A 72,089-nucleotide genomic window follows, 5' to 3' on the forward strand; every position below is an offset into this window, starting at 1 on the left:
ACCCTGGTCTACAGAGTGAAATCCAGGACATTCTGGGCCATGTAGAGAAACCCTGTCTGGAAAAACAAAAACAAAAAAAGCCAAATGCCACCTGAATTGTCCACACAGCAAATCATCCTTCTAAGCTCTGGGTGATGGAGCCGTAGCCAGGTATTCTGTTTTCTTCCTGACCTTTAAAAACACCTCATGTTTGATAAGATATGAAAGAAATAGAAGTTGATTATTTGTGCTGCTGGAGGTTGCCAAGTCAAGATTAAGACACCAGCAGATTCTGGGTGGCATGAAGCCTGCTCTCTCCATCGGGTATGTTTCTATGTTGTGTTTTCTCACATGACTAAGAGAGGAATTGAATTCAGTTCTTCAAGATCTTAAAAAAAAACAAACCTGCACAATATAACTCTTTAAAAGCTAGCCTCTCTTGAATGTAATGTTTCCCTCTCTAAGGCCCATATCTCCAATTCCTGTGACTTAATGCTAACTCCAAGCAAAAGGAGCCTTTCTAGTCACTTTAGGAGTGGCTCCTTATCATCCGGAACCCCAGCCATAAAACAGCTGAGGGAGTTCTTGGCCATGGAGGATCTTCTAGAATCTGGATTCCCCAGCTCAACATGATAGCTAAATATATATTCCTGTACAAGGCCTTGAAGGAACCAGAGAATCCCGGAATCTGACACATCCATGGGCATCCTAGAACAGGCACATCCGTGCAACTTAGCTCTGGCAATTTCTGACACTGCTAAACCCTTTGTCTGCTTGTGCATGAGTGATATGGACTAGCCCTGGGAGTTCATTATCTTACTTGTATGTGTGTGAGTTGTCAGCTCCAAAGGAAACTCTTTCCCTAAATTCCACAAGGGACAAACAGCTCTCTGTAGTGCCTATGAGCACAGCAAAGTGCACGTCCATCTTCAGGGTCCTTCAGCACCACAAGTACCTGTAACACATTCCAAAGTCCATGTATCCCCCTAGCCTTTCTCCCCTCTTCCCCTCCCCTAAACTCCTTCCAGCTCACAGGCTTCCCTCCCCTCCACCACTCATCCTCCTTATAACCCTGCTACTTTGGCTACTTTCTGTCTGTCTGTCTGTTTGTCTGTCTGCCTGTCTGCCTCTGTCTCTGTCTTCCTTTCTGTCTTCCCCCTCTCCCCCTCTATTTTTTTCCTCTCTGCTCTGCTCCTGCTTCTATCCCTGACAGGTCCAGTCTGCTGGCCATGTTCAATCTACTACTTTCTGTGTTTGGACTCTTCCAGATGCCTCTGGATGTTCTCTTCTATGCACAATAAACACTTTTCCCTTAGCCATATCATGGAGGGGTCTGTCTGTATGTATATGTACCATGTGCATGCACGGTGCCTGTGAAGGCCAGAGAGAGTGCTAGATTCCCTGAAACTGGAGGAACAGATGGTTTTGAGCTGTCATATGGATTCTGAGAAGGGCACCTGGGTCCTCTGCAAAAGCTGTGAGTGCACTTAACTGCTAGCCAGCTCTCCAGTTACTTAGCCCTGGATGTTTCAACACAAGTTTTGGGGCCTCCCAGCAACCCATCACTAACTGTTTTTAAATAATAAAGATTCTCTTCAGGTTTAATAGAGAAGCGCTAGGACAGATTTCAGATGGAATACCTTGTGGTCGCCCTTGTCATTTGCAGTGGGAGAGGCTGGCACACGACAGCCAGCTTTCACAGGGAGGAATCTCTGATCTCAGCGATTTAGTGATGGTTCAAGATATATCAAGGTATAGCTAGGTTGCTCTGTGCCTGATTGGCAGGCAGCTGACCTTGCTGTACTGCCCCACCTCCGGATTGCCACACAGTAGGAGTTCATCTGCTTAGTGAAGTTACAGCCCGGGTTATAAGTCTATCACTCTGGTTGCCTTACGCCAGGGGTGGAAGAAGCTGTGGAGGAGTGTGTCTAAGCCCCTCTGTAGCGGCAGACAGAGCACTTAACCAGGAATTTCTGTGTGTTCAGCACCTGGCTGCTCCCGTAATAACCTGTCCTGTTGGGTTTTATGGAGGCTTTATTACATTGTTTGCTAAAGATCAGCTCGTCTTTAGACCTTTGCCTGCTCCCCTGGGATTGGCTGAAAGTCCTAACTCTGATTTACCTTGAGCAGCCCCATCCTGAAGCTACATGGGACTGCCAGCCCCCAGCTGATAAGCATACCAAAAGACACATCTCTACAGATCCTAGGACATGCAGCAGTAATTAGAGCAGAGAAATAATTCATAATCTCAGAAAGCACTTTGAGCCTCCGGCATGCAACAGAAACAGTCTTGAGAAGGTCAGATACTGGAAAAGTTAACAAGATGTCCTATTTTCTTCCTGCTCAGATTTTCCCTCTTACAGTCTGACAAAGATTGCCAGGGAACCTATTGTTTTTGTTGTTTTTAATCCCGTGTTTCCCAGTTTAGACTCCCATGTCAGAGATTCCAGGCAGTTTTTTAGTGGAGCAAAGTACTGAGTGGAGCTTATAATTTAGGGGACAGATGTCAGGGTGAGACAGAGAAAAGTTACTCCCACATGGGACGAGATTTTGAGGGAGAAATGGACTCTCAAATATGGATTTCAATCATGGAAATTGTCTCAGGCAACCACAGAGCCCAAGACAACAGGGGTGATGTCAGTGTGGCTGGAGACTCAGGGACCAGGCATAGCAGCAGCTAACATCACCACCCTGGAGACCCAGTGAGGTCAGACTCTAGGGAGGGCCCTTGCTGGTGTCACACTCACCAGGAGAACAGGAGAGAGAAAATGCTTAGGTAGGGCAGGGTCCCCAATGCAGCAGTCCTCAGATTCTCTTTGCTGGGGCCGATGTAGAGGTCGTGAAGGAATATAGCTTGCTAGCTTCTCCTCCCAGATTGCTCAGCCTGCTTTCTTAGAGCACGCAGGACCACTAGCCCAGGGGTGGCACCAACCACAATGGGCTGGGCCCTCCCACAACAATCAGGAGGAAAATGCCCTACAGGAAAATTACCTACAGCTCAGTCTTAGTGCAGGCATAGTCTCAGTTGAGGGTTCCTCCTCTCAGATGAATTTAGCTTGCATCAAGTTGACAAAAAACTAGCCACCACACCAGGTTTTGCCATAGGTCCATTATAAAGCCCCCACACCAGTAAATTGATTGTACCCTGCTCCCCAAGTCCCTTCTGTGGTGGTTCGAATAGGAATGGCTCCCACAGACTCATGTGGTTGAATGCTTGGCTCACAGGGAATGGCTCTTTAGGAGGTGTGGCCCTGTTGGAGTAGGTGTGGCCTTGTTTGAATAAGTCTGTCACTGTGTCAGTGGGTTTAAGGTCTCCTATGCTGAAGCTCCACCCAGTGTGGAATCAGAGCCTCCTCCTGGCTGCCTGCAGAAGACAGTGTCCTTCTGCTGTGTGTGGATCAAGATGTAGAACTGTCAGCTCCTTCTCTAGCCTCATGCCTGCTTGCATGCCACCATGCTTCTTACCATGATGATAATGAACTAAACAACCAGCTCCTACAATAAAATGTCCTTCTAGTGTGTGGCTTCTGTTGTCAACAGCTAAGAGCCAATTCGGAAACACACACACAGGGTTGGGCTGGTGAGGTGCTCAGAGGGTCAGGGCACTCGCTGCAGAGTGCTTTGCTGTGACCTGAGTTTGATCTCCAGCGAAGAAAGAGAGGAACAACTCCCACAGGCTGTTCTCTGGCCTCTACTTAGGGGCACGTGTGTACCCTGCCCCCGAGGAAATATGCATATACCGGGGTGCTTAGTGAAAGGTGCAAGCTAGGGGACAAATCCCGGCCTGGAGCCTGTGCTCAGGCTACTCCTCTCTGGGCAGCTCTGGCCTCAGCTGGACTGCAGGGCAAGCTTTGAACTCTCATGCGGATGACACTTGGTTCGAGGATGCCTGCCAAATGGGAGCAGGGCACGAGGGTGCACTGAGAAGCTTCATTAGCACAGCAGTGGTTTAGGAACAGATGCCAGCTCTGGAGCATAAGTAAAGAGAGTCAGCTGAAGAAGTCCCTAAGCCAGCATGGGGAAGCCACATTCCATTCTGGCCTGCACTGAGAGCAGCTGTGTGAGGTAACTACCCTCCCGGCAAGCGTCCTCGCAGGATGCCCTACAGTGAATTGGTGCGGCTCCCCAAGGTGGCACCACAGCTTTGGACAAACTGCAGAGCTTTTCAGAGCAGGAACCTGGACCTCCTCTGAACTGCTTGCTAAAGGCTAGTGTCAAAGCCCCAACATGCACCGTGGTCAGGGTGTGGAGGAGGGACGGGACAGCTAACAGGCTATGGGTTTCTGCCAGTGTTTATTAAGGCTATGAGTGCAGAGGCCAGATGTTTTGTGTGCCTTTTACCTCTGGGGCTTGGCTTCCTGGCTGTTGGGGTTTCATTCTCAGTGACTCCAGACTCCTGCTGGACGTTGGTCAGGGTTAGCACAGGGAGAGGCGGCCTTTCTGGGTCAGGCCCAGACCATTCAGCCGGAAGTAGGTACCTAAGGAAAAAGAAAGCCGCCCCACCCCCCAGGTCACTGCCTCACCTTCAGCCAGGAGAGTGAGTGCTGCAGAGTTCTCTGATGGGCTGATGCCGAGGCAGCACTGGAGGGGTCACTTTCAGAGGACAATCAATGGCGTCCCCCTGCTGACGTATATATAACAAGAGAATATGAAAGGATTTGCAACCTTTGCATTTGTTTTTGTTTTAAACTGAAAAAAATAAAAGAACCCCCCTGCAAAAAAAAAAAAAACAACAACAAACAAACAAACACAAATTGGCTCTAAAAATCAACCTAGAACATGTAAAGCCCAGTGCAGCTGAAAGGCCTGGCACGACATTTCTGCGGTTTTCCACACAAGGGCTGTCTTTTGCGTGCTGGGTTTGCAGTGTTCTGTGGAGCCGCCTTGTACCTGGTCCTGTCTCTCCAAGGCAAGAGACCTCAGGGAATATCCAAATCCTCTGGTGAGCTCCCTCAGCACTAAGAACAGTCCAGAAGCCTCTGCCCACGAACCCCACTGTGTGTACCCCAAAAGGTGTGCTCCTCCAGGAATCAGCAGGGGCTGCCCCCTTGTCGGGAGCTGTGACTCCCGCAGCCTGCTTTGATATTTAAATCTTGATGGAGAGATGGCTTTTAGGAAGCCTTTACTAAAGGCAGGGTAGAATTTACAAGTCCATCTCCTTTTGTTTGTGACAGCAGGTAGGACAGCTTGTGAGGATCACACCTCTTCCCCATTGTTCTGAGATGTTTCTACTCTGGCTTAGAAACTCTACAATAAAGACAGTTACTGCAGAAGAAGGCTGAAGATGATGCTCCAAGCATCCTGTCTCAACGCTTGTGTAAACAGGACACAAATAAAGCAACTAGATACAATGTTGTGCAATGGGAGGAGCCAGAGAATAGGAAAGGGTGGGAGGAGCATGAGGAGAGCAGAGCACAAGGAGACCAGAGCTGGAGGAGAGAGCTTGGAGGATGTGGAGCATGAACTAGATCTAAGATTTCACAAAAAGCAAGTATAATGTGGGAAATCTAAATGTTAGGAAACAGAGGGCTGGAGGCAGAGGAGGAGGCAGAGACTTGAGACTTGCTGCTTGTACTGCTTGCTGCAGCAGCCTGCCTTTTGCTGTGGCTGTCGAGTCTGGACCTTTAAAAAAGTTTCCTGTGTGCTGTGTGTTTATTTAAATAATATTAATCCTCATTCCCAACTCAAGAACCGTTCCACTCTGCTGGCTGGCTCCGGCACCCCCTAAGACTTGCATCTGACCCGGGCTGCAGATTCACAGTCCAGAGATAGACAACCTCTCAAGATTTCTTTTCTGTGAGAACCCAAGCTGCCGAAGGAGACCTTGAAATGTAACCGAGTTGTGTTCCTGTCCACGCCTGCTCTGCTTTCTCCCGCCTTCTTATAGTAACACCATGCAGATAGGTAGCAGACACCATGGGAGCACCTCCTGTACGGAGCTGTGTCGATCCCTGAAGCTCTCCCATGAGCTCATCTCTCAGGATCAGAGAGGTAATTATGTAGCAGCTCACAGTGAGGAAGCAGGCTTGATTGTAAAGTCTGTTCTTGAGCTGCCCTGAGCTCTGCCTGGGTTGCTGATACAGAAATAATTACACCGAACTGAGCACTCCAGGGGAGAGTAGCCCATACCTGCGATAAAACGTAGAGCGACAGAGATGAAGAAGCCATATCTGTTGTAGGCGACTATTAATATTTACTATATATATTTTTTTTATCTTCTAGTAAATTTTGCTGTTAATCTTAAACAGCTGTAAAACCAAATCACCACACAGAGACTGGGTTTTCAGTTAACCTAGAACACAATGCTGGGCAAAATTTAGTCCCTCCTAAACCTCCAAGCCCTCAGTTTCCTAACATTTAGATTTCCCACATTATACTTGCTTTTTGTGAAATCTTAGGTCTGGTTCATGCTCCAAGTCCTCTAAGCTCTGTCCTCCCGCTCTGCTCTCCTTGCTCTCTCTCGCCCCTTTTCCTCCCACTCTTTTCCTGCCTTCTGGCTTCTCCCCTCTTTCCTGTCCTCTGGCTCCTCCCTGCTCAACATTGTGTCCAGTTGCTTTATTTTGTTCCTGTTTATACAAGAGTTGAGACAGGATGCTTAGAATGAGTATCACAATGCAATATCTGGATTGAAACCAGAGAGTTGGGGGTGGGGTGGGGGAAAAATCAGTATTTAAATGAACAAGGGTAAGGTGTATACATTAAAAGAAAACATACCAACACATATCTGTGACCTGGGCGCTGTCCAGCAAGCAAGAGCAGGAGGTCCGGAAACCTTAAGCTACTTTGGTGGGAATTGCTGACTGGAGTCCTTGGCAAGAGCCTAGACACGTTACTCAACAGATTGCTTCTAAGTCCCAAAGACAGGAAGCAGTGGTCACCTCTGAGCAAAGGTTTGTTGAGAGCAAACTGTGCTCATTTTTTTTTCTGCAACTCTTACTGGACTCCCAGACCGGCTGAGAGATGGAGTTTATCTGCATCTCAGCAAATCACTCCACGCTGCCGCAAAGCACATTTAAAGGAAAGATAGCGATGGGGCTGCACAATTAGCTGCAATTTACATGGCTCTGAGAAGGTGAAAGAACTGCGCACCTGGTTAATACAACAATGCGCATCTGTGACGGGAGTGCGGTGTTTGTGGCAGTAAATCCACAGGGAAGTACTTAGTGGCCCCATGAAAGGGCTCTTTTGTCTCCACAAATGCTAATAGACTAGAATGGGTGACCTTTGAGAAGAGGACAGCACTCTGTGGTCAAGGGAGATGTTGCTCTACTGCTCGTCTACTCCTGACCTCTGATAGCCCTTGACCATGGCGATGGTGGAGGGTGCTCAGAGCCTTCTACTCACGGTGTCTGGACACACTGTTTCATGAGCACTCACTGACCCGGTGCGAAAACTGTGTGTCTGTGTTTCTTGATATATGTTTGTGTGTGTGTATTTCATATATGTATGTGTGTTCGTGTGGGTATGTAGAGTGAATGTATGTGTATCTATATGTGTAGGTATGCATTTGCATAGGTGATATGTATGTGTTTATGTTCATGTTGTATGTATGTGTTTGTGTGCATGTAATTATACGTATGTGTGTTCATTCTCCACTCAGAACCAGATGAACGGCATTTATCTCATTTTCTTATTGGCTGACTGGTAAAAGTTCATTTAAATAAGCATCTTCGTCTTTGGCTCAGATCTGTTTAAAAACCACAGAATCTGATAATATTAACAATTCCTTCTAGCTCTAGAAATCAACTGATTCTTAAAAGTTGCATGGGAGGGCGAAGTGCCAGCAGGAAGCCCTTAAAATGCATTGGCCTTACCTAACCTTTCTCTTTACCTTCTTGCCAACCTCTCACAGTGCCCACTCCCTTGCCCACTGCCTCCTGGCTTGCACCGTGCAGGCTCTTGAGTCCAGCCTTCCGGCCCTTTCTTGTGTCCAGGGCAGTGGCTGGCAGCTGCCCTGGCTGAATGGAGAGGTCCGCATTGTCAGGAAAGACTCATGCAGCACAGAGGATCTGTTACTGGGGTTTTAAACAGTGTGGTCAGGGGAGGTTTGGAGGAAGGGCAGGAGGGATGCTGCGCTGTCCTGGATCCAGCCTAGACCTGGGCTGGCGATGTGGCTCAGCTGTAGAGTGCTTGCTTAGCACACATGAAGCCTGAGGTTCAAGCTCTGGCACCTCATAAAACAGATGGAGTGTCACATGCCTCTAACCCTGCCAATGGAGGTGGAAGGACGAGGATCAGAAGGCCATCTTGAGATCTTTCTCTCCTCTCTCTCTCTCTCTCTCTCTCTCTCTCTCTCTCTCTCTCTCACACACACACACACACTGTAGTCCCTTGCCTGGGCTTGTTATTTTATTCATAACCATTTTCTTAGGTGCTTACTGTGGCCAGCAGTTTCCAGTGGTGCAGCAAATGGTAAATAAAAAATCATTTTGGAGGTTGTGAATTCAGCTCAGTGGTAGAGCACTTGCCTAGCAAATGCAAGGCCCTGGGTTCGGTTCCCAGCTCTGGGGGCAGGGGTAGGGCTCATTCCTATGGTAGGGTTCCTATGTCTAATGCTCACAGGTTGAGAACATAGGGGCTCCTCTAGTTACTGTTAATTCATGATTTTAGTGATTACGCCTGCTCTATGCTGGAATGTGGAATGAATGGGTTGAAGCCAAGCCCCCACCAAGCTTCCATTTAAACGTGACTAACTGAAACCTGAGATGGGTGTCATGAATGTTAAAATGGACGTTTTGACTGGGCTCCAGGATGTAAGACGCACCAATGGGATGCTGAACCAAGCAACTGACCCCATGATTCACGGCCTTCCTCGCCAGGTGTACAGCTAAGGCCATAAAAGACTGTGGGGGGAGTGTCTGCAGCGACAGCAACACTGGGACATGTACCGCCCGTTGTTCTTCCTCCAGGGGAACAGGGGAGAGCTAGAGCGGCTATCTCTAGCCAGTGACTCAGAGCGCTTGGAAATGAGTCCCCTGAAGGGGTGGACACAGAGTTCTTCTATCTGAGAAGGTGAGGTAGATAGTGGGGACAGGGTCAAGGCAGCTGCCTGTTTATTCTTAGAGTGTCACTTGTGGGCCCATGCAGGAGGGGGCCCGGTAGGGTCTGTCCAAGAGGCCATTAGGTAGGGGAGGGTCTTCAGGAGCCAGAGCAGGTGGTAACCCCTGGACCTGGAGGCTATGGAAGTGGTCACCAGCAACGCTGGGGGAGTCTGCCTGCACCAAGGGAACTACAGAAGGGTCTCAAAGCTGGAAAGAGCACAGGAGAAGAGGCAGCATTAGCTGTGGGGCCTACTGTTCAGCTAGCTGGTAAGGACCTTCTACACATCAGCCCAGCCTGAGGCAGGAGCTGGGCTGACGGACCAGACAGTGGCTAGGCTCAGAAGAGCATACGCAGGCTAGGAGACACAACCTGCCTTCCTTCAAGTGCAGAGGAGCGAAGATCTCACATTGGGTCAGGGTGGAGGTTTTGTTTTCCTAACAAGCAGATACAGACTGTTTCCAACAGTGGTCCTGCAGAGGTGATGCCTGGGCTGATCTGATTATAGCTGGGAGAAAAACATGTCTACATGAATTAAGTATAGAAGGCACAGACAAAATTAAGGTTATATTTTTGTTTGTAGCACAAATTAATGTTGTGTGTGTGTGTGTGTGCTTGTGCATATAACTATGAAGGCACGTATGTGTGTGCATGCCTATGAAGACTGGGGATGGTCTGTGCTTCCCACATTATTTTTGGAGACAGTTTTCCACTGAGGCCAGAGCTCACCAATTTGGCTTCCCTGGTTGGCCAGCAGGCTCTGGGGAACCTCCCGTCTCCACCCTTCCGGTGCTGTGGTTACAGATCCGCACACTGGTGTGGCTTTGCATGTGGGTGCTGAGGACTCAGTCCTCATGTTTACACAGTGAGCACCTCTACCCACTGAGCTCTCTCCCCAGGCCCCGGCTAAGTGCACAGGGTTTCAGACTACTCTAGGGGTGAGCAAGGAAAGGGAGAATTGAGTTGGGCTTTCTTCATGCCCTGTCCCAGCCTTCATTGCTGCCGCCCACTGCTGGCACCTGAGCTGCGGCCGCTGGATTGCAGCTTGTAAAAGTTCCGGGGAGTACGGATTAGAAACCAGGGCCCCTGGCACCCAGGCCCTAGCTCTTTCCATGACCACATTTGAAGAGTGAGTTAGGTGATTATCTGACACCCTGAAATGGAATTCATGCATAAGAGAAATACATCTGGGCACTTAGCGGAGTGCTGGAGAAAGGAGTCAAGGACCCGCCCAGCTGGTGCTTCCATAGGACCATCTTTTCCAGGGTGGAACCCTGGCAGAGGTAGCCATGGCAACAGAAGTCAACCGACCTTGTGCAAGGAAGAGGTCCTCCCTGAGATGTCTTATTAGTCCTGTCGACAACATGCACTTTGTTTGCATTTTAAAAATAAATGAACAGGAATAAAAATCTGGTCCCTGTAGGAAAGCAGACTTGTGGAAAGGGGTGGTGGTCTGTGTGCTTTGGAAGCGTGAAGCTGGCGAGGAAACACATCCTGTGCCTCCGTCTCCGGTGGCTGCCATCTGGCTGAGGAGGAGGCTGTAGACTCCAGCCAGCCAGCCCTGAGAGGCAGCGCTCCAGGCAGCCATGTAGGTGCTCTCTGGCCCAAACTGCTTTGGGCCTCGGCTCTGAGAAAGGCGGACCCAGGCTTCAGTCTTCAGCAGCAGCAACTCCCAGTTGATTTCTCTGTGTTCCTCAGGTAATTTTAACGTTTAGTACCACTGTAGCTATATACTATACTGCTTACAAAACCCACACAGAATCAATACCTGGGATATTCTCATAATAGTACAAATATTTATGATTCATTAAAAAGCACCCATTATGTTGAGAGTCATGGTCTCAGCATACCCACCCTTTAGGCCGGTGTGCTGCAAATGATTCCTGCCCATTAGAAGAGCATGGCATGAGGCCAGCTCCGCTCTGAGCAGTGGAACTGGCTGGTTCTATGAGGAGGAAGACACTTGTGGGCCTCTTCTCTCACAAAGCAGTGGAGCCTGCTTTCCCCAGGCCCTGCCACCTGGCCACATCAGCAGAAGTTTGTTGTCTAAGGTCCTCGCAACTTCCTTTCTGCATGTCAGGCATGTTTTCTTCTCCTCTTCCTCCTTCCTTCGTCCCCATCTTTCCCCTTCTCTGCCTTAACAAAGATCCTCCTGGATGATGCCATATTTTTCTGGAGATTTTCCTTCAAGATTTCAGTACACATTAACTTATTAAAGCATTTTGAAGGAGAGCTAGAGAGAGAGAATAAATTACTCTTATTAAGCGCAGCATTTCTCAAATTTATTTGACATCTATGAGCAACTGTAAATCAGGTGTTTTCTCAAACACCTTGTGTGGGCAGGCAGTGGGAGACAGAGACAGACTCAGAGCGAGGGAGTGAAGCTCACTGATTGGAGGAGTAGAGGCTCCCTAGGGTCCAAGAAAGGAGGGCGTGGAGTGGACACAGATGTGCCTCACACCTGCAGCCATGGCTCATCCCTTCTGTGTTCCACGAGGAAACTGGCTGAGTTGGCTATATGCAGAAGGGCGAGTCCTCATTCCTTCACACTAAGCTCATCTCCAGCCCGTGGGTATCACTGAAGCTCAGTGTACATGCCAAGCAATTGTCTGAGCTGACCGGGGGAGGGGCTGGAGAACATCTGTGCCACACAGCCTCGGCTGAACTTCCCTGCTGCCTCTGGTTAGCCAAGGCCTGAGCACATGCCTGCCAGGGCGAGCCCGAGCCACACCTGTGTTCAGTGATGCCTGCGGCGAGGCCTCCACCCATGGGATAGCTCTGTCCTCATCTTTCTAGAAAAAAGGATTTATTTTATGTGCATGAGAGTTTGCCTGCATGGGTGTGTGTGCACCATGCCTGGTGCCTGTGGGGGCTAGAAGAGGGCGACAGATTCTCTAGAAATGGAGTTGCACATGCTGTGAGCTGCTGCGGGTGCTGAGAACTGAGCCAGGGTCTTAGGCAAGAGCAGCAAGGGCTCTTCACCCCTGAGCTGTCTCTCCAGCCCCCTCTCCTCATCTTACTGTCAGTGCGAAGCAACCACTTTATGATACACGATCTGGTTCTTCAGTACAGTTCCCCTCCATGGCCTCTGCTCAGGAATAATGCCACAGGGGGCACCATGACTCTGATAACCAGCCTGTGTGACACCAAATTTTTGGTTTTCATATGAGAGCTGGGAAGGAGGAGGGCAAGTGGATGTACAAACAGCTCATGTTCCCGCCTGCAAAACTGAGGACAGAAGAACAGAACCCCTTGTTTTGATCCCTCTGGAGATGACTTTGAGTACCAAAGTATCAGGGTTTATTGCAGACATCTTTCTCAGAGTTGATGGAGAAGTCAACAGCTCCAAGACAAGGAGCTCACAAAACAAAATCCTTCAGCTTGCCCCCAGGCCCTTCTGCTTTTCAGGTATTCCTATCATGGGGTGATTAGATGCCCCAGCACTGAATGACACACAGGAAAAAAGGGTGCTAAAGAGACCATAAGGTGTCAAGAGGGGTCGGCCATCCTTTAGTCTACTCCCAGTACTTCCAGAATCCCTCTACTTCTGCCCAGTTTTGCCGGGAGTATGCTGGCCCATCACCACTGCCCTTACCAGCTCTTACCCAGTCAAGATACCCAGTGTCTTGACTTCTGGCTCCCACTCCAGTTTCCTTGTGATTGTTTTTCCCCTTTGTCATCATCCAGGGATGTCTTTGTAGAACAAGAGTTAAATTGCTTTTCTGCTACCCTCCACTCTAGAAGCTCTCGTGTGCCATAGAGAAAGAGCCACATAACCGTCCTTGGCGCGGGAGCCCTGCCCACCCTGAACCCTGCCCTCCTCTCTCTGCCCACTGCTCACCTTGCTGCACCGCCCTTGCATTCACTGCCCCAGCAAGCCACTCTTTCCAGCCTTGCAAGCTTTGCCCTGCTGTTCTGATCTTGACTTGGTCTGTTCTCTTCTGTGACCCGGAGCTCTTCTTTCCCATTCCCTCTTCAGGGAGGGCTCCTCCGACCACTCTCTTCCTGCCCATTACACTATTCTAATTCTTAGAGCAGCTCTTAGCAGTTGGGTGCTGTGAACTCAGGGGCTGGTCTTCATGGGAGGACCTCAGGGCTCACAGTGCTGAGCACAATCCTAAATATGGTTGAATGAGTGAACGCTACTCCTTGTTCTGAGCAGCCATCACACAAATCCTGGAGCCCTCTACAGAGCACATTTCCTCACCTGTAAGATGGGGATGAGGGTACCTGCATCACAGAGAAAAATGGAAGGTGTTGGAGAGCTACCGCTCAGAGCCCCCCCTGACAGAACACCACTCTTGTGATAAGTCACATGAATTTCCTTTTGGTAAGATGGGTATACTTGCTTTCCAGGAAGATTTTTTAAAGATAAGATAGAGTACAAGCTCTAGTAAATGTACAAATGCACAGAGGAAAGCTTTAATAAGCTACAAGTGTGTTCTCTGTAAGGGTGGTGAAGGAGGGCTTCTGGCTGGGACTAAGGACAGGGTAGGAGCTGACCCGGAAAAAGCAACGTCACAGCTGACATGGCAGAGAGGAATCCTGGGAGAGGAAGACCGTAACTTCAGGAATTCTCCTTGTGTCCACAAAGGATACACAGGACTCAAAGCCTGTCATGTCACCTTGGCTGCCTGGACCTATGTCATCCAATGGAGTTAGAATGTGGCCCCAGGGTCAGCTTCCAGTTGGATAGCAGTTACGTGAGTAAAACACAGAGAGAACAGGCAAAACTCACTTAATAATACTGTACTGAACCTCACACTCCCCCCAACATATTTATCCCTGATAACCCAGGGTACATTTGCAGCTATAGCACATTACATCTAACCCAACAGCCACGTTTAAATGGCAGGTGCTGCCTGGGTGGAGAGTTTGACAGTCAACCCTTGCTATCCATGAAAGTGGAAAGAGGAATTACAATTTTTTTAAATTAAATTTTTATTTTTTTATATTAATTACAGTTTATTTACTTTGTATCCCAGCTGTAGCCCCCTCCCTCTTCCCTCCCAATTCCTCATCTCCTCCCTGCCCTTCTCTAAGTCCACTGATAGGGGAGGACCTCCTCCCCTTCCATCTGATCCTAGCTTATCAGGTCTTTTCAGGACTGGCTGCATTGTCCTCCTCTGTGGCCTGGCAAGGAGGGCCTGTGGCCCTCCTTTGTGGGGTATGAGGAGGTGATCAAGGAGCCAGCCACTGAGTTCATGTCAGAGACAGTCCCTGTTCCCCTTACTAGGGTACCCTCTTGGAGACTGAGCTGCCATGGGCTCCATCTGAGCAGGGGTTCTAGGTTATATCCATTCATGGTTGGAGAAACAGTCTCATAAAAGACCCCTGTGCCCAAATATATTTGGTCCTTGTGGAGCTCCTGTCCTCTCCAGGTCTTATTAACTCCCCCTTCTTTCATGATTTCCTGCACTCACAATTTTTTAAAGCTTAATTTAAAAACCTTTGATTCTGTGTCTATGTGTGTATGAAAGTTTGTGTGTACACATATGTGCAGGTGTCTGCTGAAGGTATCATATCCCCAAGAGCAGGAGGTACCGGTGTCTGTGAGCATCCTATCATGGATTCTGAGAACTTAACGCTGGTCCTCTGCAAGAGTGGTAAGTGCTTCTAACTGCTGAGCCATTGCTCCAGCCACACAAGCAATGTCTAAAACCTGAACCTATGTAGTCACCTACTTACGTGTCTATCTTCAGGACATGATGGGTAGGGGGCTTATTTAAAATCAAGCCCTGTTTTCTTCCTGCAGCCTCAGTCTTTCTGGAGAGATGTATTAGAAGCCATTTCTAACCTTCTTGCCAATGGTTTACAAAGGTTAAAGATTTCAGTAGTCAAACTGTAGCCATTGAAACAAGATCAAACTTGGAAATGGATGAGAATGGAACATTCTGCCAAAGGAATGGGCTACAGAGAGCAAGAGAATTGTTGTGGAATTAAGTCGGAAAATACTGGACCTCCCTTGACTGATAAGTCTATTAGCAGCCTACGCTTGGACAGGACTGGGGGGAGCTTGGACAGGACTGGGGGAGCTTTATGAGGACGGGCCCTCAGCCTGGTGATGGCCAAAGCAACTGCTTCGGCATTGGTGTCTAGGACATCTATAAAGCCATGTTTCTGGTGAAACCCTGCAGGCAGTCTGGCTCTTTTGGAAACCTCCATGCTGCTTATTAGTGGCATGCTGGTCTGATGTCAGTCACATGAAATGTGACCAGGCAACGCGCTGGTGATACCAATCACACGTAGGGTCCTGTTTGGGCTAGGGCCTTGTTTTGAGCTACTAGCAAACTCATTTGCAACCCCAAGCAGAGGGTTAGTACAGATCAGGTGAGGCCACCTACAGTGAAGACGATGGGTTCTGGGGGTGGTGCTGAAGGGGCGGCTGTCTTCTTTGTGCTGCTTTTGGGGGCTGTGCTTACTGTTTGAGAGCATACAAAGCAGCCTTGGTTCTGAAGTTGCCTTGGGCTGGGTGAGGCCCACAGCATGGTGGGGATTGCACTGCCAGCCCCCTAAGCCCTGCTTTCCCATTTTCTCCCCATTTCCATACCTGACAACCGCAGCCTAGGCTGGCCAGAGCTGCTCCCCAAATGGGAAGAGAAACTGCTGTCTGTCCCACAGAAGATCACTCCCTGTGGACTTGCTGTCTGTCCAATGAGACTGTCTTTCCAGACCGACATTGAGAATGTCCTGTGGGAGGTCATGTGGCAAAGCCCACACCAGGATCACACTCATAGACCTGTGCGCAGGTTGGAGCTCGGAGTCAGGGACTGAAAACAGTGGCTGTTAACAGCTGTTGGAGCCATACCACCCAGGGGCCAGCTCAGCCCAGATGCTGGATGAAAGTCAGAAATAGATGGGGTGCTGAAGTCTAGAGGAGTGGGTGAGCACCCCCAAGGCTAACTCTCATCACTGGGGGGCTCTGAATGTGACTTTGTTCTGAGAGGATGGGCCAAAAAAGGAAAAGCACTAAATATTACAAGTTCATTCTCATGATTGAAAGTGAGAACAAACTTTTAAAGAAGTCATATTGATAACCGGCACTGACAAAATAGGCAATAGCTCCTATACCGAACATTCGGTGTTTTAATAACCTCACACTTGGATCTAGATGCTCCAGGGAACCTTGTGAGAGTCTCCCCTTGGCTTGCTATCAAATGCAGGAGAGCTTAGAAAAGGGGGTGTTACAGAGCCTTCCTCAAAACAGGAAACATGGAGTCTGGGTTATGTGAGAAGGAAAATGGGTTGTGATCTCTTCCTTCAAATGGCTTTTAGCTTTTTTAGGGAAGGACTGTCAGCGCTGTTTAAACAGGCTGCACTGTGGCTTAAGCCCACAGTTTGGGAGGCAGGAAGAGCCCTCTGAGAGCAGAGAGCAGCATGGTGTCCAGGAGATGGGAAATCCAGGAGTGCCTGGAAAAGCTGAAGGGATCACAGGCAGTAGAGTGTGGCCGCTCTCCCTTCCCCTTCAGAGCCACCTCCTCCAGCCCCTCCCCCACTTGGGCCCACACATATGCTGTTCTCTCTGGCCAGAAGACCATCCCTGCCCTTTATCCCCTGCAACTTTATCCTTTATGTCTCAGCCAGATGGCCCGTCTCTTTCAAACTCTTGTGCCCATGGCTTGGGTTAAATACCCTTATTCTATACTCTCAGAGAACCCCAAGCTTCCCCTTACACTATTTATCACTTGGAATTTTGATTCTGTGAACTTTCCCAACTGTTCTATTGTATACTGCACAAGGCAGGGGCTCTCTTGGCTCTAGCTGTCCCATTTGCTTGGCCTGGTGCCTGCCCAAGGGGAGGGGCCTGAGAGTTGTTGAATGAATGGACATGCTCTATTTTAAACAGTGTTGGTGGTAAAAAGAGAGGCTGGGAGAAGTGGGGACCAGGGAGAGAAAAAGACTGTGAGTAGACTGAGGAACACAGAAAATGAGAACAGGTCCAAGCTTGGGGCATCAGCAGGATGGACACATTAGGCAGGGTATAAAAATGAGAAGGTGTAGGAAGGAAGGAGTGCAGAAGGATTCTTTTCATCTTCTAAAACTTGTCAGGTGTTGTTTTACTTCTCAATATATGAACACTGATCTCTAAGCCCCTGCTATCTCCCAGTCTGAGGGGAAGATTCCAGAATGACTGGGCAGTGCAGGACAGCTGGGTTCTGTTTTCAACACTTTTACTAATGCCCTCTGTGACTTGAACAGTCCCAGCGATGTTCTTGTGGACTGCGTACAGTTTACCCTGTTCACTCAGATGCTCATTTCTTCACCCACTATCTGGTTTCAGTCTGACGTTGCATTGTGATTTTATTCTAAGCATCTCCTGTCTCAAGTGTGTAAACATGGCAGCATTTGTTCTCTGTATTGCCAATAAAAGCCAACCAGCCAATGCTGAGCAATACAGAGAACACGGTGGGATATCCTGGTCCAGTGCAGGGAAGAGACAGGACAGGAAGTGCAGGATGGATCCATGAGGAGAGGCTTGGGAAACATCAAGAAAAATGAAATGGACTTAGGATATGATTAAAAATCAAGTATAATGTGGGAAATCTGAATGGGAGGAAGCTGTTCTAGATCGAAGGTTTAGGATGGTGTAATTATTGCACAGCATTGTGCTCTAGGCTAATTAAATAAATCCTAGTCTCTCTGTGTGGTTTCAGGATACCTGCTCAGTCACAGCCAAGGTACTCATGTTGCCTATTGCGCAAGAAAAACTCGACCTTCACATAGCCAAGATCCTTTTCTGTATTTGTTGTTGTTTTTTGAGTCTCACTTTGTAGCTCTGGCTGTTCTGGTACCCCCTATGTAGACCAGGCTGGCTTGAACTCCCAGAGATCCACCTGCCTCTGCCTTCCAAATGTTCCTTTCTCCACCCACTGGCCCTGGGGATTCCAGGCTTAACCTGTTTCCTCTCAAACCTGCTTCATTTCCTAGTTGCTTGGGACAGGTGTGAGGCATGCCTGTGTCACTCCCTGCACAGCCCTGAACTTCTGAGAGCTCCAGAGCTAGAAACATTCGCACCTGGCCTCAGCTCCCCTTTCACCCCCATCCTCACCCAGCACCCACCTCTGTCCTCCCAGAATGTTACTGGCAGCAGAGGCAGCTTTGCTGCAAAACCTGCACTCCCGATGCAGGGACTCCGTACAGCTCCCTCTCCAAAGAGACTCACAGACCGCAGTTCAGTGCAAAAGCAAGAGGCAGTTTACTCCAATCGCGATGGGGGTTGCCCCTTCAAGGCAGGAGACGACCCCAAGCATACAAAGCACCGAGTTTTTATACCTAAAAGTCAGGCCACACATGTATCTTTTGCATTGACTAGTCAGCAGAAAAGATAGCAGTTTTGCAGCTGGCAGCTTACAGCTTCTTCCAAGGGCAGTCCTCCCTGCCCCAGGTTTCTTATCTTAAAATAAGCTCATCCTGTCTTCTGAGGAGGGCCCATCTGGTCTGGCCTCTACTCAAGGTTTAGTAGCCCTAATTGTCTGACTGTTCTTCTTTCTTAGCTAGCCCTTATTCAAGGTCCAGTTGTTTTTCTTTCTAGTCTGGGATGGTCCCATTTTTCATTGCCACTTGAGACAACACTTACAGTCCTTGGCACGGGTGCTGTTTTCCACACCACAGAGTCCCAAACCAGCAACCGTCTCAGTCCTTCCTACATTCAGGATCAACCCTCCTTACTGCCATCTGTCTCTGCCTCCTTGTTCATACCACAGCAGTGTGCCCTTCCTTCAGTGCAATTGTGAACCTAACTCATGTGAGTAGGGAATCGACCTGTGACCGTTAACTTACATGGATCACTCTCCTCCACTGTACCTGGCATCTCCTTCAAGTCTGACTTGAAGCTCTTTGCCTGAGAATCCCTCTCATGCCCCTCAGATGTCACTTTTAGCAGCCATTTTTGCTCTGAAAAAAATTTTTTTATGTACATCGGTGTTTGACTGTGTATGTCTGTGTGAGGAGTTATTACAGACAGTTGTGAGCTGCCATGTGGGTGCTGGGAATTGAACTCAGGTCCTCTGAAAGAGCAGTCACTGCTCTTAACCTCTAAGCCATCTCTCCAGCCCAGCAGCCACTTTCGACTCCATTTCAGACAACAAGCTTTCCTGGGAGTTCCAGCCACACCCCAGAGCCTTTTCCACCACCCTGTGCTTTGGACCTGCCTGTTTGTCCCTGCTCCCTACTCAGTGTGTGTCACCAGCACCCCAGGGCTCAACTCACTGAAGGGGCTTAACTGCTGAGTGAGGCAGGAACTCAGGACCCCCTGAGGGGATGGTCAAATCTAGATGGCCTAAATTCATCCCCCAGGTCCTCTTCTTTCCAGCTCTGCCTGCAGAGAGGTGAGCCCCTGCTGAGCCCTAGCTTCTGCCCTGAGAATAGATGTCACAGGTGCTCCACACCACCAGCCCTGGCTTTGTGCTCCTGTAACCATTTGCAGGGAAGGCAGTGAACAGACCCCGAACTCCAGATGCCAGAAGGAAGTACTGTTCTACAGGGCATCATACTCATGATGTTCATCCGGGAAATGGGTCCTTAGTGGGAGTACAGCTGTTGTTGGTTGAGAGAAAAGAGCCACAAAAAGCAACAGAAATCGGAAGTGAAGGAAACGATTTAAAAAAAAAAGAAAACAGGAAGGCGAGAAATGGAGAATGGAGGCCACAAGAAGGTGAAGAGACAAGAGACCCAAGTAGGCAGGCGTCCCCATGTCAGTGCACACCACAGGCAGAGCATCTGCTATGGGGGAGGCAGGCTAAGGACACTCCTCCAGGGGACACCTACCCAGCCCATTCTGTTCTCTGTGACGTCACACAGTGCCCACATGGCCAACCCTGGTCCCTTGTTGCAAACAGCTCTGCAGAGACAGCCCCGAGGCCGGAGCTCCGATTGCTCAGCCTCCAGGGCTGGATGAGCAGCGCGCACTGTTTATGTGCATTTACAGGTGCATTTTCTCTTCTGATTGCAAGGAGTTCCTAGTCTTCAAAACAAGCTCAGAGTGTGCTGTGTGCAGGGAGTAATGGAACGTCCTACCCCCCCCCCCCAGTTCCCCGTGCCAGCTCTGAGAGCAACCAAGGAGCTAAAAACAAAACAAAGGTCTAGCTCCGTGGGTCATCCGGGAGCACGTGAGGGACTAGAGTTCACGCTGGGGCAGAGAGGCAGGGAGGGCTGAGGCTGTGGAAAGATTTGCTGACTTCTATCCACGCAGACGCAGGTGGGGTTATCCTCCTTGCCCAATCAACAGCAACAGCAGCTAGAATCTCGGCTCCACCCCTTCCTGGGAAGAAAGATTGAAGGAGGCTGGGACCGATGCACTTCCTGAATACCTGGGTCGCTCTTCAAGTTCGGACTTGCTCAGAAAGAAAAGAGATGACACCAGTGTGGAACCAGTTCCCTTGTTCTCAGCCCTGGCTGCTGGTTATATCCACCCAGGCAGCCCAGAGCAATTGAACAGACTCACTGGAGCGGGGCCCATGTCTTAGCGGCTGGAGCCAGGATGGAAATCACTGGAACCAGAGACTCTGATCTACATATGACCCAACGTTTCCTACCTAACCATGTGTTTGAAATTAGTTTCCAGTCATGGAACTGTCTCCAACTAGGAGACTTCTTGGCAGTGGATCAGGGCTTATTATTACTAAGTTAGGTAAGATATTCTCCAGGTGGGCCAATAGGTCTCAGGGAAATACAAGAGGCAATGACTTCGCAGCCAATGACTTTAAAGTCAGATATACATACATATATGTATGTATATATGAATAAAAATTGAAGCTCTCAGGGTTTGGGGGGACTCTGGTGGCACTGAGCTCAGTTATCTCACCGGCTCTGCGCCTGGACGCCAGCCCTACAGCCTTAATTTAATGTCACCTGGAATCACTTTGGAAATGCTAATCCCGTTCTTGCCCACAGGGACTGAGCAGGAATCTCTGAGGCGGGGCCCAGCAAACTGTTAGCCTTTCATAGTGACACAAAGTGAAGCCCAAGTGGTTTGGGAACCACAGATTGCTCTAGGAACGCCTGGCTCTGCTCCTGTACCTTGCTTTGTTCTGGTATGGTAACCTTAATTATCCTTTCTTAAGAGAGTGTCTTTGGAAAAGTCAACTCTAAAATACTCAGTAGAAAAGTGGATCACTAGCGCTGAAGAGATGGCTCACATGGAATACTCGAGCTTGCGGGGGACCTGGGTTCAGGTCTCAGCACCGCATCAGGCAGCTCACAGGTTTCTGTCACTCCAGCTCCAGATCTGCTGCTCCTCTGGCCAGGGAAGGGGGTGAGTAGCAGATGGAATAGAAAGGGAGGCTTTTCTCAGGCAATCCAAGACATTAGGCTTTTTTCCCCCCTACTTCTTGCAAGACAGAAACCAGAACACACTGAAAGCTGTGTTTTAGGAAGGGCTCCCCACTGGCTGTTTACTGGAAGCAGGGGTTGGGGCAAGGAAGGGACACCTGCCTAGTGAACTTGGTGCTCCCATATGGAAACTTGGGAGTCAAGGAACCATGTCGGCCTCCGCAGGGTTGAAAGAGGGTGTCAGGTACACCTGTGAGGAGTTTCTTAGCCTCAGGTACACCTGTGTAGAATTTCTTAGCCTCAGGTACACCTGTGGGATCACTTAGCCCCAGGCACACCTGTGTGGGGTTTCTTAGCCTTGGATACACCTGTGGTGTGGGTAGGGGGTGTCTCTTAGCCTCAGTGACTCCTGTGGAAGGTTTCAGCCTAAGACAATGTAAGCAACTATGTTAAGTAGGTTGCGGTGGGAAGAGACACATTAAAGGTGGTCAGCACAGTTGTCTGGGTCCTGCACAGAAAGGAGAGGGCAAGCTGAGCTCTAAGCATGCAGCACTCTTGCTTCTGGACCGTGGGTACATTTCACCAGCTGACTTTAGCCCTTGCTGATGTGCCTGCCCCCACCACGATGGACTTTAACCTCAAACTGTGAGTTAGAATCATTCTTCCTCTCCTGAGTTGCTATTCATTTATTTATTTATCATTCCCTCAGGATGGCTCTTCTCTTGGCCACCCAGGACATCTTGGTGGCCGAATACCTCCTATTCTGGAGCTGTACTGGGCTCTCCTTCCAGGGTCTTTCCCTTGGCCTTGCCTCTGTGAGGGCTGGCCTGCTTCCTGCCCCCCCCCCCCCGCTTTGTTTCCTTCAGCTTCTTTGTTTCCTCCTTCTTCCTGTGCTTGACTTGTGCATCATGTTCCCAATGGCCTCATGGCCTACCTTTCCCGTGTAATGTGAGCTTCGTGCATTCTGTCTTCATCTCGGGCCTTTCTTGAGGTCCAGAGCAGGGCATGGCATGGACCTTCCAGGTTTTAACAATGTAGATGATGTAGATGTGTACCAGGAGCGAAAAGCAAGCACGGGGATCAGATGAGCTCGCTTTTACCCACACACAACCCTCTTCACACCTTGGCTTAATCCATGGGGGTGTAAGCTGCACACCAGAGGGCTGCCCTCTTTCCATGCTGCTTCGTGTCCAACGTCAGCCATGTTTGAGAGTGGTCTTATGACCCAGCTCCTCTGTCACCTCTTCTCATCCACCATGTCCACAGCCCCTGATGTAGCTCTTGTTGCCTGCCCCTTAGTCTATGAAGCGTTCCCTGCCTGGTGTTTTTCCTCAGGTTCCTGTCCTGTTTCTCTGTGTGGTTTGATGTAAGATTTTCCTACTTGTCCAACAGTTACTTTCATTAACCATCATGAATCTCAAGGTGGGACCTGGAAGCCAGCCTGACATGTGTCATGTGCTCCATTCACCCAAGTGGGCAAGGTGACCATCTGAGTCCACCGACTCTACAGCCTTCTGAATTCTGACTTGTCCCACATGTGAACCCACAGCCCTTTGTTTGTGGCCCAGGAAAGAATGCGGTAACTTCACGGCCTCTGCCTCTTCCGGAACCTGTCCCGGGAGGGGAGGGGGCGGTTTCCAAGGCAAGAGTTGAAGGAAGCCTTCAGGAAGAGAGTGGCTAAGAACAAGTCAGCTCTCAGGAGATGACGTGCTCAGCAGGTGACGTGCTCTCCATGCAGGCTGGTGACTGGAGTTTGAACCCCGGAAACTGTGCAAGGTGGAAGGAGAGACTGACGATACAAGGTTGTCCCTACCTCCACATGAAAGCTGTGGCATATGCTACTCTCCCCATCATGCTCAATAATACATTTTAAAAATTAAGTAAAAATGAAACAACCACAAAACCCTGTGCAGCCAGCTAAGCTCCTGACAGAGCCCAGAACTCAGAGCACAGATTTTTCTAGACATAGCAGAAACCTGCCAGTTAAAGCCACAGTGTCTGCTTGTACACGAGGACCCCTTCCCTAAGGCCTGGGTGGGGGGAGGCCACTGTCTCTGTCATACTCAGGTATCCATCAGGCACAGCTTGTACACGACATGTACTTTAGACTCTGCTCTGCGTTCCCCAGGCAAAAGGCCAGCTGCTTCCGTGAAGCTGTGACCAGGACTCCACCACAAACCCCAGAGCCCCAGCCAGGGTATGTTCACTGACATTTAAAAGTAGCTGCTTCCAGATGAGGTTGACACGGCTTGACTATAAAATGGGAAACTCACCAGGGCCAGGCTTGCACACCATACCTCTCTCCCCCTCAGACGGTAGCTTAAACACACAGAGGGCACTGAAGTTCTGTGCAGCTTCACCCTTATAATGCTGAGACCGGGCGGGTCACCACTCAGAGCACCCCCGAGACTTGCTGTACTTCTCCTTTTGGGGCTGTCTATCTTAGCTAGCAGATTCAGCTCTGGAAACTTGAAGACAGCTCACTTTACAGCACTGTTCTGAACAGACCTCTGAATTTCTCTACTTTGAGATATTCGGCAGTTTAATCCACAACCCTGTCGCTCACAGTCTGCTACTTGCAGTGAGCAGCCTGTCTGTCTGTCTGTCAAGGCAGGCTCTGGCTTGGCCGTTTAGCTGTCATTTCTCTCACTTCCTGAAATGTGGAGAAGCAACTGGAAAAAGAGATGGGTAGTTTCTCTGCAGTCTGCAGTCAGTCCCTGCTTTAACCCAGCTGGTGGCCGTGGAGCTGGGCATGACTTAACTTGTCCTCACTGACCAGGTCTGTTTAATGAGAAGCACGGGGTGCTGTAAATCGAGGAAGAGACAAGCAAGCAAAGGGAAATGCAGCTAAACACAGGAACTAACCAGCTAAATGCAGGAACAAGGATGGGGGAAGTGTGGTTGAAGTGGTCGGTGTCTTAAGATAGCCTGGGGTATGATGGGGGTACAGGAGGTGGAGCTCATTGTCACCCTTACCCTTCAGCTCCTGCTGGGCTGCTTATGGAGCATGCCCACCTGCTGCTCAACCCGCAGGAGTGGAGGAGGAAGGTGGATCTAGGCAACCCATTTCACCTCGTAGATGATGCCAGCCACGTTTGCTGGAGAGCAAGATGCAATCCCAGGATCTGCTGAAAGTCTGTGATAGCTGTGGAGTTCTCCATGTTCACAGCGGGAGTGGCAGGCGGAGACACCATGGAGACACCATTTTTCAGGGGCCTCCTGCCCTCACCTACTGTGCATGCTGTCTCTGCTCCAGCTAGTGTCCCTTGGCTCATGGGGGAAGGACATGGGAGAGTGAGATGAGGGTGGGTGGGGGTGTTTGTTTCTACTGTCCCCTTCTCACCTCCCGGTCTCCCTGTAGTGACTGTATTCCTATTGGGTGGGGTCTACACACACTTTCTAGAAGGACCCAAAGAGCCAAGAATGGAGGTGTCTTCATTAAGAGGCAAAACTGTGGAGGGTGTGTAAGAACTTATATAACCAGTTAGAAAGATCAAAGCCGAAGCCTCAGCGGCCTCAGGTATGTGCCAGACACAACAGGACTGTTGGGCACATACAGGAGTCACACAGGTTCAAGCAGACAAAACCCCAGCATGGAGAAGGAGAGGAGAATACAAAGTCCTGTCCCTAACCAAGAAGTTGTCTGTAATTAATACAGGCTAGGAAAGGCAAAATCAGCAAATATCTCCAATGGAGCATCTCTGGGTCTGTCAGCCACACTCCAAGGCAGGCCCGAGGTCCAGAAGTAGTTGGCCAACACAAAACATACTGCATGTTTTTGTTTTTTGTTTTTTTTTTTTGGTGTGCTTTTTGTTTTGTTTTTGGTAGTTTTTTTTTGTCTGATTGGTTTTTGTTTGTTTGTTTTTATCTTTGAGAGAGGAGAGAGAGAGAGAGTGAAGTTGGGTAGAGGGAAGGGAAAGAATTATGATCAAAATATCTCTTATAACATAAAAAAGTAAAACAAATGCCAAAGTCCTCTTTTGCTCAAGGGCCAGGAGGAAACAGGTGGTGAGGTGGGTTAAGGATGCTCATCTCTGCCCCTTAGCCACAGCCCCTGATGGCTGCACCCTGCCTCTCTCTGGGCCCCACAGGCCTGGGGTGAGCAATTCCTCTTGTTGCTAGTTCCTGGTGGTCTCACTGTGGGGCTCCTGAGCTCAGCTCACCTTCTGTGAGCCCTACAATTGCAGTGTGCCTTCTGTGACAGCACAGGACCGTGACAAACACCAAGAGAGGATACCACATGGGACTTAGTCTTTTATGAGGTCTCTTTAATGCCCACAGGCATCCTAACTAGAAAAGGCTCAGCATGAAGTGTGCATGTTAAACATACGAGGGCTGGACCACTGGTGGAAAATTTGCTCTTCCCCTGGATCTGTCTGGTCCTTTCTGCACTTCTGCCCTCCTTCACGAAACACCATGTCAGCAAATGACCTCTTCTTGGTCAGAGTGTGCCAGTGGAGCTGTGTGGTTGAACGGGTTTGGGGCTTGGAAGTGGCTTCTGGACCATGCCTCATGCCTGAGCAATTCAGTGGGAGCTGGTGCAGTCCCTGCTCTACGCCAGGATCCATGCTGTTTACTAGAGCTTTAAAGGGTAATTGGTGCTCGTAAGTGGTGAAATCCAGCAAGGAGTCCCATAAACCCAAGATAATCTCCTTAAGTGTGATCCACCCATCTCTCACCTAGCAGAGTGCATGTGTGAGTTGGCACTAGCTGCTCCACCAGGCAGAAGGAGCCTGCAAGCTTGCTCATGACCTCAGCCAGATTCATGCCCAGGTGAGAGGCATTAGTTTCACAGGCTTCTTCCATCTGTCCATTTCAAGTCACTTAACATCAAAGCACTGGGTGGTAAAATGGCCCTTATGTTTTTTGCTGAGTTTTCTTCCGAGGCTCCTGACACATCATAGCCAAGCCCTTTGCTTATTCCAGTAACCCAAGTGCCCAGTTCCTATCTGCTGAGATCCAGCCCTGCCCTCAAACAATGCTATCTGTGACCTCCTGGGCTTCTTAAAACACAGACGCTGGGCCCTCCACTGGAGGTTCTAATACAGCCAGTCTTGGCTGGGACTCCTTAATGTGTGTTTCTAACAAGATCATCGCTACTCTGATGGGTGTAAGGTGAAATCTTAGGATCATTTTGATTTGCATTTCCCTTATGACTAAGGACATTGAACATTTCTTTGTTTCTCTGCCATTCGATATTCCTCTATTGAGAATTCTCTGTTTAGCTCTGTACTCCATTTTTTAATTGGATTACTTGATTTGTTGCTGTTTAACTTCTTGAGTTCTTTATATATACTGAATATTAATCCTCTGTCAGATATAGGGTTGGTGAAGATCCTTTCCCAGTCTGTAGGCTGTCGTTTCCCAGTCTGTAGGCTGACAACAGTGTCCTTTGCTTTAGAGAAGCTTTTCAGTTTCATGAGGTCCCATTTATTGATTGTTGCTCTTAAAGACTGTGTTGTTGGTATTCTGTTCAGGAAGTTGTCTCCTGTGCCAATGAGTTCAAAGCTCTTCCCCACTTTTTCTTCTAAGCGGTTTATATTGAGGTCTTTGATCCACTTGAAGTTTAGTTTTGTGCAGGGTGATAAGTATGGATCTATTTGCATTTTTCTACATGTAGACATCCAGTTAGACCAGCACCATTTGTTGAAGATGCTGTCTTTTTTCCATTGAATGGTTTTGGCATCTTTGTCAAAAATCAGGTATCCATCAGTGTGTGGGTTTATTTCTGGGTCTTCTATTCAATTCCATTGATCCACCATTCTGTTTCTATGCCAGTACCATGCAGTTTTTATTACTGTTGCTCTATAGTACAGCTTGAGATCAGGGATCTTTTACTGTAGAGAATTGTTTTAGCAATTCTGGGTTTCTTGTTGTTCCATATGAAGGTGAGAATTTATATACTCACTCATATAGACATATAATTAATATGGGATAAACCTACTAAAATCTGTACACCTAAAGAAACTAATCAAGAGGGAGGACTCTTGCTAAAATGTTCAATCCCTATCCAGAAAGGCAAAGAAGATGGACATCAGAAGAAGGAGAAAAGAGGGAACAAGTCAGGAGCCTGACACAGAGGACCTCTGAAAGGCTCTGCCCTGCAGACTATTAATGCAGATGCTGAGACTTATGACCAACCTTTGGGCAGAGTGCAGGGAATCTTATGAAAAAGTGGGAAACAGTAAGATCTGGAGAGGACAGGAACTCTGCAAGGAGAGCAACAGAACCAAAAAATCTGAGCACAGGGGTCTTTCCTGAGACTGATACTCCAACCAAGGACTATGCATGGAGATAAACTAAGACCCCTACACAGATGTAGCCCATGGCAGTTCAGTATCCAAATGGGTTCCATTGTAATAGGAACAGGGACTGTCTCTGACATGAACTGATTGGCCTGCTCTGTAAGGGAAGTAATTACCAGGCCACAGAGGAAGACAATGCAGCCACTCCTAATGAGACCTAATTGACTAGAATCAGAAGGAAAGAAAAGAAGACCTCCCCTATCAGTGGACTTGGGGAGGGATATGTGTGCAAAGGGGGGAGGAAGGGAGGGATTGGGACGGGAGGAGGGAGGGAATCACAGGAAGGATACAAAGTGAATAAAGTGTAATTAATAAAGAATTAAAAAAAAAAACAAAAAAAAAACCTAAGATCATCGCTAAAGCCAGTGCTGCTAGTTTGGGAACCACATTGCAAGAATGTGTGGTTTTATTACAATGACCAAGTAAGCTCCAGGGCCAGGATCCTAGCGTTGGTGGCACATGCCTGTAATTCTAGCACCGTGGAAGTCAAGGCAGAAGAATCATGAGTTCTAGGACATCCTATGAAACTTATCGACATTCTTTCTCAAAAGGGATGTGTCAGGGGAGGAGCAGCAGCCAGGAATCCCTGGGACAGCCGAAAGGTATTGGAAGGGAGGTTCGGGTGTGGAGTCTTAAGGGCTGGCAGGTGGCATAGAGCTGGCAGAGGAAATGGACAAGACTTGAGGGCGTCTTGGTGGTCTTTTGTGAGGTTGGACCTCCAAGCCTGGGATCCTCATTCTGACTTCCTCTCTCCACCGTTGCCTGTCTCATTCAGGGCTGAGGAGGAGCACTCTTCAGTGTTTGTACCCGGCACAGCAGGAATGTGACAAGACTGACTGAGCAGATGCTGGAACCAGGACAGTTTTTTAGATTCCACCAGCTGGGCTTCACCCACGGCTCAGGTCTCTCAAGGCTTTACCTCAGGTAGGCTTATCCTAAAAAAGAACCTCATAGCTTTAAACACAGCAAGCCCCAGAAACTGCTCCAAAGTTCCTCTGGGCCTGAGCTCGTTCGGCTGAGAAACAGCAGCTACCACTCCAGTTTAATTCTGCCCAGAAGCGTGCACATGCGCGTGGGGAGGTCAGCGGTTGACTTGGTGTCCTTCTTCGGTGTTCTCTGCTTTCTTTTAGAGATGTGGTCTCCCTCTGAACCCAGAGCACACAGGGATCTTTGTTTACTCATCAGCAATCGCTTTACAGACTCAGCCATCTCCCCGGACCTGGCATTGCTTTTGATTCGTATAAGGGTGGCTCTAGAGCTAAGAAATACCCAGAGTGGGACAAACACTGTCCATGCAGCTCCCGGAAGAGGGGCAAGGAATGTGTGTGGGCAGGAAAGGGAACTGACTGGTTGGTTCTCACACTTTTCCTAGAGGTTCAGGACTGGGTCCAGTTGGGACCTTGGGCTGCAAACCTTGGAGAAAAGACTTCGGGATTTGGGGTGGATTATCTCTAGAGTCCTCCGCTATGAGTTTGTAGGTTTCTGATGGCTGTCATACTGCGGAGGGACAAGGACATGGAGAAGCTTGCTGACCCTCACATGAGTTCAGGGCCATGTGCACCCACAGTGACAAGAGGCCCTTAGGAGCATGAATCACCTCCCATGGCTTTAACTTCCAGAGTGGATTAGAGCCTGGAGCTGAGGGCAGCAGCGGGTGATCACAGCTGGAGAGAGGGAATACTGGAGGGATTCTGGGTAGAGACACACCTTGATGGGTGAATACCACTTCTGGGAGGAAGGCCGACACATGTTGTTGTTGAGAAATCAGGGTTCGGGGGAACTCATGCTACTGCTCTGGCAACTTGACTCTTGAATTCTTTGCCTTTTCCAGCTTAGCCCCTTCCTCTGTGGAGCCCTTTTCTCCCCAGTGGACCTAACATAAGTGAAACTTCATAGGACAGAATTACAGGATTGCAGTGTGCCCCTTGACAGGAGAGACAGGGTGATGTGCACGCTACCAGGTCCTCTGTTCCTTCAGGATCGTGAGCCAGAGAAGTAAGGTGTGTGGAAAAGGGGAAAGTGGAGAGCAGGAGGGGTGATAGCAGCAGGGAGCCATGGGCTGGGAGAATTAGAGGGAGAACTCTTGGGTGGGTACAGAAGTGGGGTTTTAGTCCAGTGAAGAAAGGAACCCCTGGCAGGGGGCGAGGAGGTTGGCAGATGACGGGCCTCTCCTGGCCTGTGATGGCCAGAGTCAACACGCAGTTAAAGGCCATACCATTCCACCTCCCCACCTTTGTGTCTCACAGGCACCATCTCCCCAAATCTCAGGCTTGGACTACCAGCATTCACTCTGGGGTTCTAGCTCCAGGTGGCTGGCACACAGACAATAACTGTGGTCTTACCGCCATCCTTTTGATGCCTCCAACACCACGGCCACCATAGTAAGAGGCGTCTACCGTTGGCCATTTCTTCTTCAGCAGACCGCCATCTTCCTCCTGTCGAGAGATTGTGACACAAAAAGATCGAGACCTCAGAAGCTGTGTGTGTCCACTGTGGTGAGCAAGCTGGACTAGTCAAGCTATACAGTTTCAGGCCGCACAGTTAAGTCCCCATGTTCACATGACTTTGGAGCTCCCAGAGCCTCCAAGTACACGGTCCTGATCTGTGAAGCGGTGGTTAAACAGTCTGTGGACAGCCCTGGGGAGCAGGGCCTTTCCTTCACGGCAGGGTGCTGTTTGGATGTGCCCTGAACTTTGTGCCCTGGGAACGGTGTCCTCCTTAATGCAACCGTGCTTGACGGGAGGCGACCTGCTCTGAGGGCCATGTCCTCACAAGGTGAGTTGTTGAAGACTGGCCTTGTCATGAGTGAGCAGCATCAGTGGAGCCGGGACTTGGTTGCTCTCTTCTGCTAAACTTTCTTGCCCTTCTGCTTCAGCGGTGGATGATACATGCATGAGAAAGCCCTGTTGACTGCAGGCCCTTTGCCCTTGGGCTCCCCAGAACTGTAAGAAATGACTTTTCTTGTCTTTATAAACTATCCACCCTTGGCTGCTGTGTTATAGACAGTCAGGATTAGGAGGAGGTGGCTTTATGAGTGTCTTTGTTTGTTGATTACAGGAGTGCAGACATTGGACCATCTATGAAGCTGTTCCGTGATGCATAAGTAACTGTCAGGTCCAGAGCAGGGAGGCAAAGTTCTGATTAGGTGTCTTGATATCCTATCCAGTGAACAGCCTCAAACCTTTGTATAAGCACTTTATTCACATCTTTGTATTTATTTTTTTCAAATTTGGAAACACTCTGAATGCTTTTGCATGTAACACACAAAAATCCATCTTTTTTTTTTTTTTTTTTTTAGACAGAGTTTCTCTGTGTAGCTGTGGCTGTTCTGGACTTGCTTTATAGACCGTGCTGGTTTCAAACTCACAGAGATCTGCCTGACTTTGCCTCCCTGAGAGCTGGGAGGAGCACACCATGGTGCTGGGACCATCTCTGTCCTTTTCTTGGCTTCCTAGCATACTCCAGGCACCCCTCTCTCTACTTCTCCACTCTCATGTGTGGGACCCTGGGAAAGGAGAGCAGGCCATCAGAGATACTCACTTTAGTCTCTGACCAGAGCTTCTCCTCCAAGCTCCAACAATGACCACCAAAGTCAACACTAGGTCTGAGCAAAGGGAGAGTCAGTTTCCCTGCAGTAAGCACAACTCTGGTTGCGCCCCAGAGCCTGGAGGGCTGCGCAATCCCAGGGAGGGAGGAGAACCCTTGATGTGTGTTTGCGCTTGGCCAAAGTGAATGGAGTAAACTCACAGGCTGAGCTCATGCCCTGTGACAGCCACCAGTCTCCGAGGGTGGGGTCCTACATCTAGGTGAAGAACGTGGCTTTGGGAAGGTCTCCAGTCACTTTCAGAGATGTGTCCAGGGGGAGGATCACAAGCACAGATTTTTTTTTTTTTTTAAGAAACTTTGGTGGCATCCGTAGTTCCTGGAGGTGAGGCTTGGCTGAGCCAAACTGTTTCACAGCATCAAGTAGCAGGAGCCAGGACCTGGTGGTAAATCAGCAGGGGGTGGGCAGAAGAGAGTAGGTTGAGCCGCCATAATGTGTGAGGGCACCCACAGGCGATGGCAAGGAGGATCGGGTGACAGAGCAGGAGAGAAGAGCCAGCTGTACCCATAGCCGCACAGTGCTGCCCCTTCCTTAGGTCAAACCCTCAGCACATCTTGAAGCCATACGAGAAACCCTGTGTGACCCCAAACAAGAGCCGTGTCCTCCCTTCACTCCCTCCGCCTCTGCAGTGGAGCCCTCATGCCAGCACAGTGTAAGAGGCAGATGGAGGAAGGCAGCTGCTCACATTTGCCGAGGAGAAGCCCGCCCTGTGGTTCGGATGGCATGAAGGAAGACCAAGGCAGCAAAAGCGCCCAAGCTGCAGGGCTGAGTAAGCAGAACCCACTGCAATCTCTGGGCTTTGGGATGAGCTTCGGGGACACTCTCATCTGCTTCATAGGCCTCAACAGTTCAGCAAGACTTCTTGCAAATACAAACCGCCACTGAAGGATTCAAATTTCCCCTGTCTCAGTTGCATTTAGCATGTCACGGCACGATCACCTGTCTACACACAGTGAGGAAGGACAACACTGTGACTCTCCTCTGTTCTTTAGTAACCATAATGTTCTTCCGTAATCAACAATATTTTCTCAGGAGTTCCTCTCTTTCTTTCTTCTTTTTTAAACATACTGAAATGCAGAGCCCTGAACTCTCTTTCTCTCTCTCTTCTCCCTTCCCCCCCTCCTCCTCCTCTCTCTCTGTCTTTCACACACACACACACACACACACATACATACACACACACACACACACCATGTAGAAGAGTTGCCTTCTCTCTCTCCTTCTCTTGATCCCGACCCCATGTTGCCATGGTCTTTCTATGGAGCCTAGGCTGATCTCAAGCTTGAGGTCTTCCTGCTTCAGCCTCCCCAGTGCTGGGATTACCAGCATGCACATCACTCCCAGCTTATGCTAAGGTTGACTAAATAGTTCCTACTCTTGAGTGTCTAATGGCCCTAAGCTGAATGCGGAGGGGATTTAAGGCAACAGCCAGAGACCACTACGAAGGAGAAAGGACACGTCCAGCTGACAGAAGGACTTTCTGGGCACTCTGTGAAGACAGTGCACATGAGCTGTGCTCCAGGCCTCGGTGGGAACTGCACACATGGTTGGCCTGGGGAAGGCTGTCTAGAGCCAGACTGTGAGCTTCAGAGGGTTCTATAAAATACTTGATATGTTCTAAGCTACCTCATTTCTTTCTGTGGGGTTCCTCTCTCTTTTCTTCCTGCCAGAGCACATTAGGAAGAGGACTCGGGCCCCAAGGAGCCCCTGGGCTAGTATACAAGCTGCAGTGACCTCACGACAGTAGAAAGCTGCCTTAACCTTCGAGCCCCAAGTGTCCACGATCATCATTCTGTCTCAGGAACTGTGCCTTTTCCTCAAAGTACAGTCTCCATAAAATACTAAATGGAGCTGAGGAAACTCAGTTTCTTCCTTTCCCTTACTTTCATCGTTCTTTCTTGTTTGGGCTCCTGCCTAGCATCCAATCCGTGTCTGTGCATCCACAGTGTGTGTGAACCCTTGTGTCAGGTGCTACATGCAGAGCACATCAGACCCCACAGTACTCCAGTACCAAAGTCTCCAGCAATCACCTTCCAAAGGCCAGTGCAGAGCAAGTTCCAGAAGGAGGCCCTCTAAACAAGGCCCCAGCAGGGAGCTTCACTCTCCGCTTTTTTGGGGGTTCTAAGAGATGGCTGCATACAACACAGGGAAAGCCAGAGGGAACCTTGGGATAGCCGTGGTTCCTGCTCTTGGAGGGCTAAGGACAGACTCGACACGAAGAGAGGGCTCTCTCCCCTCTCCTCTCTGCACAGCAATGTAATTTCCTCCCTTAATCTGGGCAGAGAGTCAACATTCCTGCAAGATGTGCTTTAACTGATCTCTGCTTTTAAGTTATTCATTCATCACTCGGCACACAAGAGGCCCATGAATTTTAAACTTAATCATCTTAATGCTGAGCTGGAGGAAGGGAGGCTGAGCTGGGACAGGGAATCTGAGCTGGTGCAGGACTGAGCAGTGGTGTCTGGGATGCACACAGACACTTCAGGAACCCAGTCAGTCCCCCTAAGTTTTCAGAGGGAGGACATCTACGTGGCAGGTGTTACTTTTCAGGATCCCAGCTACCCCAGGCTAGGAAAGCCGTTTGTGGGGAACGCCCCCCCCCCCCAATAACCAGCTACTAACACCACAGCGGCTTCCTAGCCCATTTAGTGGAAGAGTCTGAGGGTTTGTGTGTAGACAGGATTTGAGAGTGAGGCTGGGATATTAGCATATCCTGCTCCAGTGTGGATTCATGACCGCCTGGCAGATTCGACATAGTATTGTTTTAAATTAAAGAAAAATGGGCTACTTGGCATCAGGCTTAGAGGCGGCGATTGTCTGCAGAGCTGACACATCTGCATCTGCACAAGAATCCCAAAACGTGTCAGAGGAGAAATTAGACCCTCACAGCCCCAAATCAGCGTGAGTGCAGGGAGACACGTCCGAGATCCCAGCACTGGACAGGCTGAGGTAGGAGCAACGTGAGCTAAGGGCAGCCTGTGCCACAGGAGACCCAGTCTCCGAAAGGGGGAGGGTGTGTGTTCAGTGCTCAGGTGGGGAGCCGTGTGGCATGTGTGAGACCCTGGGTGCCAGCACAGCCAACAGCCAGCAGCCCAAACCCCTCCCCTCAAAAGCTACCAGAACACCTTCCAAACACCCCTGAGAGGAAAACAAACAGCAGACAAAACGGGCCTTTGTGGGAAGAGATCAGGCAGCCTCTGGCCTCCAGTTGTGCTCAGGTCTTGTTCACCCTGGTTAGGAAAGGCCCAAAGGCTCCCTTTCACATGCAGTGGGGCCCAGCCCTGCCCAGCCAGTGCCGCCCGCCTCTGCCACCTTCCCACCCAGATGCACCCCACTCTGGGCACTTACCTCACCCTCCTCCACAGGGGCGGGAACCTCCTTAATGTCTGCATAAGCACGGTAGGAACGCCCGGAGCACCTTGACTTCTCCTAGGCTGTGGCCTGGCTGGACAGGGGAGCCCAGGAGAGCAGGGCCTGGGTGCTGCTTAGTGCTGCAGTCCTGTCCAGAGAAACACATGCCACAGCTCTTTTGTCTCATGGGGAAAGCTATTTTCTGGGTCACTCACATATGATCCGCTCCCCGCTCCACCCGACCATCTACATATTAACAAAGGATCTAATGCAGATACTGGCTAGGTAAGGACCAGGCTTATATGGCCGGAGGTCCTCCTCCCTCACTGGCCTCAGTGGGTCCATGTACAGACAGGATGTGAGTCAGGCTGGGCAACCCGTGAGAGAAGGCAGCCGAGGAGGGCTGCCCAGGGCTCTCCTCCAGGTACAGCAATTCAGAGCCAAAGATAGTTCGTATTTCATATTCCTAAGAGTGTTCCTCAACTGCCCTGTCCACTGTGTGGAGAAAGACACACAGACACAGTTCCAGTGAGTCACTGGAGTCCTTCCACACAACACGATGCTTGGCCCGATAACTCCATTCAGCAATGGAAAGTCGGGCAGTTAACTGGACCCTAGGTCCTGTCCATGATCCCGTGCATTCCTCAGGGGCTAGCCACCGCCCCACATTTTCTGTTAGAATTTGGTACCCCACACGGAACACTTTCTTTAGGTGACGTCTGGCCCACACAGAGCTTTCCCCATAACCGTTACTGTCCAGGTGCCAGGGCTGCCCATTTTGCAGGTGGGTGTTCAGGCATCTTTCAGACGGTTGCCCAGGCGCCCCTCAGGCGTCTCGTCTCCTCACCTTCCTGCTAAGTGCACCCTCTCCAGTTCAATAACACGGAGTGCCCACTGGGGCTTTGGTCCCACTCTGTCTGTGTCCTATCATACCCTCTAACATCGTCTCCACTGATTAGACAGTCTACCAAAAGCAACCAGGGGACTGAGGGACTCCAAGCATCTGAGGATGGCATCTGTTAATTGAAGAGGCTGGGACGAAGGCCTCCTGGGGTTAAGAACTACTGTTTGGTCTGCTTCCACTTCCTGTTGCTGTGGGAAGCCGTGACTCCACTCACCCACTGTGCTCCCTTCTGGGACTCCCTCAGGGGAACTCTGGGGAAGACCGTTACTGCCTGATGCTGGCCTGCCATCATTCCAGAGACAGCAAATTATTTTAAAACAGGAAATGGCTGGAAGCTGGAGGAAGGGTGAGGAGGTGGGGGGCAACAGCTTGAATGGGAGGAGAAGGGGGTGGGTGGTAGCAGGATGTTTGCAAAAAGGCAGATGTAGTGGGCAAGACAATGTCCCGCCCCCCCCCCCCAGCTCTGAGGAGTCTCAAGGCTGCTGCTTCAGGGCAGGGAAGCCTAGCACAGCTGTCACATGTCAACCCCAGACCTGCCTTCTCCCAACGGTGAGGATCTAAGAAGCCTCTGGGCCAGAGCAAACCCATAAACCTTGTAGGATCGAGTCAGCTGGAGCAACTGCATGTGCAGGGCCAGCTATGAAGGTAGCACAGATAGGAAGGCGCCCTCCCCTTGTCTGCTACTTCCTTTACTGCATCTTTAATAGCCTCTGCATAAGCCCGGCGACTGTGCGGCCGCCTCCATAACACATGTGAGACAGGAGCCTGGAGTCTGGACAGTGCCCTGGGCTTCAGGGATGTCAGCAGCCTCATACAAGTCAGCACCCGACTGCAGAGATGGCTCTGTTGGTAAAGCGCTTGCCATGGGAGCAGCAGAACCCGGGAGCGAGGTCAGTCCCAACCATCCATGGAACAGGCAGATGTGGAGTTCTGTGCCTGTGATCCAAGGACTGGGGAGGCAGAGATAGGGCAGTCCAGTGCTTGCTGGCCAGCCAACCTAGACCAATCCAAGAGCTCCAGGTTTGCCTCAGAAATAAAGTGGAGAGCCAGTGAGGAAGACTCAGCCATCTAACTGGGCTCCACAGCACATAGGCATATATGCACATGCCCTCGCATGCTGGGCTTCAAAGCCAGGGCACAGCACATGCAGGTAAGCGCTGGGCCGCTGGCTCACTCCCAAGCCATGTTCAGGCCCTGTGAGCACCCGAGGTGGCTGCTGGAGGCCCAGCGAGGGCCCAGCAGCTGTGACGTGTCAAGCCTGGGCTGCTCTGACTCCTGCAGATAGTCAAGTCAAGGCTAGGTCCCTGGAGAGCCCGCTTTGCCACTGTGAGGTGAGGGGATGCGCCCTCGGCTTATTTTGCCTGGTTTTTCCCTCTCTCGGAAAGTTCCAGTGAGGTCTTATTTCCCGGAGCCACGTCAGGTCATGTTGCTGAACCACTGTCCTCTGCAAGAGCAGCTAGCGCTTAACCACCAAGCCGTCTCTCCAGGCTCATGATTTTCTATCCCCCTCCCTGCTGCCTCTTTTCTCTATGACAGGAGCTGGGCGGTAGCTAAAAGGCTCCCAGGAGGCAGACGCTTATCTCCTGAACAGAAGGAATTTTCTGGCCCCATTCTCTACAGTTTGTATTTATGTCTCGGTGTTGTTTGTGTATGAGCTCCACTCCTGGCATGCCCACAGCCTCCTCTGCATCTCACACCTGGTTCTTGTGCTTTGACAACACACGGGCCTCTCTCTGTGATCTACACAGGCCAGAGGGAACAGCTGAGGCCGATGAATCTGCTAACAGAACTATGTACTCGTCCTCTGATTTCAATGAGCTCAGCAGCTACCAAATTGCTCAGAAAGTTGCACTTTCTCCTCAGCAGACTGGGGCCAGGCATTTGCATTTCTAGAAGATTCCCAAACAATGCCAGCCGCGAGAAAGCGTGGACCACATTCTGGGACCATGAATTAGCTTCTTTCTAACCAGTCTGTCTGTACCAATCCGCTCTGAGCAGAGGTGTGCTGTGTGACAGGCCAGACATTCCCACAGTGCTGTGCTGCGGATTTCTGTGGCTGAGCAGAAATAGCATCTCTAAGTCCTGTGTGGCACGGGTTTGTGATTCCAGTGCTTGTGAGACAAGGGGAGGGGATCTCAGGTTCTGGGCCAGCCTGTGTTACACATCAAAACCACGTCTCAAAAACATCTGTTAATGTTTCCTTTCCATTGCTGTAATAAAACGCTCCAACCAAAAGCAACTTAGAGGAAAGCACTGATTTGGCTTATACTTTCAGGTCCCGGTCCATCGCTGAGGGAAGTCGAGGCAGGAACTCAGGCCAGAACTTGGAGGATCTTTGCTTGCCAGCTGTGCTCCCATATTTAGTTAGCATCCTCACACAGCCCAGGATTGCCTGCCGAGGCGGGGCCCTTCCATATCCACCAACAATCAAGACAGCGCCTCACAGTCAGGCCACTCTGATCTGGGCAATCCCTCAGTCGAGGCTTTTCTCTCGGGTGACTCTAGATTGTGTCAAGTTGACTATTAAAGCTAACAGGGCAGGAACTAGACAATAAGTAAACCTAAACCCAAGCGCAGCTGCCTTGGAATACTTGATGTTAAAATTGACAGTGTCCTCGCTCTGCTATCTGGTCTCTCAAGTGCCTCTACCATCTGGGGTAAGGACACAGACCTTTGGCTCTGTTTCAAGGCATGCCTTTGCCTCCTCTCTCAGGATCATCTGTATAGTGAGCTGTCTCAGCCTGGGACAAGCCCAGCCATGAGGCTTCCTGGGACTCAAGCACAGATCTTCTCATTTGTAGTCCACACTATTGGCAGTGAACTCTAGGCTGCATCCACAGCTCTTTTTTCTTTTTTTTTTGCCACCGTGGACTCTGAGCTTCTGGAAGATACAAGCATATGTGACTAGCTTTTGTCTCCGACCTGTAGCTCAGAGCACGTTGCTCAATTGCTATTTCTGGAAAGAAAGAATGAGAATGTGCTCCTATGAAGGAGAAGTACAGGAAGCATTTCTCATCCTTTGCAACTGTCCTGCTCTCAACTGTACAGTTCACACTTAGTGATGGAAGACTCACTCTGGCCGCTCAGTCCTCCTGCTTATTTTTTTGGGGGAGGGGTAATTAAGATATTCGAAGTCTCTCATACTGGAGCAGCCGGGGTCACTGAGGCATGGTGGGAAATCTCACAGCACCTGGGGTGGACTGGACGGAGGGCTAACTGCTACTTTTCTAGACACCGCTCAGGCCTGTTCTGCTGCTAAGCTCCAGCTTCTGAGCCCATTCACGCACTGTGGATTGACATTTTGCTTCTCAGCACCAGGTTCCAAACTGGTTTCCTGTTCAGTGACCTGACACTTGAACACTGCATACACAGTCTGTGTGGTTACAACACAGCCCATCCCAGGTGTGTTTGTTCACATGTGGCAAGCATAACAGTTGTTTAAAAAATCACAAGACTGAGAAATTGTACTAGTGTGAAAGAGATGCTTTTCAAAGGCCAAAGAGAAATTAACAATTATTTTAGTTTTGTGTGTGGTAGTGGTGGCAGAATTCATTGAATGTTCACCATCAGATGTGACATTCTACTTAGCGTCACTGATAAGGAAGGGATCACTTCTCTGATGATGATATGAAGGAATCCATGTGGTGTAATCCAAACTCTAAAACTCTGAGAGGCTACAGTCTTGAATTCTTAAGGACAGAGCCCATTCTCATTCAAGGACCTGACTTAGGTAGAGCACTCACTCCCAACTCCCAAGAGCTTCCACGTTTACAGAGGGCTACTGAGCCAAAGCTATGGGTCACGGAGGGCACCAAGTCTCCCCAGGATGCCTTGAGACCAGCTGACATGATGCCCCTTCCCCTTGTCCCTGGAAATGTTCCATATTTTCTTGAGTCTTATGTTTATTCGGGATTTTTGTTGTTTTTGTTTTCCTATGGAGTCAAGAGTAACTGATTAAAAAAAGGACAGTATTTATAGTCTCCTCTGAGGATTAGTTTAAATGTGTATATGTGTGTGTGTGTGTTAGTATGTACATATGTATTTAGTTATTTATATCTTTCATGTGATGTATGGATGAGTGTGTGGGCACATGGATCTGTGTGGCCATATGTGGAAGTCCCAGGCTGATTAAGTTATCTTCCTAAATTTCTCTCACATTATTTACTTATTCAGTTGAGACAAGCTCTCGCTCAGCAGTCCTGGCTGGCTTGAACTCACTATGGAGCTCAGCCTCACCTAGAAGGCATACAGACCCAGCCCTCTTCTGCTTCCGGGCGCTGGGATTAAAGGCCCTGCCTCCCTGGCCTTGTGCGTCTCTGTGATAAGCAGCCTCAGAACAGAAAGCGTGCGGAAGTGATGCTGTGTCAGTAGAACGCTGGAAACAAGCCGGAGGAGGTGAACATGCAGGGAGGAGAGGAGCTTAACTTTACAGTGGAGCCTTCTTTTCTTGTCTTGCAGTAAGTACTCCCACCACAGTCAGGGAACCATAAGTGAGTGGAGAACTCCATATGAAAGACATCTAGGAAAGAGGTGTTGACAGGCAGACAGGTCAACAGTCCTTCCCACAAAGCAGACTGGCTAAGCTCAGTACAACCCTCACGTCTGACTGGCTAAGATTAGTACAACCTCACGTCTGACTGGCTAAGATTAGTGCAACCCTCATGTCTGACTGATTAAATTTAGTGCAACCCTCATGTCTGACTGGCTAAGCTCAGTACAACCCTCATGTCTGACTGGCTAAAATTAGGACAACCCTCACATTTGACTGGCTAAGCTTAGGACAACCCTCACATCTGCCTGGCTAAGCTTAGGACAACCCTCACGTCTGACTGGCTAAGCTTAGGACAACCCTCATGTCTGACTGGCTAAGATTAGTACAACCTCACGTCTGACTGGCTAAGCTAGGACAACCCTCATGTCTGACTGATTAAGCTCAGTACAACCCTCACGTCTGACTGGCTAAACTCAGGACAACCCTCATGTCTCTCAGGACAACCCTCACGTCTGACTGGCTAAGCTTAGGACAACCCTCACGTCTGACTGGCTAAGCTTAGGACAACCCTCACGTCTGACTGACTAAACTTAGGACAACCCTCACGTCTGACTGGCTAATCTTAGGATAACCCTCATGTCTGACTGTGGAGTGATTGCTGCTGGGCTGCCAGTTCAATCTAGAACTTTCACCTTGCTCACGTTGAGTAAAGACTAGTGCTGAGGGTGTTTGGAAGGCAGTACAGGAATGAGGCCTTTTTAAGGAAATGAGGCCTATCATGTTTCTTTCTCCATTGTAAACTCAAACTTGAAATAGTTTTGTTCCCCTTACCTGCCTGAGTCTAGAGGTGTTTGTGGGTCACATTCATCCACTTCTACAATGTCAGCCACAGCAGGAATGGGTAGGGCCTGAGTGCCTGGCATGGTGGTTTAGCAGAATGTCTGGGCACAGTGACCACAGCATGTCAGGGTCACTGCAGAACTCTAGGAAGAAGCACAGTAAGATAAACCCATGAACTCAGAAGCCTGGGCTTGGAGGTGGAGCCTCTGCCTGGGTTAAGGGCCATTCCGGCTGCCAGCAGGGTCAGCAGAGTCTGAGCAAGGTCACAAGAGGTCACCCTGTCGATGGTGTGGTATTTAGTGGGAGGTACTGACGCAGCCTCCAAGGAGGAAGGGCAGAGGCTGCCGGTACAGTCCCAGACTCTGCGTTGGAGTTGCTTCAGCCTTCGCTACGACTGTGTCTTTGTACATACGCTGTATCAAACATGCACTGTAGAACACGTACATACACGGGTAGAATACCAGTGTCCTTGGTGTGAGCATGCTAAAGGTATGAAGGGAAGGGCAACAAAGGGGCAGAAGGAGAGTTCCACAGCTGGCATTCGGCACACAGATCATTCTAATAAGGGCGTGGAGGGAGCCTGACACAATGACGGTTTAATGACATCTTTCAAGCTACTGCCTAAACCCCTCCTGTTTTGAGGTGTGCTGTTTTCACCAAGAGAGGCTTTACTGCCGGTGGATGCAGTTTGGAAGAGCTGTCCCTGATCACCTAATGTTCAGCTAGTCTCAATAATACAGCCAAATTTGAGAGCCACAAACCAAGTAGTCTCCAAAGGGACTCAAAGGCGGCAAGAACGTAAGGAGGACAGTGAGGGACAGCGCAGTTTCCGGTTCCTGGTTCTTCACATGGGGATCTGAAGTTAAAGGATTTCTCCATTCCTTTAGCTGACAGGGAATGAGGGGGCTTTGACAGTGCGTCCTCTCCAGTGACAGCCAACCTCTTTCCACAGTACCTGTAGGCCTAGGAGCAGGGTGGGTGGCTGGGTTTCAAGGGAAGCAATGAGGTGAGCCCAGGTGGAGGGAAGCTGGCAGGAGAAGGTGGAGATGCCCAGGTGAGGGACACAGAGGAGAGGGGAGGGATGCAGAGGGGAGGGGAGGGGTGGGTCACAATGGCTAGCTTTCTAGAATATTCCCACCATTTGCAAGATGGTGATGCCAGAACCATTGGGTCGCCATTACAGAGGAGCCAGAAGGGCCATCCTGCTATTTCCTTTCCAACTCTGAACTGACTACCTTTCATGTTAGAATGGTGCGGCTTTAAATCTGCACAAGGAGGTGCGTGTCACTGTGCTAAAGAAGTCTTATCCGACTCTTCACTTTCTAAGTCATTTTTAAAATTTGGGTTAACAGTGAGCTGAACACCTTCGGTGTCACCAGTTTTGCTCTGTGACAAGCAAGTTCCCTCTGGGATTGAGTCATCGTCTCTGTCTTCTGCAGCCTCAAGGCTGTGCTGGGAGTGGGATGAGTGTGCCATTGCCGCTGCTTTCCTACTCCAGTGGCCTGTGTTTCTCTGTGAGGGAGGGGAGGGTAGGCCACAGAGTGCACACCAGGACAGGAAGGGGAACCAAGGGACAAGATCCCAGGGTTGACAGACCAACTGGCAAGTGCCAGCTAGAGGGTAGGCCTGTCCTGTGTGTGTCTTTCTCCCAACCCTACCCGTCATCATGCTCTCACAGAAGGCTAGTTCTGAGAGGAAGGTCAAATCCTGAGTTTCTGCCTTTTCTTGGGATTGGTCTCTGGAGGGTAAGTGGGGTTCATTTACAGTGGCCTGGGAAGCAGCTTCTGCATTGTGCCTGCTCAGGAACTGTCACGAACACTTAATTATGCTGGAGGACTTTAACCCAGACGCCACAGAGGGAGGCAAGGTATTGATAAGAGCCAACGCCAGAATGATTTTTGAATGCTGCTTTAATCACACAAATCACACAAATATCTAACAGTTGCCTAGCTCATTATACATCCTATGGGGAATGCAACCTGGCCGCAGGTACGGGCTTGGACACTTTGTCTCCGGTGTCCAGTGTCTTCTCGGCCCCAGAACTCCTCAGTTCCAGCCTTGGAACTTTGACTCGTCTTCTGATGACTTGACAGGCCTCGGAGCTTCTCTGCTCAGGCCAGGCCTCAGATGCAAAGGAAGCTGCGGTTCCTCGGGAGCCACCTTCCAGGACCAGTCTGATAAGGTGGTCGTTTCAGAACCGGTTTGTTAAGGTTCTGGGTTTGTCTGGGCTTTTCAAACAGCCGTTCGGGATTAGGCTGGTTAATGGCGGTCTCTCAGCATATTCTCCAAAGAGTCTGGCCTGCCGTGCCCGAGTGGGCTTAGGCTCCAGTTTTTTACATTTTTTCAGGGCATAGCTTTGACTTATCACTCGTTCACATGCACCAGCTGCTAATTGGCTGGCATTACCTAATTTCATTACTTAGTACCTTAAGGGCATGACTTTAATTTCTATACTTTATTCTAAAATATCACTTAGCCTACTGCTCTTTCACACACACACCAGCTGCTAATCAGCTGATATTATTTAATTTCACTACTTAATGTCTCAAGGGCATTACTTAGTTGCTATTACTAAAAATGTCCTCTTATCTGTCCTTGACAGCTCTGCTGTCTTACAAGCTCTCAGTGTCTCAGGGGCGTTGCCCAGTCACTGTCACCAAAAATGTCTCTCAGCTTTGCTCCTGCTTACAGGCTCGTTACAGGAACACTGACAAATGGTTTCAAACAGCACACACATTTGGGACATATGAGAACATTCCCAATTTTTAATAAAACCAGCTGAGTGCTTTCAATGTTTGATATTATCCCAAGCCAGAAATTCCAGATGTATGAGGAAGCCGCTGCTTGTGTTTAAACTATTGAGAGGGTTTCAAGGTGTCAAGGAGAGAAAAAAAAAAGGTTTGTCCAATTTTCCTAATTTAAAAATAGGTTCAGACCTACTGTCTTCTGGGGCTACAAGGAGAAAACACAGAGTCGGGGGTGAGCTGCCCGTGGGTGAGGTCTGCATTCCTCCCCACTAAACCTCTGGACTGGACAGGAAGCATGAAGTAGGGAGCACATAGCCTGACAGCAAACGCTGCACAGTGGGGCTGCTGTTTATCACTGCAGACAGGGAGCCACTAATTGTCCATGTGATGGACGCCAAATACAGAAAATAACCAGGCTCCCAGCATCTGCCCTCCTCAAACCAGACCTCCCATCTCTCCTGGACATCCACCAAGTCACACACATGTCTTTAAACTCAGATCTTGCCAGCTGCAAATGTCTCCCAGAGGCTCCACTGTTATGACAGTTCCTTTTTCCTCATGAAATGCACTTAGTTTTACTTTCATATCCCTGATTTCATTAAGAAGTTCATCACGACGAGAGTTTCCTGGCCCCTGTAATCAAGAGTCTTCCAGACTGAAAAAAGTCCCAGAAGCCACACAAGCGAGCTCAGTATTCTGGTTCTTGCTTTATTCAGGATTAATCAATCTAGACCATCTTGTTTCCCTTCTTACTCTAGAGTCCCCAGTGCTTTGCCGAGAAGCCTCAAGCTCTCCAGAGAGTGAGTACAGGTAGGAAGCAGGCGCTCATTGACTCCTTAGGGCTAGTTCAGTGCTGGGGTTGGGGGTGGGGGGAGGAAGACTCTGACTGTTTGTGTCAAGCCTTGTCCTGATTCCCCAGCCTGGCACCCTTAGACCTACCCAGAGGGGTCCAGACTTAGGTCAGAACCAAGGGCATCAAGGGACCAGCTATTCCTCCCTGGAGGTCTCATCAGCATTGTAGGCCCCTGTTTGTAAGTGGCTGGCTGTGCTGGCAAGCCCTCCCTGTCCCCCGACCCTGACCAGTGTCACCAGGACTTACTGAGTGTGACTGAGTCATTGATCTTGAAGCTGCAGAGGACCCTGTCCACACTACAGGCATGTCGGAAGCCATTTCCTCTCATTACCACTTGAAGGGACTCTGAAATGAGGAACAACAGCACACATTACTGGACCAGCACCTGCTTCCTGTCCACTACAGAGCCTCTGGCTGCCGTCTCAGAATCCCAGGCATCAGGTCAGGTAGGACAAGATCAACAGGAAGGCTGCATTCCATTCTCTGAGCCCTTCTCCCCATGCTCTCAGGGAAGGCACAGTGCTTCCGGCTCCACTTCCTCATTTTGTTCCTGCCTGCAATGCCTTCCTCTCTCTGTTAGAGTCTTAGCCACTTTTTAAGTCTAGACAGTAATAAAACAGCCATAGGGGACCCAGGGAAGAGTCCTTCACTTCCTCCCTAACATCCCTCCTTGAGTCTGATTTACATTTTGGAATGTCCTGAAAGAATTTCTTCAGAGCCCAGATGTCTCATAACTACAGCCCATGGCACTCAGAGCCTGTGCTAAACCACTGTTGGGCACTCAGGGTAATGTCTGGTTGTGCCCTTTGGTCTTGTTCTCCCCCAACCAGAAAAGCGTTCCTTTAGGTCAGTAGTGGTATGACAGCTCTGCACCTTTCCTCTCTCCGGGGTGCATGGCTGTCCCATGTGGCCTTGTGCAGGTGTCACTGTATTCAGCTGCTGAGCTTTGTGGGGGGTCAGGTGTCAAGCATGATGTGCTAGAACTGACACTGGGCCTTCAGTGAAGGGCCGTTTCTCTGGGCTTGCATATCAGTTTCCCATTGGTAGAATGTATGCCCATTATCAGTGTGTGAGATTGATGTTGATATATATTATATACATATAATATGTATATATAATCTCTTTATAATGTCCTACCAAGGGGGAAAAACAGTTAAAGATGCTTAAGAATACCTGTTCGCATTTGATGATCTCAAACAATTGACTCTGCTTGTTTACTTACTTATTTGTTTCTGGGCACCTGCCAGAGGACAGCCTTAGCTGTTGCTCCTGAGGAGCCGTCTGCCTTGGTGTTTGCAGCAGGGTCTCTCCCTGACTTGCTTGCCAAGTGGGCTAGGCTGGATGCCAGTGAGGCTCAGCTGCCTTTGTACAAGTGTGTGCTGCCATGATGGCTTAAGCTTTCTTCTTTCTTCACCCTGTGTGGGGGCATTGAACTCGGGTCCAGGGGCCACACGTTTTTCCAGAGGAGCCACCTGGCCTGCTCCCACTCTCCTTTATCTTGACCATCCATGTATAAAATGAAACTAGGGTTTGGAATAGCGCTTTTGCAATATACAGAGACAACGAAAAGCCAGAAGAAAACTGCAGCATTTGTAAAAGTGGATCTGAGGTAAACGGCTGTCCAAATAGAGACTGTTGGAGGAAGAAAGGGATTAAAGAGCGAGCCTATGGGGCTCTCTTAAAAGTTAAATAAATGCCATGAGTTTGTGTCACATTCATTCCCAAGGAACTCAGAGATCTTGTTCGCCAAAGCAATAATGGATAGCCCTCACTGTGCCAGCCCAGTGACGAGCGTTGTATGGATCTGATGTAATTTCCACCTCCCCGAAGGAGTGCTGCTGAGAGGGTGATCTCAGAGACATTGTGTAATTTCTCAAGATCACACAGATAAAAGCCCTCAGACCCAATCTGGCGCCCAGGGCAGCCAGGCACCAAGGGCCACTCAGCCCTCATCTGCTACCTCTTAAGGCCACCTGGCTGAGATGGATGCTCACTGTGCTCTGACTGTGGAGTAGTTAAGGAGTCAGGCCAGGCTGTCTTTAAAGCTCATCTTCTCCCAATTTTGGACAGCTGTGCTCATTTGTCAGCCTTGTGGAGCTGACCTACATATGGAACAAGAATCTGTGGGGAAGCTGAGGCACTGTGGGTTGGTAGGACAAATAAGATGGAAGGGGAGGAATCAGAGGAATGGGGACCAGGAGAGCAGGGGAATTAAAATTCTGACCTTTGATGATTTTCCCAGAACCAGCAAAGCTGAACTCAGGTCAGAGCCTTGGTTGGGAACTTGATTAATACAATTTGTTGGGACTAAAGTCTCAAGCAGTTAGGATTTATATATGCATGCTGATACTTGCACATAATTGCTAAGTTTCGAAAATCGGATTTAAAACTTTAGATGCTCTCCACCCAGGTGCATCTTCGTACATTGGCTGGTTCAATGGGCGGGGAGATTCTTACTGCACCTTAGTTTCTCAGCGAAGCTGGGAAAACCTATCCTGTGTTTCCAGTTTGAATGCAAAACATATAGACATCCGGTGGACACTTCTGCTGATTCCACATGTTTGCTGCCTCGCCTTTGGCCTCCCTTGTTTCCTCACGAATCAGCAAAAGGAGAGAAGATGCTGGAAACAGGCTGCATGCCAAGCTCTCGTCTCTAACAGTGTGTCCAGCACTGCCAGTTCAGCTGCTGAGCCCTCTCTAAAAGAGACTCCCCACGTGTCTGGTTGGCCCAGCCTCAGGAAGCTGAGGAAGGAAGACAGGGGGACCCACGATGGAAACCAAACCAAACTTAGGCCTGGGGAGAATTGCTGGGGTGAGAGGCGGGCTGCTGCCCTCCCTGGCACAGTTTCCATGTCAGCACACACATTTGGTTTGCAGAACAACTCAAACATCCTACCCAGAAGTCTCACTGGAGTGTCAGATCCTTGTGCAAAGAAGTTATGTAATCCAACTCTGTGCAATGAATCTGCAGCAACGAGGAACAGGATCCCCCTCACCTGGGACACCCCACTCTAACCCTTGTATCCTCAGAGCTCTGCACCTATCGTTCACAGCACACACCTCAGTGCTCATAGGAAATGTGCAACTGACCGGCTCTAGGACACCAGCTCCTTCACGAAGTGTCGAGATGGACTGTGGGCCATCAGGAAACAATTATCTACTTCCAAGCGGTCTTTGATTTGATCTTTTGTGTCATTTTTCCTTTAAGGTATGTATTCTCAAGACATATAAGCTCATTAGGATCTTTTTTTGTGATTTTTATTCCTAATGATAATTTAAGGTTCCTGATGGCAAAATCTAGCATTTCTGTTTCTTCTGGATGCTTTCCTGTGTCTAACCTGAGGTGAGTTTACCTTCATGGAAGCTCATTAGATGAATCTAAGAACAAAAGGGAAAAAATCAAGGTGCTCATGTGTTTGGGTCCCAGCCAGGTCTAATCTGTGCACTTTTTCTGGTCAACAAAGGGAAATATGTTCACCATCATTAGTCACTACAAAAATGCAAATAAAAACGGCATCTCTATAAAAACTACTATTTCCCAGCCAGTTCAATGTCTGTTCTGAAAGAGACAGGCATATGTAGTGCCAGGTACTCTGCTAGGCAGTGTGGCATGGAGAGAAATAAGGTGCTTCGGCAAAGGAGCTAATGAATTTTGAGACTTGAAGCTGCCCCTGCCCTGCAGGCTTCTTGATGTCTCACAAGGTTGCTGCATATCCAAGATTGCAAAGCCAAAGCTTGGTTTTGCTTCATGCATGAGATAACTTCACAATCAAGGGCCTTCCTCGGCTTCTAATTACTTTAAAAAGCACATTGTATCTGCACACAACACATGAATAACTCAGTCCTCACAAGCTCACAGAATTCAGGGGTGACTGACCTTGAAGTCGATCAAGTCTAATCCAGTTTAGGCCCTGCACAGGCCCTACACAAGGCCCTGGCGTGAGTTCATGTGGTGATATCTTTTGTCAAATTTCCCTCTCTTGTGTTTTTCGATTTATTCATTTTATGTGTGTGTGTGTGTGTGTGTGTGTGATTAGCCTGCATGTATGTGTGTGTACCATGGACATGCTTGATGTCCTTGGAGTTTTATCAAAAAAGGGAATCAGATCCCCTGGATGGGGATCAGATCCCCCTGATGGTCATGAACCATCATGTAGGTGCTGGGAACCTGGGTCCTTTGCAAGAGCGGTGAGTGCTCCTGACATCAGAGTTGTCTCTCCAGCCCACCCACTTCATTCTTACAAGGTACACTATGTAGCTTAGGTTGGCCTTGAACTCTCCATCCTCCTGCCTCAGCCTCCTGAGTGATGGCATTGTATGTGTATGTCCTTGGAGACATTCTCCTGGAGTGCCCCTGTGGTGAACACATTTCCTGTGTTGCCACCTGTGTTGCCGAACAACAACTTATTTGAACATAAAAAGAATATTTATTTTCTAAATTGCTTATCTTTGGGAAATTGACACATTTCTCTGAATAGTCACCATGTATTGTTCTAACAAATTTACATATGTGTGTATATATTCCTGTGTGTCAGTATTCATGTGTGCACATATGCATTCACATAAGTATGGAGTTAGGCATTGAGTCTCAATAATATATGTGTATGTATGTATTTAATGTGATGTTGACATAGACTTAGGGCCTACCTCCTTGGCCATTTTCAATTGCTGTACAATGCAGCCAATAATTGAGAAGGAAACGGGCAAGCAGGATCTCTGATCACACCAGGAAAATGAACAAGCTCTTTCTGCAAGGTGTACTGTCTCAACACCATTGGCAACAGGTTTCTGTGCTCTACTGCGCGAGACGCCACTTTTCTGCTATCCTCTCCACCTCGTTACGGAGGCGAGATGTACGTGTTTCAGTTCACAGCGCTGTGCTGTGGTTTCTGCACTTTCCTTGGAAACAGGTTTCTGTGCTCTACTGCGTGAGACATCACTTTTCTGTTTTCCTCTAAACCTAGTTAAGCAGGCAAGATATATGTGTTATAGTTCACAATGCTGTGCTTCCTCCTCCCCCTCCTCCTCTCCCTCCTCCTCCTCTCCTTCCTCCTCCTCTCCCTCCTCCTCTTCCTCCTCCTCCTCCCGTTGGAAAGGGGTTCATATGCTCTTCTCTACTGCATGAGATATCACTTTTCTGTTTTCCTCTAAACCTAGTTAAGCAGGCAAGATATATGTGTTTTAGTTCACAATGCTGTGCCTCCTCCTCCCCCTCCTCCTCTCCCTCCTCCTCCTCCTCCTCCTCTTCCCCCTCCTCCTCCCGTTGGAAAGGGGTTCATATGCTCTTCTCTACTGCATGACATATCACTTTTCTGTTTTCCTCTCAACCTAGTTAAGCAGGAGAGATGTGTTTTAGACATACATGTTTTAGTTCACAATGCTGTGTTTGCTTTTCTGTTCTTTCGTTGGAAACAGGTTTGTGTGCTCTACTGCAGGAGACATCACTTTTCTGTTTTCCTTTCATCCTAGTTAAGCAGGAGAGATGTATGTGTTTTAGTTCACAAGGCTGTGTTTTGCGTTTTGTTCTTTCATTTGAAACGGGTTTATGTGCTCTTCTTTATTGCGTGAGACACCACTTTCCTTATTCTTCTCAACCTATTTAAGGTGGCAAGACGTATGTGTTTTAGTTCACAACCCTGTGCTGTGTGTTTCTGTTCTTTCGTTGGAAACAGGTTTAAGTGCTCTACTGCGTGAGATATCACTTTTCTGCTTTCCTTTTAACCCAGTTAAGCAGACAAGACGTATGTGTTTTAGTTCAAAACGCTGTGCTTTGTGTTTCTGTTCTTTCATTGGAGAGGGGTTTATGTGCTCTACTGTGTGAGATAACACTTTCCTGTTTTCCTCTCAATCTATTAAAGTTGGTGAGATGCATGGGTTTCATTTCACAACGCTGTGCTGTGTGTTTCTGTTCTTTCATTGGAAACGGATTTATATCTACTGGGTGAGATAGTACTTTTCTATCTTCCTCTCAACCAAGTTAAGGAGGTGAGACATATGTGTTTTAGTTCACAACGCTGTGCTTTGCATTTCTGTTCTTTTGTGGGAAACGGGTTTGTGTGCTCTACTGCGCGAAATATCACATTTCTGTTTTCCTCTCAACTTAGTTAAGCAGGTGAGACGTACCTGTTTTAGTTCACAGCGGTGTGCTTTGCATTTCTTTTCTTTATTTGGAAATTGGTTTACATGCTCTACTGCATGATATATCACTTTTCAGTTTTCCTCTCAACCTGGTTAAGCAGGTGATACATTTGTGTTTTAGTTCCCAATGCTGTGCTTTGCGTATCTGTCCTTTCATTGGAAACGGTATTATGTGCTCTTCTCTACTGCATGAGATATCCCTTTTCTGTTTTCCTCTCAACCTTGATAAGCAGGCGAGATGTATGTGTTATAGTTCACAATGCTGTGCTTTGCTTTTCTGTTATCTCATTGGAAAAAAGAGATATATGCTCTTTTCTACTGCGCGAGATATCACTTTTCTGTTATCCTCTCATCCTAGTTAAGAAGGCGAGACTTACAAGTTTTAGTTCACAAGGCTGTGCTTTGTGTTTGTGTTCTTTCATTGGAAACGGGTTTATGTGCGCTACTGCGCGAGATATCACTTTTCTGTTTTCCTCGAACCTAATTAAGCAGGGAGACATATGTGTTTTACTTCACAATGCTGTGCTTTGCTTTTCCATTTTTTTTCATAAAAAACAGGTTTCTGTGCTCTACTGTGTGAGCTATCATTGTTTTGTTTTCCGCTCAATGTAGTTAAGAAAGTGGGACGTATTTCTTTTAGTTTACAATGCTGTGTTTTGAGTTTCTTTCTTTACTTGGGTACAGGTTTATGTGCTCTTCTTTACTGTGTGAGATATCACTTTTCTGTTTTCCTCTTAACTTAGTTAATCAGGCGAGACTCATGTGTTTTAGTTCACAATGCTGTGCTTTGCATTTCTGTTATTTTGTTGGAAACAGGTTTATGTGCTCTACTGCATGATATATCACTTATGTTTTCCTTTCAACCTATTTAAGCAGGTGAGACATAAGTGTATTAGTTCACAACGCTGTGCTTTTCGTTCCTGTTCTTTCGTTGGACAATGGATTATGTGCTCTATTGTGTGAGATATCACATTCCTGTGTTTCTTTCAACCTAGTTAAGCAGGTGAGACTTACGTGTTTAGTTCACAATGCTCTGCTTTGCGTTTCAGTTCTTTTGTTGGAAATGGGTTCATGTGCTGTTCTCTACTGCGTGAGATATCATCTTTTTTTGTTTTCCTCTCAACCTAGTTAAGCAGGCAAGACGTATGTGTTTTAGTTCACAGCGCTGTGTTTTGCATTTCTATTCTTTCGTTTGAATCGGGATCATGTGCTCTACTGTGTGAGATATCACTATTCTGTTTTCCTCTCAACCTAGTTAAGCAGGCAAGACTCACGTGTTTTAGTTCACAATACTGTGCTTTGCTTTTCTGTTATTTCATTGGAAACAGGTTTATGTGCTCTACTGCACAAGATATCACTTCTGTGTTTTCCTCTCAATCTAGTTAAACAGGCGAGACATATGTCTCTCAGTTCACAATACTGTGCTTTTGTTTCTGTTCTTTTGTTTAAAATGGGTTCATGTGCTCTTCTCTACTGCATGAGATATCACTATTCTGTTTTCCTCTCAACCTAGTTAAGAAGGTGAGTTGTATGTGTTTTAATTTACAATGCTGTGCTTTTCTTTAATATACTTTACTTAGATACCGGTTTATGTGCTCTTTTCTACTGTGTGAGATATCACATTTCTATTTTCCTGTCAATCTAGTTAAGCAGGAGAATCGTACGTGTTTTACTTCACAACGCTGTGCTTTGTGTTTCTTTTCTTTATTTGGAAATGGTTTTCTATGCTCTACTGTGTGAGATATCTCTTTTCTATTTTCCTCTCAAACTAGTAAAGCAGGAGATACATATCTCTTTTAGGTTGCAACGCTGTGTTTTACATTTATGTTATTTCGCTGGTAATAAGATTTTGTGCTCTACTATGTGAGATATCACTATTCTGTTTTCCTCTCAACCCAGTTAAGCAGGTAAGACACACGTGACATACGTCAAAACACTGTGCATTGCGATTCCAACGAAATGACTCCAGAGCAAAAAAAACCCGCTTTCAAAGAAATGACTCAACAGCACATAAAAACCCGCTTCCAACGAAAAGACTGAGAAGCACATAAAAAACCACTACCAACGAAATTACTACCAAGCACATAAAAACCCGCTTCCAACAAAATGACTCCAGAGCACATAAAAGCCTGCTTCCAAGGAAATGACTCCAGAGCACTTAAAAGCCTGCATAAAACGAAATGACTCCAGAGCACAAAAAAACCCACTTCAAAAGATAGGACTCCAGAGTACAGAAGAACCCGCTTCCAACGAAATGACTATACAGCACATAAAAACCCGCTTCAAAAGAAATGACTCCAGAGCACATAAAAACCCGCTTCCAATGAAATGACTCCAGAGAACATAAAAACCTGATTCCAATGAATGGACTCCAGAGCAAATAAAAACCCGCTTGCAACGAAATGACTCCAGAGCACAAAAAACCAGCTTCCAACGAAATGACTCAAGAGCACATAAAAACCTGCTTCCAACAAAAAGGCTGAGAAGCACACACACACAAAAAAAAAACCCGCTACCAACGAAATGATTCCAGAGCACATAAAAACCCGTTTCTGACGAAATGATCCAGAGCACATAAAAAGGCGCTTCCAAAGAAATGACTTGAGAGCACAGAAAAGCCTGCTTCCAACGAAATGACTTCAGAGCACAAAAATACCCGCAAACAAAGAAATGACTCGAGAGCACAGAAAAACCCGCTTAAAATGAAATGATACCAGAGTACATAAAAACCGCTTCCAATGAAATAACCACACAGCACATACAAACCCGCTTCCAACAAAATGATTCAGGAGCACATAAAAACCCACTTCAAAAGAAATGACTCAAAAGCGCATAAAACCCGCTTCCAACGAAATGACTACACAGCACATAAAAACACACTTCCAAAGAAATGTCTACACAGTAATTGAAAACCCGCTTCCAACGAAATGACTCAGGAGCACATAGAAACCCGCTTCCAACAAATGACTACACAGCACATAAAAACCCACTTCCAATGAAATGTCTACACAGCACATAAAAACCCGCTTCCAATGAAATGACTCAGGAGCACATAAAAACCCGTTTCCAATGAAATGACTACACAGCACAAAAAAACCCACTTCCAGGGAAATATTCAAAGGCACATAAAAACCTGCTTCCAACGAAATGTGTACAAAGCACAAAAAACCCGCTTCCAACAAAATGACTCCAGAGCTCATAAAAACTCGCTTCCAATGAAATAACTGAGAAGCACATAAAAACCCGCTTCCAATGAAATGTCTACACAGTACAAAAAAACCCGCTTCCAAAGAAGTGACTCCAGAGAACATAAAAAACCGCTTCCAACGAAATGCCTAGAGAGTACATAAAAAACCACTTTCAACAAAATGACTCCAGAGAAATTAAAAACCGGCTTCCAAAGAAATGATTCCAAAGCACATAAAAACCTACTTCCAACAAAGTGACACCAGAGCACTTAAAAACCCGCTTCCAAAGAAATGACTCCAGATCACATAAAAACCTGCTTCCAACGAAATGTCTAAACAGTACATAAAAACCCGCTTCAAACGAAATGATTCAGGAAGACATAAAAACCCGCTTCCAAAGATATGACTCAAAAGCGCATAAAAACCCGCTTCCATCGAAATGACTCCACAGCACATAAAAACCCGCATCCAACGAAATTTCTACACAGCACAAAAAAACCCACCTCCAGGAAAATATTCAGAGGCACAAAAAAATCATCTTCCTACGAAATGTCTACACAGGACAAAAACCCGGCTTCCAACGAAATGACTCTGGAGCACATAAAAAACTGATTCCCACGAAATGACTCAGGAGCACATAAAAACCCGCAACCAATGAAATGACTCCAGATCACATAAAAACACGCTTCCAACGAAATGTCTACACAGAAATGAAAACTCACTTCCAACGAAATGACTCATGAGCACATAGAAACCCGTTTCCAAAAAAAATGACTACCCAGCACATAAAAACCCGCTTCCAATGAAATGTCTACACAGCACATAAAAACCCGCTTCCAACGAAATGACTCAGGAGTACATAAAAACTCGCTTCCCACGAAATGACTACACAGCACATAAAAATCTGCTTCCAACGAAATGACTCAGGAGCACATAAAAAACCGCTTCCAACGAAATGACTCAGGAGCACATAGAAACCTGCTTCCAAAAAAATGACTACCCAGCACGTAAAAACCCACTTCCAATGAAATGTCTACACAGCACATAAAAACCTGCTTCCAACAAAATGACTCAGGAGGACATAAAAACCAGCTTCCAACGAAATGACTACACAGCACATAAAAACCCGCTTCTGAAGAAATGACTCAGGAGAACATAGAAACCCGCTTCCAAAAAAATGACTACAAAGCACATAAAAACACACTTCCAATGAAATGTCTACAGAGCACATAAAAACCCACTTCCAACGAAATGACTGAGGAGGACATAAAAACCGCTTTTAATGAAATACTCAGGGGCACATAAAAACCCGCTTCCAAAGAAATGACTCAGGAGCACATAAAAACACGCTTGACACGAAATGACTACACAGGACAAAAAAACCCGCTTCCAGGGAATTATTAAGAGGCACATAAAAACCTACTTCCACCGAAATGACTATACAGCACATAAAAACCCGCTTCCATTGAAATGACTCCAAGCACAGAAAAAATCCGCTTCCAACAAAATGACTCCAGAGAACATAAAAACCCGCTTCCAATGAAATGACTCCAGATCACATAAAAACCTGCTTCCAATGAAATGTCTACACACAAATGAAAACCCGCTTCCAACAAAATGACTCAGGAGCACATAGAAACCCACTTTCAAAAAAGTGACATACCAGCACTGAAAAACCTGCTTCCAATGAAATGTCTATACAGCACATAAAAACCCGCTTCCCATGAAATGACTCAGGAGGACATAAAAACCCGCTTCCAACGAAATGACTACACAGCACATAAAAAACCGCTTCAAATGAAATTACTCAGGAGCACATAGAAACCCACTTCCAAAAAACTGACTACACAGCACATAAAAACCTGCTTCTAATGAAATGTCTACACAGCACATAAAAACCCGCTTCCAACGAAATGACTCAGGAACACATAAAAACCCGCTTCCAACAAAATGACTCAGGAGCACATAAAAACCTGCTTCCAATGAAATGACCCAAGAGGACATAAAAACAAGCTTACAATGAAAAGTCTGAGAAGCACAAAAAAACAACAACAACAAAAAAAAAAAACCCCGCTACCAACGAAATGACGCCAGAGCACAAAAAACCCGTTTCTGATGAAATAATCCAGAGCACATAAAAACCCGCTTCTAAAGAAATGACTCGAAAGCACATAAAAACCGCTTCCAACGAAATAACTCCAGAGCACTTAAAAAACCGCTTCCTACGAGATGACTCTAGAGCACTTAAAAACCCACTGCAAATGAAATGCCTCAGGAGAACACAGAAACCCGCTTCCAATAAAATGACTACACAGCACATAAAAACCTGCTTCCAATGGAATGTCTACACAGCAAATAAAAACCTGCTTCCAAAAAAATAACTCAGGAGCAATAAAAAACCTAGGTTCCAATGAAAAGACTCCAGAGCACTTAAAAACCCGCTTCCAACGAAATGACTCCAGAGCACTTAATAACCAGCTTCCAACGAATTGACTCCAGAACACTTTTGACCCACTTCCAACGAAATGACTCCAGAGCACTTAAAAAAACGCGTCCAACGAAATGTCTACACAGTATATAATAACTCGCTTCCAACGAAATGACTCAGGAACACATAAAAATAGTATGAAAAGACTCCAGAGCACGTAAATATACCCTACCAACGAAATGTCTACAGAGCATATAAAAAACCCGCATCCAACGAAATGACCTCAGACCAATTAAAAACCCGCTTCCAACGAAATGACTCCAGAGCACATAAAAACCCGCTTCCAAAAAATGACTCCAGAGCACTTAAAAACCCGCTTCCAACGAACGACTCCAGAACACTTAAAAACCCGCTTCCAACGAAAAGACTCCAGAGCATTTAAAAACCCACTTGCAACAAAATGACTCCAGAGCACTTAAAAACCCGCTTCCAACGAAATGACCTCAGAGCACATAAAAACCCGTTTCCAAAGAAATGACTCAGGAGCACAAAAAACCCGCTACTAATGAAATGACTGAGAAGAACATTAAAACCCGCTTCCAACCAAAAGACTCCAGAGCACTTAAAAACAGGCTTGCAACAAAATGACTCCAGAGCACTTTAAAACCCGCTTCCAATGAAATGACTGAGAAGTATGTAAAAACCCGATTGTAACGAAATGATTCCAGAGCACTTAAAAAACCGCTTCCTATGAGATGACTCTAGAGCACTTTAAAACCCGCTTCAAACGAAATGCCTCAGGAGAACACAGAAACCCGCTTCCAACAAAATGACTACACAGCACATAAAAACCTGCTTCCAATGGAATGTCTACACAGCAAATAAAAACCTGCTTCCAAAAAATAACTCAGGAGCACTAAAAAACCCAGGTTCCAATGAAATGACTCCAGAGCAATTAAAAACCCGCCTCCAACAAACGACTCCAGAACACTTATGACCTGCTTCCAACGAAATGACTCCATAGCACTTAAAAACCCGCTTCCAACGAAATGATTCCAGAACACTTAAAAACCTGTTTCCAACAAAATGACTCCAGAGCACTTGAAAACCCGCTTCCAACAAAATGACTCCAGAGCACATAAAAACCCACGTCCAACTAAATGTCTACACAGTATATAATAACTCACTTCCAACAAAATGACTCAGGAACACATAAAAATCCACTTGCAACGAAATGACTCCAGAACACATAAATACCTGCTTCCAACGAAATGTCTACACAGCACATAAAAACCCGCTTCCAACGAAATGGCCTCAGAGCACATAAAAACACGCTTCTAATGAAATGACGCAGGAGCACAAAAAAAAAAAAACCCGCTTGCAACGAAAAGACTCCAGAGCACTTAAAAACCCGCTTCCAACAAAATGACTCCAGAGCACTTAAAAACCCGCTTCCAAGGAAATGACTCCAGACCACTTAAAAACCCGCTTCCAACGAAATGACCTCAGAGCACATAAAAACTCTTTTCCAAAGAAATGACTCAGGAGCACAAAAAAACCCGCTTCTAATGAAATGACTGGGAAGAACATTAAAACTCGCTTCTAATGAAATGACTGAGAAGAACATTAAAACCCGCTTCCAAAAAAAAAAAAAAAAAAAAAACTCCAGAACACTTTAGACCCGCTTACAACGAAATGACTCCAGAGCACTTAAAAACCTGCTTAAAACGAAGTGAGTCCAGAGCACTTAAAAACCTGCGTCCAACGAAATGTCTACACAGTATATAATAACTCGATCCCAACGAAATGACTCAGGAACACATGCAAATCCCACGAAAAGACTTCAGAGCACGTAAATATCCCCTACCAATGAAATGTCTACACAGCATATAAAAACCTGCATCCAACAAAATGACTCCAGAGCACTTAAAAACCCTTTTCCAAAGAAATGACTCCGGAGCACAAAAAACCCGCTTCTAATGAAATGACTGAGAAGAACATTAAAACCGCTTCCAACAGAAAAACTCCAGAGCACTTAAAAACCCGCTTGAAACAAAATGACTCCAGAGCACTTTAAAACCCGCTTCCAATGAAATGTCTGAGAAGTATGTAAAAACCGCTTGCAACGAAATGACTCCAGAGCACTTAAAAAACCACTTCCTACGAGATGACTCTAGAGCACTTCAAAACCCGCTTCAAATGAAATGCCTCAGGAGAACACAGAAACCCGCTTCCAACAAAATGACTACACAGCACATAAAAACCTGCTTCCAATGGAATGTCTACACAGCAAATAAAAACCTGCTTCCAAAAAATAACTCAGGAGCACTAAAAAACCCAGGTTCCAACGAAATGACTCCAGAGCACTTAAAAACCCGCTTGCAACGAAATGACTCCAGAGCACTTAAAAATCCGCTTGCAACGAAATGACTCCAGAGCACTTAAAAACCCGCTTCCAAAGTAATGACTTCAGAGCACTTAAAAACCCGCTTCCAACAAAATGACTCCAGCGCACATAAAAACCCGCGTCCAACTAAATGTCTACACAGTATATAATAACTCACTTCCAATGAAATGACTCAGGAACACATAAAAACCTGCATCCAACGAAATGACCTCAGAGCACTTAAAAACCCGCTTCCAACGAAATGACTCAGGAGCACATAAAAACACGCTTGACACAAAATGACTACACAGGACAAAAAAACCTGCTTCCAGAGAATTATTAAGAGGCACATAAAAACCTGCTTCCAATGAAATGACTCCAAGCACATAAAAACCCGCTTCCAACAAAATGACTCCAGATCACATAAAAACCCGCTTCCAACGAAATGACTCCAGATCACATAAAAACCCGCTTCTAATGAAATGTCTACACACAAATGAAAACCCGCTTCCAACAAAATGATTCAGGAGCACATAGAAAACCGCTTTCAAAAAAGTGACATACCAGCACTGAAAAACCTGCTTCCAATGAAATGTCTATACAGCACATAAAAACCCGCTTCCAGCAAAATGACTCAGGAGGACATAAAAACCCGCTTCCAACGAAATGACTCCAGAGCACTTAAAAACCTGCTTTCAACGAACAACTCCAGAACACTTATGACCCGCTTCCATCGAAATGACTCCAGAGCACTTAAAAACCCGCTTCCAACGAAATGTCTCCAGAGCATTTAAAAACCCACTTCCAACAAAATGACTCCAGAGCACTTAAAAACCAGCTTCCAACGAAATGACTCCAGAGCACTTAAAAACCCCCTTCCAAAGAAATGACTCCAGAGCACTTAACAACCCGCTTCCAAATAAATGACTCCAGAGCGATTAAAAACCCACTTCCAAGGAAATGACTCCAGAGCACTTAAAAAACCCGCTTCCAGTGAAATGTCTGAGATGTATGTAAAAACCCGCTTGCAACGAAATGACTTCAGAGCACTTAAAAACCCACCTCCAACGAAATGACTACAGAGCACTTAAAAACCCGCTTCCAACGAAATGACTCCAGTTCACGTAATAACCCGCTTCCAATGAAAAGATTCCAGAGCACTTAAAAACCCGCTTCCAACGAAATGACTCCAGAGCACTTAAAAACCCGCTTCCAACGAACAACTCCAGAACACTTATGACCTGCTTCCAACGAAATGACTCCAGAGCACTTAAAAACCTGCTTGCAAAAAAATCACTCCAGTTCACTTAAAAAACCCACTTCCAGTGAAATGTCTGAGAAGAATGTAAAAACCTGCTTCCAAGGAAATGACTCCAGAGCACTTAGAAACCCGCGTTCAACAAAATGTCTACACAGTATATAATAACTCGCTTTAAACGAAATGACCTCAGAGCACACAAAAATCTGCTTCCAATGAAATGACTCCAGAGCACTTAAAAACCCGCTTCCTACGAAATGACTCCAGAGCACTTAAAAACCCGCTTCCAACAAAATGACTCCAGAGTCCTTAAAAACCCACTTCCAAACCAGCCCAGGAGCAAAAGACAGCCTCCTGTGGGCAGACCTGAGACTTCCATAACAAATCTGGCTACTGCTGAGTTTAGCTAAGGGGTAAACAAGCATGGCTCCTTTATACTGTGGCTGGCTTGCATTGCTCAGCTCCACAGCCACAGCAGGAAAGAAAGGAACTGGAGGCAGACAAATCTCTAGACAGAATTTGGCCTAACCTGCATGTAAAATAAAAAAATGTACATGGCAGAGGGTGTTTTCATATATTTGGCTTCATTTTGGATGTCATATTCACCTATCTAGTTGCAATATGTTTAATGGTGTTGGTTCTTTTCCATGCCTTCTCCAAGAAAGTTCAAGGAGAAGATGGGGAAAGCCAAGGATTGGGGTACTAAGGTACAGACTGTAGTACTCACCCAAATACTTTGGTTAATAATGGCTAGATTCAAAGCTCCCTAGCTACAAGGTATTTGTCAGCTCTTACTTGTAAGGGTTTGCCAATTCACGGAAACATCAGCTAAAATAACCAACTGGGCTTTGTTGGTTACAATATAAATTGGCACTACTGATTTCAAACTTAAATATTTCTTGTCTCTTTGTTTGATTTTCATTTAAGGGATCTGAGTTACACATATACTGATATGAAACTATATATATCTGAACAACATGGTGAAGGCCCACGCCTTTCTTCCCAGCACAAAGTAAAAAGAAAGTGGCAGAACTCTGAGTTCTGGATCAAGCTTATTTACATAATAAAAGCCAGGATGGCCTCTCCTGAAGTTTAGCCACCTACAGAGATAGTCTAAGATTTTAAATGACAAAGTTTTCCTTAAGTTTACCGTGTAAATTCTTTTTTCTTAATAATAGATGTTATATCCTTACTGCTCTAAAGGTTGGATTCACATCATTTTTAGCTTTCTGTAAAGGTAGATAATGTCAACTGCTCAGGAAACTGCCTTATCCTTTTAAATGTGACATATTTTCACAGGGGAATAATGTTGGTTTTGCCTATGAAAAAAGACACAAGAGGCTAAAAAGTGAAAAAGTACACACCAACTTAGTTTAGTCCTGAAAAGTCAAAAAATTATATACATATGTTTAAAACAACACAAAACTGTCCATCCCATATTAAAGAGAGGGCAAGCCAAAGAATAAGAGCCACTATCATTGTACAGCCCAGGTACAAGATGCCCAGGATATACTTAATGCTAAGGGTAAGAGAGTTAATATGCTAATGCTAAGAGAGTTTATATAAAGTTCGGCTATGAAGGCATAACTGCCCTTCCTATATAAATAAGGGACAAGGCAAAAAATAGCCACAAACATTGTAAAGCCCAGGTTCAAGGTGCCTTGGGTATGCTTATTTGCTAAAGGAAAGAGGGAGTTTAAAGAAAGTTTGGCTATAAAGGCAGAAATGCCCATTCTATATAAACAAGGGGATAGGACAGATAGCTAAAACACATATAAAAACCAAGGGCTAAACCTCAAAAACCGGTACAAGATACCTACGCTATGCTTATATTCTAAAAGAAAAAGGAGTTTATGTAAAGTTTACTTAAAACATGCATTTTATATTGCTCAAGGCAACCAGCTTATCTCTCTAATGGGAGACTTCTCTAGGGAAATAAGGAGCAACTTGGCCTAATACAACAGGCCGCAAGAGCCCGGAAAGATATTTTAATCTATCTAACCTTGTTTTGATGATAATGATTGTATGTTCAATAATACTAGTAACTTATGTTCCTAATCCCTTTACTTGGGAACAACTCTAAAACTGACTGAGACATAAAAATGTGTCTCAAGCCAAAACCTTCAACAATACTTAGCCAATAAATCCTCCGCTATAATATCTTCAAAATGTATTAGGCTAACCTTTTAATTTGCATAGATAAAATTGGCTTACAGTTTAGTTTCATCCTGCACATCTCATCCATTTATAATTTTAGAAGTCTCTAATGCTTGTGAGAAATTATATGTTTGTAGAACAAAAGAACTAGACACCAGAGATGGTGGATCAAAACCAACAGAATTATTCTTCAGCATGCTGAGAAATTGACACATCTGTTCCAACATCTTGCATGTTCCAGCATTCTGCTTGTTCCTGCCTCAACTGCTTCTGGGGCTATTTTCTCATCAAAGCCTGCTCCCAAAAGAACTTTGAAGAAAGTTACTAATTTTAACTGCTCCAGCATTTTAGACCGTTCCAAAAAGGACTTTTATGAAGCCTGAAATTTTTCAACATTCAAATGTTATTGGACCACAAATGTTATTGCTTGCTTAATTAACCATTTTTATTTGGGCTTCTACAGGATTTCTACATGTCCACAATGTTAGCTAGAAGAAACTTATGAGAACGACTTCCAATTTCCTTTAAAGGGGGTTGGGTATGTTTTTGGTTGTTTGATATGGCTACAAAATTTTATTGTCATTGGAAAATGTTTATTATTAATGGTCTTATTCAAAGTGAAACAAGGAATATACAGGGATATTTTATAGAAATAGAAAAAGGGTAGATTATTGAATCTACTCAACTTAAGGTTTTATTTGCTATTCACAAATAAGGTTAATTTTAACTCTGGTATATTATTTTGCATATCAATGCAAAAATAAGTATTTTTAATACATATGTATAAGCTTTAGTATATCAATAGGAAGTCACAGTTACTTCCAATACTTCTATACTATTATTAAAAGGTGGTTAGGAGATTAGGTATGCAAGTTAATTATTAGTTATTCAACTCATAGTCATGTCAGGCACTAGTCTTATTTATCCCAGGAGTATACATCATAGGTTTAACAGATAGATATGATTTTGTATACAAAGCGATTACATAAAGGTAGGTAGTCTTCAGAAACTGCAGAGTCCTATAGAATATGGCATTGAAATGTTCTTGTTATTTTAAAGATTCTTTGACAATGAGACAAGTCATTTTCTCGCAGCACTCCGCCTACCTGAAAGAAGATAATGTGCATCGAAGAACCTCCATATAGAGATGGCTTTAAACGTGGCAAAAAAGCCACTGGGGTAAAGAAAATACCATCCCCTCCCTTCACAACAGACAAATTCTGCCTAAAATGGGCAAGCTTAAATGCAGGACAAGTCGACTGCCAAATTCTGCCAAGACAGTGTAAGCAAGTTAAATCCTAAGTAATTCCAGTTTCACGTATTGTCTGTCAAAATATTCTGAGCCAGTAGGCTGAAGATGATTCTCCAGCGTTATAGAGAGTTATGGGTGACTAACTGTTCAGCAGCAAACTGTCTCTCTCAATTTTTATTTTATTATTTGGAAGCTGCTAACATGTACTTCCTATTTATTCTCATAACTAATTTTATTCCTTCTCAAGTCTCTGATGGGGCTGAAGACCAAGTAGTCACAGTATCACTTTTAAGATTAAGTTGTTTAGAAATTAAGATATCTTTTTATATAGGTAATACCAATAAGGATAAAAGTTAATTTAGGTATAGAACTTTAAACTTATCAAGATAGATAGGATAATCAGACACTTTCTCCTAAGATACCCTCTCCATGTGCTAAATACACATGGACTAGACATTGCACGTGTAGATCTTACCTAACAGTTTTCCTAATGTCATAATTATTGTTGTATTGAATGAAAAGAAGCCTTTTATTGGACTTAAAGGGGGAAATGTTGGTATAATGTTCTTTTAAAATGTATATGCGTTACCCTTGTTAATTCAAATGCTGATTTCCCCACCCCCAACTCTCTGGTTCAATATGGATATTGCATTGTGATACTCAATATAAGCATCCTGTCTCAACTATTCTGTAAACAGGACACAAATAAAGCACCTAGATACAATATTGTGCAATGGGAGGTGCTAGAGGACAGGAAAGAGGAGAGGAGCTAGAGAACAGGAAAGGGCGAGAAGGAGGAGAAGCTCAGGGAGAGCAGAGCAGGAGGAGAGCAGAGCGGGAGGAGAGAGCTTGGAGTGTTAGGAAACTCAGGAATGTTGCAAAACATGTGCCTGAGCACCTGTGATGTTACAGGTGGGTTCAGAAGTTACACCACGAATTCAGTTCCACATGGGAAGTTTATTAGGGGAAGGAGGTTACAGAGAGAGAGAGAGAGAGAGAGAGAGAGAGAGAGAGAGAGAGAGAGAATGAGAGAGAAAAGAAGAAGGTAAGGAAGAGTAAGAAAGTGAGAGAGGGGGAGGGCTCCAGTTCTCTTATAGGGTGACCCAGGGCATGTGCAGGTAGTTCTAGGTGGTCAGCAGGTGGTCTGGGTGTCTTCACAAATGCCTGATAACTGGTCTGTGAGGTTTCTTGGAGCTGGCTGTAGAAGTGCCTGCTTCCTGATCCCCACATTTCTCCCTTTTTCTATAATTAAAAATAGGTAGCTTGGGCTGCCTTTTATAAGGTAAGTTATTACAGAGGCGTATGAGTTTGGAAGTTTTTAACTGGGCTTGTAGACCCAAAGTATTAAAACTTTTTTTTTTCAATGCAGTTTATTCCGGAACCTTGAACAATCATCTGACCCTGGGTTAAGCCAGCCCACTTTAAATAGCCTCTGGGTAACCAACCCCAGCGTGCCACGTGGGCAATGCAGATAGGTCCACATACATGGAAGCAAGCCAGATCCTCAGCCTTAGCCAAATGTGGAGTTGTTTGTGACAGAGAGCACTCACCATCGGGAAGGTGGAAGGCAGAAACCAGCTCCATCTTTCAGGCGCGGCATTACGCAGCTTTCTACAGTCCCCCCTTTTTGTTTTGGACGCATCAGGCAAGAGTAGAGGTCTGATCTCTGATATTAGAAATAAATTGGGACTTTGTATTGATGTTCATTTAGGTGTCATCCACCCAAAGAGCATCAGACCCGTCTGATACCTTTTTCTCAGAGGCGGGACCTGGGGCATCAACCCGCATGCAATCAGACACGCTCTTCTCTGGGTCCAAAGGGGCTGACCCTGAGTGCAGTGCTTAGCCTCGCATCCTAGCATAACATTTTGGCTTTTTATGGTAGCCAACCATGCTTGGGGAGACTGTCCTGCTTCAATGGCTGTAAAGGCCTGAATGGTCATGGCTGCATTACGCTGTTGTGAGACTCTAATCTTGCATATATACCACAGGCAAACCAAGGTGACCAACACCAGAAGGCCTACTAATGCTCCCATGCCTGCCCATTCCTTCAGATGATTCATGGCTGCAGCAATCCATGATGATAATCCTGTGGCTAGTCCTGCGTCCACTCTGGTAGAATTTACTGTGATAATGGCCACTCTTAGCTGCTCCATCGTAGTATCAAATTCTCCAGTCGTATTACCTAAAATATAGCTAGACAATTGTTTAGACAGATTTGCAGCACAGGGAAAATTCTCATGTTGTATACTAGTGACTCAAAGTCCAGCATACTTTCATTGACAGCCAAGTTGATGGATTTGCCATAGGGTATCAATTTGCTCCTGCACGAGGTCAATCCTCTGATTGAACACCATCAAACCTCCTTTTAGTTGAGCACTAATTCCTTTTTGTACATCTAAGGCATGAGCTACATTGGCTAAAAGTTTATTCAGGGTCTGAGCAGTCTGCCCAGTATGACTCATGGCTAATGCCGTGGTGGTAGCTCCAACAGCCGCCAATGAGATGGCAGTAACAATGGCAGCTGTAATTCCAAGATCCCTTTTCTGTCTGAAGAGAGTCATAGTGTGAGGGCATCAACGGGCACAGGCACCCAGCGAGGCATGCGAGTAACCAGCTAGTAAATTCACTAGCATTCCAGCATTGGGCAAAAAAGCAAGTATCATCACCACAATTACTTGGCTCTATCTGGCTAATAATGAATAAAAATGGGGGATATAAACAAACAGGTGTGGGCTATTTGGAAATATTATGAGAAGCCTTAACCCCCTCGTTGGAACATCCTGCATCAGTTCTAGAACTAGCAGTGGTGGTGTCTGAGGTCTTAGTAGGTTCAGGAGACCATTGCCCCCAGGGGCGAGACGTGCTCCATGTAAATTGACTAACTCCATGTTTTCCTCCATTTTTGAAAGTCATTTAAGGTTCTTAAATTATTTTTTCCCTTTTTTTTCAAAATTTTTCATCAATTACACTTTATTCATTCTGCATCCCCCTATAAGCCCCTCCCTCCCCTCCCAATCCTACCCTCCCTCCTCCCTCTGCATGCATGCCACTCCCCAAGTCCACTGATAGGGGAGGTTCTCCTCTCCTTTCTGATCTTAGTCCATCAGTTCACATCAAAAGTGGCTGCATTGTCATCTACTATGGCCTGGTAAGGCTGCTCCCCCTCAGAAGGAGGTGACTAAAGAGCAGGCCAGTCAGTTCATGTCAGAGGCAGCCCCTCTTCACATTACTATGTAACCCAATTGGACTCTGAACTGCCCTGGGCTACATCTGTGCAGGGATTCTAGGTTATCTCCATGAATAGTCCTTGGTTGGAGTATGAGTCTCTGGGAAGTTCCCTGTGTTCAAATTTTCTTGTTCTGTTGCTCTCCTTGTGGAGACCCTGTCCTCTCCAGCTCTTACTATTTCCCAGTTCTTACCTAAAATTCCATTCACTCTGCCCAACACTTGCCCATCAGGCTCAGCATCTGCTTTGATAGTCTGTAGGGCAGAGGCTTTCAGAGGCCCTCTGTGGTAGGTTCCTAGGTTGTTTCCTGTTTTCTTCTTCTTCTGATGTCCATCCTCTTTGCCTTTCCAGATGGAGATTGGACATTTTAGTTAGGGTCCTCTCTCTTGCTTAGTTTCTTTAGATGCACAGCTTTTAGTGGGGTTGTCCTATGTTGTATGTCTATATGAGTGAGTATATACCATGTGTGTCTTTTTGCTTCTGGGACAACTCACTCAGGATGTTCCTTTCCAGATCCCACCATTTACCTGCAAATTTCATGATTTACTTATTTTTCATTGCTGAGTAATATTCCATTGTGTAGATATACCACAATTTCTGCATCCATTCTTCAGTTGAGGGGCATCTGGGTTGTTTCCAGCTTCTGGCTATTACAAATAAAGCTGCTACAAACATGGTTGACCAAATGTCCTTTTTGTGTGCTTGAGCCTCTTTTGGATATATGCCTAGGAGTGGTATGGCTGGATCTTGGGGAAGCACTATTCCTAGTTGTCTGAGAAAGCGCCAGATTGATTTCCAGAGTGGTTGTACAAGTTTACATTCCCACCAGCAGTGCAGAAGGGTTCCCCTTTCTCCACAACCTCTCCAGCATGTGTTGTCACTTGAGTTTTTGATCTTGGCCATTCTCATGGGTGTAAGGTGAAATCTCAGGGTTGTTTTGATTTGCATTTCCCTAATGGCTAGTGAGGTTCAGCATTTCTTTAAGTGCTTCTCTGCCATTCGGTATTCCTCTACAGAGAATTCTCTGTTTTTCTCTGTTCCCCATTTTTTAAGTGGATTACTTGGTTTGCTGCTTTTCAGCTTCTTTAGTTCTTTATATATACTTGATATGAGTCCTGTCTCAGATAAAGGGTAGGTGAAGATTCTTTCCCAATCTGTAGGAGGTCGCTTTGTTTTGATGATGGTGTCCTTTGCTTTGCAGAAGCTTTTCAGTTTCATGAGGTCCCATTTATTGATTGTTGCTCTTAGAGCCTGTGCTGTTGGAGTTCTGTTCAGGAAGTTTTCCCCTGTACCAATGAGTTCTAGGGTATTCCCCACTTTTATTTCAAGCCGATTTAATGTGTCTGGTTTTATGTTGAGGTCTTTGATCCACTTGGACTTCAGTTTTGTGCAAGGTGATATGTATGGATATATTTTCATTTTTCTACATGTAGACATCCTGTTGGACCAGCACCATTTGTTGAAGATGCTATCTTTTTTCCATTGTATGGTTTTGGCATCTTTGTCAAATATCAGGTGTCCATAAGTGTGTGAGTTTATTTCTGGGTCCTCTGTTCGGGTCCATTGATCCACCATTCTGTTTCTATGCCAGTACCATGCAGTTTTTAAAACTGTTGCTCTATAGTACAACTTAAGAGCAGGGATGGAGATACCTCCAGAAGATCTTTTATTGTAGAGGATTGTTTTAGCAATTCTGGGTTTCTTGTTATTCCATACGAAGTTGAGAATTTTTCTTTCCAGGTCTGTAAAGAATTGTGTTGGTAATTTGATGGGCATTGCATTGAATCTGTAGATTGCTTTTGGTAAGATGGCCATTTTTACTATGTTAATCCTGCCAAGCCATGAACATGGGAGATCTTTCCATCTTCTCATATCTTCTTCTAGTTCTTTCTTCAGAGGTTTGAAATTTTTTTCATACAAGTCTTTGACTTCCTTGGTTAGGGTTACTCCGAGGTACCTTATGTCATTTGTGGCTATTGTGAAGGGTGTTGTTTCCCTAATTTCTTTCTCACTCCTTTTGTCCTTTGTATACAGGAGGGCTACTGATTTTTTGGACTTAATTTTGTATCCGGCCACTTTGCTGAAGGTGTTTATCAGCTGTAGGAGTTCCCTGGTAGAGTTTTTGGGGTCACTCACGTATACTATCATATCATCTGCAAATAGTGATAATTTGACTTCTTCCTTTCCAATTTGTATCCCCTTGATCTCCTTCAACTGTCTTATTGCTCTAGCAAGGACTTCCAGCACTATGTTGAAGAGATATGGAGAGAGTGGGCAGCCTTGTCTTGTCCCTGATTTTAGTGTGATTGCTTTAAGTTTCTCTCCATTCAGTTTGATGTTGTCTGTAGGTTTGCTGTATATCACCTTTACTGTGTTTAGATATGTGCCTTGTATCCCTGATCTCTCCAATACTTTAAACATGAATGGATGTTGGATTTTGTCAAAGGCTTTTTCAGCATCTAGGGAGATTGTCATGTGTTTTTTTTCTTTCAATTTGTTAATATGGTGGATCACATTGATGGATTTCCGTATATTGAACCATCCCTGCATACCTGGGATGAAGCCTATTTGGTCATGGTGGATGATATCTTTGATGTGTTCTTGTATTCGATTTGCGAGTACTTTGTTGAGTATTTTTGCATCAATGTTCATAAGGGAGATTGGCCTGAAATTCTCTTTCTTTGTTGGGTCTTTGTGAGGTTTAGGTACCAAGGTGACTGTGGCTTCATAGAATGAGTTTGGTAATGTTCCTTCTGTTTCTATTTTGTGGAATAGTTTGAAGAGAATTGGTGTTACCTCTTCTTTGAATGTTTGGTAGAATTCTGTGCTGAAACCATCAGGTCCTGGGCTTTTTTTAGATGGGAGACTTTTGATGACTGCTTCTATTTCCTTGGGGGATATAGGACTATTTAGTTGATTTACCTGGTCCTGATTTAGCTTTGGTAAGTGGAATCGATCAAGAAAATTGTCCATGCTAACGCACATTGCATAAGTAATAAATAAATCTTTAGAAAAAGGAAAAAAGAAAAAGAAAATTGTCCATTTCATTTAAATTTTCAAATTTTGTTGCATATAGATTTTTGAAGTAAGTCCTAATGATTGCTTGGATTTCCTCAGTGTCTGTAGTTATGTCCCCCTTTTCATTTCCAATTTTGTTGATTTGGATGGTGTCTCGCTGCCTTTTAGTTAGCTTGGCTAAGGGTTTGTCTATTTTGTTGATTTTCTCAAAGAATCAGCTCTTGGTTTCATTGATTGTTTGAATTGTTTTATTTGTTTCTAATTGATTGATTTCAGCCCTGAGTTTGATTATTTCCAGCCGTCTGCTCCTTCTCGGTGTGTCTGCTTCTTCTTTTTCTAGGGTTTTTAAGTGAGCCATTACGGTGCTTGAATGCGCTGTCTCAAATTTCTTCTTGAAGGTACTTAGTGCTATGAACTTTCCTCTTAGCACTGCTTTCATTGTGTCCCACAAGTTTGGGTATGTTGTGTCTTCATTTTCATTGAGTTCTAGGAAGATTTTAATTTCTTTCTTTCTTTCTTCCCTGACCCAGCTGTCTTGTAGTAGCAAGTTGTTCAGTTTCCATGTATGTGTAGGCTTTTTGCTATTTCTGTTGTTACTGAGGTCCAGCTTTATTCCATAGTGATCCGACAGGATACAAGGGATTATTTCAATCTTCCTGTATTTGTTGAGGCTTGCTTTGTGACCAACTATGTGGTCTATTTTGGAGAAGGTTCCATGAGGTGCTGAGAAGAAGGTAAATTCTTTTGTGTTTGGGTGTAAGGTTCTGTAAATGTCTGTTAGGTCCATTTGATTCATGACCTCTGTTAGAGATATTGTTTCTTTGTTTAATTTCTCTTTTGTTGACCTGTCCTTTGTTGAGAGTCGGGTGTCGAAGTCTCCCACTATTAGTGTGTGGGGATCTATATGTGGTTTAAGTTTTATCAATGTTTCTTTCACAAATGTGGGTGCCCTTGTATTTGGGGCATAGATGTTCAGGATTGTGATGTCTTCTTGGTGGAATTTTCCCTTTTTGAGTATGAAGTGTCCTTCCCCATCTCTTTTGATTAATTTTGGTTGAAAGACTATTTTATCAGATATTAGAATGGCTACTCCTGCTTGCTTCTTGGGTTCATTTGCTTGAAAAGCCGTCTTCCATCCCTTTACCCTCAGGTAATGTCTATCTTTGTTGCTTAGGTGTGTTTCTTGTATACAACAGATTGCTGGGTTTTGTTTATGCATCCATTCTGTTAGTCTGTGTCTTTTTATTGGAGAATTAAGTCCATTGATATTGAGAGAGAGTAATGACCAGTGGCTGTTAGATCCTTTGAATTTGATGTTGGCTGTGGTCATCAGGTTGTGTGCTTGGTTGCTTTTTGTTTTACTGTAGTGGGGTTATTTATTTCCTGTGTTTTCTTGAATGTAGCTAGCTTTCTTGGGTTGTATTTTCCCTTCCAGTGTCTTCTGTAATGCTGGATTTGTTTGTAGGTATTGTTGAAATTTGTTTTTGTCATTGAATATCTTGTTTTCTCCGTCTATGAGGACTGAGAGTTTTGCAGGGTATAGTAGCCTGGGCTGACATCTGTGTTCTCTTAGGGTCTGCATGATATCTGTCCAGGCCCTTCTTGCTTTCATAGTCTCTGTTGAAATGTCAGGTGTGATTCTAATGGGTTTGCCATTATATGTTACTTGGCCTTTTTCTCTTGCAGCTTTTAATATTTTTTCTTTGTTCTGTATACTTACAGTTTTGATTATTATGTGGCAGGAGGATTTTCTTTTCTGGTCTAATTTATTGGGTATTCTATAGGCCTCTTTTATTCTTATTGGCCTCTCCTTTAAGTTGGGGAAATTTTCTTCAATGATTTTGTTGAAAATATTTTCTGGGCCTTGGTGCAGGGAATCTTCTTTTTCCTCTATTCCTATTATTCTTAGGTTTTGTCTTTTTATGTTGTCTTGAATTTCTTGGACGGTCTGTGTCAGGAATTTTTTAGATTTATCATTTTCTTTGACAGATACATCTATTTCTTCCATTGTAGCTTCCACACCTGAGATTCTTTCTTCCATTTCTTGTAGTCTATTGGTTATGCTAACCTCTGTAGTTCATGCTTTCTTCCCTAAGTTCTTTCTCTCCACAATTTCTTCCATTTGTGTTTTTTTTTTTTTTTTTAATTTTTCAAATTCTATCTTCAGGTCTTGAGCTATTTTGTTGGTTTCCTTCCCCTGTCTGACTGTATTTTCATGTTTTTCCATCAATTCCTTCAGCTGTTTGTTTGAACAATCCACTGTTTCTTTTATTTCATTCAGTGATTTAAGCATTTCCTCTCTAAAGGCCTCATACTTTTTGGCTTCAGCTTCTTCTAATTCTTTTCGTATTTTATTTGTTTCCTCTGTTTTCATCTTCTTGAGCATAGATGGTAGGTCGTCTCCTTGAATTTCATTTATGCTGTGGTGTCTAGGGCTATTTGCCCCTGGATAACTGGGTTCTGGAGATGCATAATGCTCTGGCTTTTGTTGGTTGAACTTTTACGCTGTCCTCTACCCATTGGGCTATCTTAGTTGTTTCAATTTAGTTTCTGGTTGTTCCGGGACTCTTGTAGTGGAGAGAATCCCTTTGGCAGGAATATGTTTTTTCCTGAAGGAAGCCTTCCCAGCTTTTTGGGTATAGTCCCTGGAT

The 72,089-nt window shown here is 46.3% G+C and overlaps 1 long non-coding RNA gene across 2 annotated transcripts; it reads left to right on the forward strand.

Annotated features, from left to right (window-relative positions):
• Positions 1–30,274: 30,274 nt before the first annotated feature.
• LOC132649434 (uncharacterized) lies at positions 30,275–38,101 on the forward strand. 2 transcript variants are annotated; one of them, XR_009587870.1, is made up of 3 exons: positions 30,275–30,537; positions 31,827–31,966; positions 37,728–38,101. It is a non-coding gene; the product is annotated as an uncharacterized LOC132649434 (long non-coding RNA). The 2 variants fall into 2 exon arrangements; XR_009587869.1 differs by lacking the exon at positions 37,728–38,101 and adding an exon at positions 32,868–33,456.
• Positions 38,102–72,089: the final 33,988 nt, after the last annotated feature.

Source organism: Meriones unguiculatus, chromosome 20, assembly GCF_030254825.1.
Source record: "Meriones unguiculatus strain TT.TT164.6M chromosome 20, Bangor_MerUng_6.1, whole genome shotgun sequence".
Lineage (NCBI taxonomy): Eukaryota > Metazoa > Chordata > Mammalia > Rodentia > Muridae > Meriones > Meriones unguiculatus.